Source organism: Sitophilus oryzae, unplaced genomic scaffold (genome assembly GCF_002938485.1).
Source record: "Sitophilus oryzae breed Bouriz unplaced genomic scaffold, Soryzae_2.0 scaffold_1189_pilon_pilon, whole genome shotgun sequence".
Taxonomy (NCBI): Eukaryota; Metazoa; Arthropoda; class Insecta; order Coleoptera; family Curculionidae; genus Sitophilus; species Sitophilus oryzae.
Genome location: NW_022145825.1, coordinates 929,803 through 1,001,891, shown reverse-complemented (window position 1 = coordinate 1,001,891; position 72,089 = coordinate 929,803). Strand labels below are relative to the sequence as shown.

The window sequence follows — 72,089 nt, the reverse complement described above, 5'->3', positions numbered from 1 at the left end:
AGTACCATCATTGATTCATTTTTGATTTGTCATTTTACCAATTCCATATTCTCAATCCATGTAATTATAATAACTTATGGAATATCAGACAAATTAATATAAAGACACGAACTTATCTTTAAAAATCTTAAAAATTAACATGAATTTATTTCAAAAATTAAAGAGTGTTTTTTCTTTTAGAGTAGAAGTTCTAAAAGAATACATGGACATATCAGATGGTATAGGCCTACCAGAATGGCGTCTAACTCTATGCCTACTGGTATCTTGGCTAATCACGTTTGCAATTTGCGCCAAAGGCATACAGAGTTCTGGAAAGGCCTCGTATTTTTTAGCATTGTTTCCATACGTCATCCTTGTGTCACTCTTGGTGCGGGCAGTGACGTTAGAGGGAGCAGCTACAGGAATACTGTATTTTATAAATCCTAAATGGGAAATGCTGTTAAGTGCGAAGGTATGTGTAATATAACAGTAGATTTTTAATAATTCTACAAGAGTAAAAATCTTTTCACGCATAATTATTTAAAAAAATATACAGGGTGGTCTGAACTGTATTTCGGAAACTTCCGCAGCATATCCTGCAGATCAGCAGTCAAAAAGATCGTATAAATGTATGTTCTAAAATGCTTTGTTTCGGAGATACAGGGTGTAGAAGTTTCATTTTTATTTCGATTTTTTCTAAATAATTTCTGAAGTAACGTCAATATTTGGATGAAGTTTTTTGACATGAGCAATTTGATTTTGATGTCAGTATGACTCCTAACTGTAGAGGGCGCCACCTACATATTTTTTAACTAGTTTTAAGAGTAATAACTTTTCGTCCCTATCTGTATAAAATGCTAAGTAAAAAATAAAAAAAAATACTAATAACTAATAATTGTTCTCGAGATATTTGGAATCGAAATTATGAATACCTGTCATCATTGACATAAATTAAACATGTTGACTAAATAGTTATTAGAGTGAAATCATAAATTTGAAATGTTTTTGTGCCAAAAGTTCAACAGAAACTGTTTTATCATCATTTTTTCGAAGAAAAGTTTATGATTAATTTAAAAAAATAATAATTCCCAAATTTATCATGTCAGTCAAATAACTATCTACTCGACATGTTTATTTTTTTGTCAATAATGACATGTATTGACTATTTCCATTTTAAATATCTCGAGAACAGTTGTTCGTAGTGATTTTTACTATGAGACATTTTTTACGTCAAAAATCACGGATATGTATATTTTTTCACCCAGTAGTTTTATACAGGTAGGGACGAAAATTTGTGACACTTCAAAGCAGTTAGAACACATATGTAAGTGGCACCCTGTATGAACAAGAGTCACATTGATTTCAAAATCAACTCTCTCATGTCAAAAATCTCCCAGACACCAATTTTCATCCAAATATTGACGTTATTTCAGATATTATTTGGTAAAAATAGAAAGAAAAATGAAACTTCTACACCCTGTATCTCCGAAACTAAACATTTTACGACATACATTTATACGAACTTTTTTACTTATTTTTATCTGCAGAATATTCTATCGAAGTTTCCGGAATACACTTCAGATCACCCTGTATACTAGATACTAGCGATGGGAACTATCGAATGAATTAGACTATCGAATGTTTAATGAATGAATGATTTCAACTATCGAATGGTTTTATTCGAATAAAATCATTCATTCATTTGTATACTAAAGCATATGTGACAACCTCGCCGTGCGACTAAATGGTTATCGTTGAGCCACGACTATCGAATGCTTTTGATAAATGAAATTTAGTATTCGTTTGATTTTTGTATGCGTCAGTGCATTATTAGTTCTTCCAAATTTTTATAACTTCGCCGTATAAATACTGTGCTATTTTTGCGTTTATTAAAATAGTTAAAATACTAAAATAGTAGTTATTTTTTAATTTTATTTATTGACGATTGTGTGCATGTGCAGGTGGTCAAAATTTTTCCGACAATTTGTGTGGTTTTCCGTAGTCCGATCTTTCAATTATTTAATTTTATATGATATATGGTCTATTTTTTAATGGGAAATTTTGAGAAGTAACAATTTTTAAGAGAGATGAGATGAACTTACAATTAATTTTAAAAATACATATTTGTATTTTAGATGTTTTAATAATATGAATTAGTTGAACTTAATAATCATATTTAAGTAATGTGGTTAAGTAAATGGTTATTGAACTCAAACTATGGGGTGAGAAAATTAAAATGAAAGTTTTGCACGTGCCAATTTAAAAAAAAAGTTATCGATGTTTGTATTTTGTTTATGCTAATTCTCTTACATGTAGTTTTTTGCGAAGAAATATTTCATTTATTTTTTAAAGTAAATGCCAGTAAAAGTAAATATAATTATTCAACAGTAATATAAAGCACTTAATATAAATAATTTTGATTTCTAATTTTTTATTTATATTTTTCTTCCATTACATTGTATGCTTTGAAAATTAATAAATGTTTATATTTCATGATTTTAAAATTTGTTGTTAATATAACAAATTAGTTCTGTAATTATTATTATTATTTAATAAACCAACGTTGCCCCCCAAAAAATTTAGAGAGTATATTATTTTTAAATAGGATCTAATATAAATAATTTTCACATCTAATTTGTTGTTTATATTTTGCTACTACTTAAAAAAATATTTATATTAAATGATTTTAAATTTTGTTGTTAATAGGTATAACAAATTATTACTGTTATTATTATTTATTAAACCAGTCTTTGCTTAAAAACATTAAAAATCAATATTTCAAGGCATACAATATTTCAAGGCAGATGACGGATCTATTCGATAATTTTTATTCGAATAGTTTTCAACGAATGTTTTCTTACTAACTATCGAATTATTCGAATGAATTGCAACTATCGAATGTTTCGATAGTATACATTCGATAGTTCCCACTACTACTAATTACTGAACTCTAATTTTTATTGAAGTCTAGGTAGCTTACTAGGAAGATCACAGTTGAGGGTTGGAACCTTTGGTGTTACACAGCAAAATAAAATTACACTAAATCACCACAATACACCAAAACACTTTTACTTTTACACTGGACGCGCGTTTCGCTAACCATGTTAGCATCATCAGCAGATGATTATAAACTGAATATATAATCATCTGCTGATGATGCTAACATGGTTAGCGAAACGCGCGTCCAGTGTAAAAGTAAAAGTGTTTTGGTGTATTGTGGTGATTTAGTGTAATTTTATTTTACTAGGAAGAGGTTCAGGAGATTCAAAAAAATGTGATTTTCTTTTTGTAGGTGTGGTACGCCGCTGTTACACAGTGTTTCTTCTCCTTAAATATTGGATTTGGATCTGTATCCATGTATGCATCATACAATAATTTCCGTCACAATGTCCATCGGTGAGTTTAAAAATATTATTACAAAGTATCATAGATGCTGTAAGATATTTTATCTGGATTAATACGCGTAAGCAGAATTTCCCAAGCGTTGACCAGTCCAAATACCCACATCGTTTAACGGCACTTAAGACAGTTTTTATATTTATTTGCTAACTTACAATTAACATATTATTTCATATTAAGATTATCTTTTGCAGAGATGCCATGGTTGTTACAACTCTAGACACTTTCACATCTCTTCTGGCTGGAACCATAATATTTGGAATACTAGGCAACCTGGCCTTCAAAATGCAAGTCGACGTTAGTGAAGTCATCAAGTCAGGAGGAACTGGATTAGCCTTCATATCATATCCAGAAGCCATAGCAAGGTTTGAGGTAGTACCATGGGTAAGTTCTATTTAAATTATGAATTATATATTACCTATTAAAAATAATGAATTATAAATTTATCAAGATTTTGAATCAATGAGTATAGACGCTAAAAGACTCCAAAAAAGTCCGAAATAAATAGTCACATATTATGTCTTTCTTTTACAAAAGGGGACTTAACATAGCTCTTAACTATTTTTGTTTTGTTTTAGTTGTTTGCAATTCTGTTCTTTTCAATGCTTTTTATACTGGGTGTTGGTAGTTTGATAGCACTACAAGGATGTGCGTTCACTGTCATAATGGATGCTTTCCCTCATCTGAAAATATGGCACGTGTCTCTTGGAACAGCTGTGCTAGGATTTATAGTTGGTCTAGTTTACATAACACCGGTAAGCAATCTTAAATTTTGCTCTATATGCAGTGTGTTCTATAAGATAGGCTCTAAGAAAAAAAAATAAGTATTTCAGAAGCTGTTAGAGGATCTGGTAATCAATTCTTGGTACAAGTCATATTTTGAAGCTATTAGAACTAAAAGTACTTCGGACTCTCATTGTCTTTATTTATTTTACTTATACCGGGTGCGTTTCAAAAGTGTCTCACCCCTATAACTTTTTTTTTTCACATAAAAATTGACGTATTCAGTTGCTTTCAGTAACTTCCTGTTTCACCACAAGTACACCAACTTTTGATTTTTAAATGACATTCTCGGTATTTTTTACTTTATTCGATAGAAAATGACACTCTGAATAGAATGACATAATATCTTATGTCAACTTTAGACATTTTCGAATATGGTTTATTTGAAACTGTAATATGCGGTTCGTAACGGCAATTTAACTCGAAATACCAAGTGTGTTGTACCAAATTGTTCGTAAAAAATGCTTTTTCCAAATATGCTAATGAGCCACCCTAGTTCCATTTGAAAAAAATTGAGGTATGAGGTTAAAATTACAGTTTAGGCATATTTTAACCGACCAGGACAAGACACGAAAAAGATTAGACGTCCAAATCTATTTTTCCAAGGCTCCTTGATCAAAAATTAGAGTTTCTAACACAGCCATGGCACTCTAGATTAAAATTTAAAATACGATATTTTTTTAAGTGAAAATGTCAAAAAGTGACATATGTAATTCGATTTAGAGTATAATTTTCTATCGAATAAAGTAAAAATACTGAGTGACCGAGGGTCACATTTAAAAATCAAAAATTGTAGCCATTTCCGGTGAAACAGGAAGTGATCAAAAACAACTGAATGCGTCAATCAATCTTAATTTAGACTAACATAAAAAATCTCGTTTTTTTATCTCAAGAAATATATACAAAAAAGTTATAAGGTTGAGCCACTTTTGAGACGCAGCCGGTATACTATAATATTTATTTTATTTATTATTACTAAAATATCTGCGCAACGATATAATTTTTTATCGCTATTGAGACTATTATTTGACGAAACGGGACGTTATTGACACGTGTGAATATACCTAAACCTGTAACTTTCCATTAATCTCGATTCACCCTGTATATCTCCGTTTATTTTTTTCAGGGAGGGCAATGGATATTTACCATGGTCGACTTTTTTGGTGGAACTTTCATATTTTACGTACTGAACATATTAGAAGTTGTAGCACTCATTTGGTGGTACGGTAAGTCAATCAAAGAAAAACTTAAAAGTATTCTAATATACTTTTTTAGGTCTGGAAAATATATGCCTGGATATCACTTTTATGACCAATAAAAAACCAGGTTTGTACTGGAGGATATGCTGGTGCGTTATAGTACCTGTCGTGATGATTGGGGTTTTTGTATATTTTCTTGTAACGATTGAGCCACTAACATATGAAGGCAGTCTATATCCAAATGATATCATAGGTAAGTATTTCTTAGTTTCTTGATTATTTAGTCAATATAGCATTTAAGTTCCAATTTATTTTGAACACGCTGTAGCATCTAACTCAAATATCTTTACCTAGTTACCTTCTTCATCTCTACAAAACTTTCCTACCAAATCTGAGTTCCCAACTTAAAAAATAATATAATAGAGCTACTAGCAATGTTTTACCATTTGGAATGTATACAGGGGGAGTCAAAAATAAGTGCACATATTTTCAGTACTGTACTTTTAACAAGAAATTAAAATAAAATAAAAAAAATCAAAATTTTTGTTATATAATGTGTGCCCTAAAAATATGTGCACTTGTTTAAAACTCACTCTGTATATTCAATAAATTGAACTATTGCAAACACTAGATGCTCGTTTTAGGTAGGTACTACATTAAAAAGGTATATAGAATTTTACGTAGAATCCTTGTTTATATATTCTTAAGGGTAGAATATAAAAATAAATTAAAAAATACAATGATATATTTAAAAAGGAATAATTTATATGCTTCAAACTTTTTGAAGCACCCTGTATACTTAATAAATAATAATTATAAACTGTATATTTTAATATTCCCTAAAACCTTGTCTATTAAATATTTTTCTATAATTCTTAAAACAAATTAAATAATAGACATGAATTTTTACTCTGTGTTGGATTCACCCTCTATACAGGGTGAGTCTTAAATAAGTGAAAATATTTTCAGGGCTGGTAGATCTTGATAAAAGAAACATATTTTCTCTTAATAAAATAAATAAATCCAAAATAATTGAGTTAAGAACCTTGAAAATTTGCAAAAAAATGATTTGTTTCTAAAATTTTGAGAACCACTTGATCTTTCCTGGATCTTCTTTCTTGTAAGTTGAATCTACGACCTATGTTGCCATGTTATCAACAAATTATGGTTTTTAACTAAAAACTAAAATAATTTCCAAAATTTTTTTCAAAAAATTTGAAATTTGCAATTTTTTTTCGCAAAAAAACCTTTCTCTCACCCTGTATTTAATAGGTTTTAATTCTTTTGTAGTTTGGGGATGGATTTTACTGGCCTTTGGAGTTGTCCAACCAATTTTATGGTTTACTTACGAATTCATTAAACTAAGATGGAAAAATTACGTTCCAATCAAGAAGGTAATTAATTATATAATTTTGCATAACATAACGTAATTTATAATAAAACATTAGACCTAAATTTTTTATTTTATCTAAACAAACATAGCGGAAAAATTACTTGAAACGTAGGTACATACCTACATGTTTATCTCAGTAAAAACATAATATGGATTTATTCTCCATAATAAATTGTGGAGTTTGTTTTGAAATAATAAATTAATATATAAATTTAAATACCCTTCCAAATATTACATAGCATATATTTTTAACTGTTTTTTTAGGTATTCAAATCGATGTTTGAACATACAAATTGGGGTCCAAAGAATCCCACTGTGAACGAAAAATGGAAAGACTTCAAATCAATCAAAAGCACAGAAAGGGACCTAAAATTAAGATCAAAACTGGTAGAAAAACTTTGTATATTAATAGGAAAATAACACAAAAATACTTATTATAAGTACTGCCTTTTTTTATACAACGATATGTATGTATATAGTACCTGTGATTTTAAAATAGAATAAGAACAAAAATTATAAATACGTTTACAATAAATATTTTAAAAAAAATGTCGTGATGTTTTTAGTAGTTTTTTAGTGAGTCACAGTGTAATTAACATTATTAAAAAAGTACCTATTTAAAAATTTTATTGGTTGAATTAAATTTATCCTGTGGTTAGATTGTATTTATCATGTACTAATAAAAAACTACTATATAAATTATTAAGAAGACAATTTTCATACCAAATATTGTATGAAGTCACCATGAGTATACAGGGTGGCCCAGCGTTCTGAAAAAGTTCTATGCTATACGTATGTGTTGTGAAAAATGTATTATTTAATAAGTTAAAAGTTTTCAGTTTTATTCTTGTTTTTTTCATAAAAGGTTTAGGAATAGAAACCTGATAAATCGTTGAAAAGCAATTTTATTTAGGTTTCGAGTTTTTTAAATAATATACATAGGCTTGAATTTAAAATACTTAAGAATAATTTGAACGATTTTATCACAAACGAAAATATTTTTTTTTACCTCCCTGTTTGATATCCAATCAGTTCATTTAGACAGGTCGAATATGTCATATATCTATAAACCAAATTTTAGCTTTCAATATGACAAATTTATTAATTAACCAATGCTTATTCAAGATCATGTTTTTGACAATTTTACACATATTTTATTTTTTTTTATCTCGAAAACTATTAGAGATTGGTATAGGTTAGTATAATAGATTTTTTTTTTGGAGATATAGAAGTAGTTACGAAAAATGTAATAATATACCGGGTGTTCCATTTAAAATAGCAAAGATGCTACCAATTTTAGTATGAAGCGGCAATACTGTAATGCTGAAAATAATTAGACAGATATCTAGCAGGTCTTTATGTAAAAATCCAAATTTGCAATTTTGTTTCCCATAAACGTCAAACGTGCCATGTCTGTGAATCACCGTGTATATATTCTGCTAAAAAATTCATGAACATTGGACTACAATTTAAAAAGACAAAAAAAAAATTCCGTTGCGGTTTTTTTGAAGTATAGTGTATATAAACATTTGTTTCTACTCACAACTGAACATAAAGAAATAAGATAATTATAGATAATGAATCTTTAAAAAATATTGTTGTTTAGTATTATTAGTTAGGGAATTTTCGATATATCCAAATATAAAAATAATATATGTAAATATGAGAACTACTGATTTCCCAATAGATCTTTATTTAAATACAAATTTACCAAATAGGAAAAGTTTTTAATATTTCACTCTATATTCCAGTAGGAGCAAGCAAAAAATAAATAAACATTAAAATTATACTTATAGATATATCATTAATTTCGAGAAATACTAAATTATTATAAAGATATTTTAGTGTATAAATGATAATATTTAAAGGATTGTTTTAAACATTAGATAAGAGTATTCTACAGCATTTCGTACTCTACTTCTGAAAGCCATGACAAGATGGCGCTACAGTATTTGTAAGAGCTTTTTCACTAAGCTCGTTATATTTTATATTAATTACTAAATGTTTATTTTAAATTACTGTAACCACTTAAACGATTAACAAACACACTTTAGCATTAGGTACTTACTTATAAGGGGATTTCTAGGTTGAAAGCATAATCCTTATATAAATATATTTAAGACGTAATATAAATTACCACCTCTTTATATATTTTTTTATATAAGGAAAAATTTAAAATGTCAAAGAATTTTGTTTTTACGAGGGTTGTATTAAAATTATCGTGTCCAAATAGCAAAATTCGATATTTTGTTCAACAAAAAAACCTTTCATCATTAAGTTTTGAAATTATATACATGGTGTCCCGGAAATAAGTGCAAATATTTTAACTGGTAATATAGTTCAACCCCAGAAACACGCCTATGAGGTTTTTTACGCAAAAAAAAGTTTTTGAAAATTCGGAATTTTTTGAAAAATTTTTTCGAATTTTTTTAGTTAAAAAACTTTATTTCTTGATAATATGGCAACATAGGTATTAGATTAGCTGAAGTAATGCGCAAGCGGTTTCCAGCTGGATAGAGCGATGGAATGCGAGGAGGGTTTTTTTAGTCGGTAGGAATCCGACACTACCCAACGGTGTCTTATGCAAGATTTTTCCCCTCCTCCTCAAAAAAAAAAAGGTATTAGATTTAATCTACAAGAAAGAAAATTCAGAAAAGATCCAGTGGTTCTCAAAATTTTAGCAAAAAATCATTTTTTTTTAAATTTTCAAAGTAAAATAACTTCCTTATCTTGGACTTATTTGAAAAACGATAAAGAGAAAATATGTTTCTTTATCGAGATATACCACCCCTTAAAATACTTGCACTTATTTCTGAGACACCCTGTATAGTAACAGAGAGAAGTATGCAAAGAGAGCTAACCTCCTACTTCATATACACTTCCCAGGTAGCATATCTAATGATACGCATGTATCTCCTATGCCTACAGAACAGAAACTGAAATGGGCTATTAACACCTTTCATAAAGTAGCAGGGGTAAATGAGATCTTTCCTACTCTTCTAAAAAAGGGTGAGGAAATAGCTACTCACGATCTACTAAACATTAACAAGAAGCAGCTTAACGATGATATATACTAACCATCTGGAGAAGAGCAAGAATCGCGGGGTTTTTTACAGTGTCTACTCAATAAATCAGTAGATTGAAACTAAGAATCAACGGGAATGCAGATTCTGTGGTAAAAATAGGAAAAACCAGCAGTGGGATTCTGTAACCTCCGTAGCAAGAAATTTCCTGTCTAGCCTATGCTATTTGTATACGATTGATGAGTCACTAGACAGGAAATATGTTTACAGCAATGACTAAAGAATCCAAGGACATGTAACGCCCATATACGGGCTGCAGCAGAATTTGTTACGATAGACGCCATCATTTTGGAGCCTACGGATGAATCACCACCTCGTCAACAGCAACAATTTTAGCGATTTTCAATAATTTGTTGTTTGTAGTGAACTTTGTATAAACATTATTACAATGGCGATGGGTTCAGCTTTCAAGTGTAAAAGCAGCAACGATAAGACAGGAGTTGCGTTTCCATAAGTAAGTAAACAGTCCACTCCACCTTTTTAGCGTTTTCTTATTGAATTTGGTAATTATTTTTCTGATACTATATGTACTTGATATGTGCTATACGTCGATACTAGTTTTGTACCTTTTGTTAACATTTTAATACGTTTTTTTCGTAATTTATTAGTATGATACCAACGCCTAGGCGTAGTCAAAATATTATTTTGATTAGTATGATACCTACACCATAGGCGTAGTCAAAATATTATTTTGATTTTTTTTTTCGTTTATCAAAAATATAAATATCCCTTCAAGCAGCTAAGTTAAGAAAAATATATGGCCACGGCACTGTTTGGAGCCATGGTAACAATTTGGTCTCGGGTGTTATATGTCCTTGTATTTTTTAGTCATTGGTTTACAGAATCGGGCCACAGAACACCTGATCAATGAGTACGTCAAGATGACAACTATTTGTGACATAAACTTTGGTACGACTGCAGTGCGATTCTGTAAACATATTTCCTGGCTTGTGACTCATCAATCGTATAAAATAACATAGGCTAGGCAAGAAATTTCTTGCTACGGAGCTTACAGAATCCCACTGCTGATATCGGAGATGGAGAACTAACCTCTTTAAAACTGTCTCAGATACTGGCTTTTTTCAAAGCCTTAAGATTGTATGATGAGTTATAACTTTATAACTCACAAAACATCTATAAGATCTAGGTGATTAACTTTTAACTTCCTTAAGTTATACTACCAGTTATACTGCAAAAACCAACTATCTTGTGTAAATATCTGGATTAACTCCTATTAAAACACTCACAGAATCTCTACACACTGTTACGTTTATCTTCTTGTTAACAGCACATATAACACAATACGACCAGTCAAATGTCTAGGGAATCATTATTTGATACCTCCATTATATCGTCTCATTACCATATCTATTCGAACAGGTATTGAATGTCATGTTTTAGAGAAATCCAATAATGGTTGAACTGAGCTATGCGATTACATCGACCAGGGTTTCCTTATTAATTTGATTTAAAATAAATGAAATACCCAGTATAGAATACATTTTCTTAGATATGAATATGTGTATTAATTTTTTTGCTAAGTCACACTGTTAAATAATTTCAAAACATTTAATTTTTTATAATTAAATATTGCTTGTAAGGTCGTAAATTTAATACATGAAGTGGATAATCCCAAGCAAGTCACACTATTTATTTTATTTTATATAATCAATATTTTATAATAAATTCATTATTAATATAAGAGAATTATACTTATTATAAGAAAAACTGCGTTTTTTAACTTAAGATTACACATTTCTGAAATTTCTTTTTTTAAAAATTCCAAATTTTTTATTTTTTTTTCCGTGAAAAAATCTCATATATGTGTTTCTGAGGTCGAAATATACTACCCCTAAAAATATTTGCACTTTTAAAGACTAACCCTGTATATTGATTTATTTTGAACAAATATATGCAGAAATTGGTTAATATAACCAGATTATCATAAGAAACATACCTAAACCACTTGATTGCATCTAACAAATACAATGAAAACATAATTACTTACCAAGCAGTTTAGAAAATACCACCAAGATTTGTGGTTTTCCGATAACCCTAAGATATTTCACGTTCAATTAAATTAGCAGGAAAAATTAAAATACAATTGTTTTATTTTCTAGAAACGTCATGACTTAACATTTATTTCCGGAACTTTTTTTTAATATAAGAATTTCATAATAGAACGACAATCAGATATGTAAATCTTAGCTTGCTTAAGCCCTGTCTTGACGTAACATTTTTCCTCTCAGGTAAAACGGATTAAAGACTAGAGTACACATTGAAAGTTTTACACTATGAGTTTTTGGTAAAAACCATGGACCACTACTTTTATCAAATACAGCATTGTATTTACTAGACTTACTTTATTATGTATGTGTATTATTATGTATTTACTAGATTTACTTCCTGATCTGGGATCCAGATCAGGAAAAGCAAGAACAATTTTTCTAAAACTTCGAAGGTTTCTCACATATAGTAACTTGAACTCCGGCCTTAGATACAGAATGGTGAAGTGCTATGTCTGGTCCGTTTTGTTATATGATGTAGAAGCATGGATATTGAATGTAGCAACAATAAACAGAATTGAAGCCTTCCAAATGTGGACCATACGACGAATGCTAAAAGTTTCCTGGGTTGACCGTGTGAGGAACGAAGACATTCTCTAGAAGAACGTGAACTCTTCGAAATAATCAACAAGAGGAAAATAGCCTATTTGAGATACATACTACGTGGAGAACGCTATCACTTTCAGCGTCTGATTCTCCAGGGTAAAATCAATGGAGGCAAAAGGGGAATAGGCCGAAGGAAGCTATCCTGGCTGAGAAATATTTGTCATTGGACAGGCATACAGGATTTCCAAGCACTCCAAGTCGCTGCAATTAATAGAGCCATCCTGATGAGGAAGAAAAAAATTATTAATATTACAGTTGGGAGTTGTAGAAGAGAGAAGAACGTTTGGTGTTACAACAGCAAAATAAAACACTAAATCATCACAATACGAAACGAAATCGAAAACACGTAGCAACTCAACAATTACTTTACTTTAAATTTCATTGGTAAATACTCAAAGATAATTGTGAAAATAGTATCGTTGGGTAATAAGCCTTAAATATATCTAAACAGTGCTTTACTGGATACGTTTTGACTGAACAGGTAAGACGTACGGCAAAACATTACGTGTTGATGAAGCTTTAGACTGATATATCTGTAATTTTTATTATTTTGCGAGTTTGAAGAAATGCTGCTTGAGAGAAACCATCACGTGTTAATAATTTAATATTTTAAAAAGTAGTTAATTGAAAATAACAACATTGGCGCGCGAAGAATTATAATATGAAAATGTTTTAAATCAATATTTCCTTATTTGTTTAAGAGAGTCAAGAATTTGTATCTGCCAATCAAAAATAGTAATTTACGACGTAAAATTCCTTTTTGGACGTTGTATTTCATAAAAGTAATCTGTACAGGGTGGGTCAAATTCGACGCTTTTAAATGAAAACACCCTTTTCTATAGGAGATAGACAAAAACTAATATCGGTGTCTGGAGCTCAATTTTTGTCAAAAATATGACGGTGAAAACCGCATATCGATATCTGTTACCGTTTCGGAGTTACGGGGTGTTTTTCAAAAATATGCATTTTTAACAAATCGCTGTAACTTTTTTGCTATGGAAAATTTTGTATTTTTACGCAAACATTTCCAAAGCACCTTTTTACGTAGAATTTAATGGTTTAAGTATATTTTTTTTAAAATTAATAATTTAAGAATTATCAACAGAAAATTTGATTTTTTATATGGGACACCCTGTATATTTTTAATTTATTGAAAATAATTTAAAATTACCTTTCCAGATATATAACACACTTGATATTTTGCTCGATTCCACTACGAGTATATAAAAATTCGCCCGCTTTAAATAAGTAGGCTTTGAACGGCACCGGCTGTAATGCAAAAAAATTCTAGCTGTGAGCATCAATTAAAACGAAAATAATATTTGCTGTGAGAGATGCAGAATTTTATTACAATTTAAAATATATTTAACCAACATCAACACATTTAAACTATATTTAATAACAATAAAAATAAATAGCAAACTAAGACATGAGATTTTGCTACAGGTGTTCAACATATCAACCGTCTTCTGTTATGGAGAGACGGTGCAGTTTTTGAACATTTCTCGCGGAATTCATTAACTCAGTGGGGTGAAAGATACCCTGTCATAACTGCTAAGTATTTCTAATTCTTGTCTAAATTATACGGAAGAATAGGAACCTTTATTCTTCCGCAAATATATCCATAGGATTAGATCCATGGGCACTAAGTCAGGCGGCCTCGATGGCCAACGGCTGGGATCTTGGTTAGCTATTCAATTATTCTTGAAATTGGCTGCAAAAATTTGCTGATAACTTTAGCGTTCAGAGGCGGTGCGTCGTCTTGCTGGAAAAATATGTTTTCGAGTTCCATTAAGGGCATATCATCAATAAGGGGTCCAAAGCCTACTAGTTAAAAGTGGCGAACTTTTAAAAATTCTGTATTTCGAAGGGGATTATAACAAAACATCAAGTGTGCTATATTTTTGTAAAGGTAATTTTAAATTCTTTTCAGTTAAATAAAAATATAGAGGATGTCCCAAATAAAAAATAATTTTTTCTGTTGATAACTCTTCATTTATTAATTTAAAAAAAATATACTTAAACCATTAAATTCTACGTAAAATGGTGCTATGGAAATGTTTTCATAGAAATACAAAATTTTCCATAGTAAAAAAGTTACAGCGATTTGTTGAAAAACAACATTTTTGAAAAACACCCCGTAACGGTAACAGATATTGATGTGCGGTTTTCACCATAATGTTTTTGATGAAAATTGAGCTCCAGACACCGATATTAGTTTTCGTCTATCTCCTATAGAAAAGGGTGTTTCCATTTAAAAGCGTCGAATTTGACCCACCCTGTACAGTATCAAGTTAATTATAATAATTTTTTTAGCTTTAAATCAAACGTTTTGTGGTGTTTGCGTATCGATGCCACTTTTTTTAGTTAGCTTGTGCATCAAGGCTTTGGCGTGTCATGGTTTTATGTCACCTGTATGTGTTATAAAAAGCCTATGTCAAAAATTACTTACAGTGTAAGGGGGTATTCAGAGGATTTTTATCACTCGAATTATAAATGTGTAACCTGTAATATCTATATTTAATCTCAGTATAAGTATTTCCCTGAAACATAACCTAAATTATGTTTTAAGCTTTTTATTATCAATTGTTTTTATTGGTGAATGAACGGAAAGTATTATATTCACACAATACGCAGGATTATGCTATTTAAAATAAAAATAACTTACAAAACTTAGGGATATTTTTCTACATCATAGTTATTTTAGTCCCCTTTGTTTCTATGCTGGAGACGTGTGAAATATTGTTATCAATTTTTCCCTCAGCATTAATCATAGAAAAGAGAAACCAGCAATAAAAACTGATACAATTATTATTTACTACATGCTTTTTATACAAGTAGGAAATTTTTGCTAAATCATCTATAAACAGGGACTAGACTCAGGGGACTGGAATTAAAAAACTGTCTCAATTGGATTAAGCCAAGATAAACGCACTTATTGTTTTAATAATTGTAATTAATAAAAAAAAATCATGATATATTAAGTCCAATAGTAAAGGAATTACTGATATCATTCTTAGAAAAATTCTAAAATACCTTCTCACCGGCACGAAAAACGGGCACCTTAAAATTTTGGTGTATTTAAAAGTTTTATATAGTCTATAAAATGAATAACTTTGAATTTTGACCGTTATTTTTTACCAACATGGCAAATCTAAAATCCCTCTGTCAAAAAAGTTACTGATATTCTTTAAAGGCTGATTCATGGTACACCGTGACGGGCCGGGGCCGTGCGACGGTGAAGGCACGGCCAAACATTGTCAAATGTTATTTATACCTATGCATTCATGCTCAGGCGAGCACGGGCCGAGCTTCGCCGGAACCCGTCCGTGCCCCGTCCGAGAAATTTCGGTGTACATTTTTCCTCGGATCCGCTACGGTCCGGCCCCGTTGCGGCAAACATAAATGAGTCGCCCGGGCTAAATACTTCGTTCGTCTACGGGCCTATAGCGACTGTTTTCTAGCAGTGTTGCCGCACCTAACTTTTAGCGCGTACCACATTATAAACTAAAAATGTACCACTACAATTTTACAAATTTTTTAAAGCACAACAAAATATATCTGCAAATGACTTTAACCGGTTTGGTCGCTGTGAATTTCTTCATAAATTTCTACATAAAAAAACTTCCTGGAGAAAGACACAAATCGAGACGAAAAACATGAAATAGAAATTCAGAAAACCCAATTATAAGTATGTATAGGTTGATAAATCTAAGTAATTCTAATACTACACACAATACTTGAAAAACTTAAATTTTATTAAAAAAAACGCAAATATAGAAGCATGTTAGAAACAGTAAATTTTCAAGTTTTTTCTTCGGGTTATTTAATATAGGCAACGCTATAGACATTACAACGTTTATAATACGTCGTTAATTAATGCGGATTGTCTCCGAATGGTATCGGTAAGCGCGTTTAATGCAATATCAACGACAATAATTATTACATATCTATTCATTTTCGGAGCGCGTGGGAAATAATTATTGTACCAAATCATCCTGGATTTGAAAATGTAGTACCACTGTACCAAATAGAATTAAAAGTATCAAATTTGGTACAAATGTACCACTGCGGCAACACTGTTTCCTAGAATATAATCGGCACGGACATGATCCCCGTTGTCAACTCGGTGTAGCATATATTGAAGGCCCGGACGTGGCTCGGTGTCTACTTTACGGAACGTGCCCGGCTCGGGTACGGCCCGGTGTACCATGAATCAGCCTTAAATTGAGTGCCTGAACGAATCAGATAGGTAACCCTTTTTACTTTCGTGAAATAGAAAAGGAAAATAATAAAACAAGTGACAGTTCTTCCTATTCTTGCAAAAATCAACACGAAATGTCATAACTGTCAAAAGTAAAATGTCTAAAAGCTTTTGACATTTCTAAATATCAGACCAATGCCATCTCTAATAGAAGAGCCTCGAAGGGAGATTTATGACGTCACGCTAATTAGATACTACGGATTAATAAATATGTTGTAAAATACATGGAAAACATAATTATTCGTCGTATTTTTGGTGATACTAAAATGTTTTTTTATAAATCAAAGAAAATAATGAAAACCCAAAAGAAAACTTAATCAGCGTTTTTCCCGAACCTAAATCCCAAGAAAATCAAAAATTTTTGAATAATTTTACATATAAAATGACAGCGATCTTTATTTCATAGCCATCGCTGACGCCTTTTCTTCTATGATATTGTATTATTTGCAAATATAATTTGTCGAACATTGATACTTGCAAAATATACATATAAATTTTGCGAATGCAAATAATAATACATCACTATTAGTAGATATTGAATGTTTTTTGTTAAATTAGATCGATTTTCAAAGCCCAAAATTTAAAATATATTTTACATTTTACCCATTATCTTATGTACCTATTCATTATTTGTATATTGTAAAATATTTGCTGCATTTGTATGGTTCATAGTTTATTTGTCAAAGTATTTATTACTATAAATAGGTGTATATATTGTATTTATTAACTGTATATTATGTATATTTCATTTAAACTATATCATTCTTAAAATACAAACGAAAAATACGTGGAATAATTATGTTTTCCATGTATTCTACAACATATTTATTAGTTTAGCTTAGTATCTAACTAGCGTGACGTCATAAATCTCACTTCGAGGCTGTTCTATTAGAGACGGTATTACGTCAGCATGGCCGCAAGTTGCTAACCTAATAAAATTAACACTAGAAAAGCCCGCGGGAACTGTCAAATTCAAAGTTATTCGTTTCACAGAATATATGTTTTGGTTTGGTGTGTGTTCTAGTAGACCGATTTTGATGATTTTTAAAGCAATTTGTTTGATTTTTAAAGCAAACATTTTCTATATTAAAAATAAAAGTTTCCATCTGTCTATTATACAAAGAAAAACAAAATGTTGATATATTGGTAAAAGTTGGAAACAGCCTGTGGAATATCTTAACAAAGCAAGGAATTTAAAAATTATTTTACCATCTAGGTGCATCTTCTTTCGATAGTTTGTTTTTTGGTTCATCTCAATAGCTTTATTTTTATTGGAAATATTAGCTTTTGAAGAAAGCAGTATCAATTTATAGCAATTTTAGCATTAAAAATATGCCTTTGCTTTTGTCCTCATCAACACAACCATGAAATAGAGTTTACTATTTTTATTGTATTTCTTGTTGTTTGTTGCCAGTTGTACAGAGGAGATTTAAGTCCATGGTCAATTAAAGGAACAATAGTGGATGGAACTTCTAGACTTAAAACGATCTCTGACTGACAAATACACCAAAAACCTGTTCAGTTTTTAAGAGCAAAACTATTTATAAAGTATCATATTTCAGTTTTTAAATGCCAATGTAAAAGTAAAGTAAAGATTTGAATTTAACCTCTCATTTTTGCTGCCAGGGCTAATCTGGACGGAAAAAAATGCCAATGTAAGTGTTTTTGGTGTATTGTAGTGCATTAGTGTTTTATTTTGTTGTTGTAACCCCAAAGGTTCCAACCCTCAACTGTAATCAAAGTTAGATATTTATTTAATGTTCTATTATTTATTAAAATTAATAAATCAAACATAATGGTAATAAAATTACTTTAAACCTAATGCATATTTTAAAAATATCTTAATTTTGTGAAAAGTGCGTTTGCTCAAAATAGGAGAATAAAAATTCTTTCCAATTTCATTCTTCTATTGTTCGTAAAACAAGAGCTGAAAATAAAAGTTGGTCCCTAAGGAGCTACACTCGCACAATTTAGTCCTTCTAATAAAGGAACAGGAGACAAAATCAAATAAAAAGGATCCTTTTAGTTAAATAAATAATGATTTACACAGTCTTGGCAACGTTCTGAGCCACTGAACTTATTTTGTAAGTATACTAAATGAATACAATATTTTATTAAAAACGTAGAAAAATTACCAGTACTTAATAATTAATAATTCAGAAATTAAATCATTTTAATTATACAGTTTTGCAAATTAAAAAATACCTACTAGTTGAAATATGATGAATTTTGCAGACGAGTTACCTATTTCTTGATATTAATAAATAATATTTTCTTGCCTTTAGCTGTGTATTTTTTCTAGTTTCGAAAAATCGAAAGTAGAGAAAAAAAAGTAAAAAGAAAATTGTTTTGCTTGTCGCAAAGGGGGCAACCAAGCTCCACTCCCACAACCGGTTTTTGGGCCTACCCTTCATCAGGTGGGCTGTTCAGAGGCTGGTTCTCACCGATACGGCAAGCAAAACTTTTTTAATACTAACTGACGATGTCGTAAAGTGTCGGTGAGATATTAGTGCATCTTCCGTCAAAAGATGGTAAAGAGCGTTTTTCGGCCAGCTCAAATGTATATGAAATGAACAAAATTCTTACAGCTTTAGTGTATATTAATAAATAATATTTTCTTGCCGACACTTTACGACATCGTCTGTTAATATTGAAAAAGTTTTGCTTGCCGTATCGGTGAGAACCAGCCCCTGGACAGCCCACCTGATGAAGGGTAGGCCCAGAAACCGGTTGTGGAGTGGAGCTTGGTTAAATAATAACTAATACATAATAAAATAAATATTTATAATTATTTATAATTAATTTATTTTTGTTTCCTAAAATATTTTGATTAAAAGAAAATATACAAAAATGGGCAACGCTGTGCCGGTCAAGCTTAATCACGTGACTAAAAATTTATTTGGTATGAACTGTATCTAAACTCTATTTCGATATTCAGCAAACACTACTTTTTGTGACTCTGATCTCTTTTCTCCTGTATTTTTCATATAATTGATATTAAAATCAAGTATTCTTGATGAAAGCTTGCTACACGAGCGTCTGTATTGTACTTTTTTGCCTGTTTCTGTTTTTTTTTCACAACACAAGAGAGAACATAAAAGGTAGTCCCCAAAGAACCACAACCGTAACGATTTACTTCTTTTAAGAAAGGAAAAGAATGCCGAACCAAATAAAAAGACGTTTTACGTTAAATATATAATGAATTTCAGTCGTAGCAAAGCATTGTGTTTCCGTAACGTAAAATATACCGTACGATCGAAAAAAAAAGGTGTCAAAGACGGCTGCAGGAGGACAATCGATGGAAATTTTGGCGAGGTCAATCTCTAGCCCTGACGTTTACTGCCAGTTGGCCTTAAGAAGGTTGTAATTTATTTTTATATTCAGTAGAAATGATTTTTAGATGGGATAGTTTAAAATTCAAGAAAAACTAATTTATAGTGTTAATTTTTTACAAATTTTATGTCAATTATGATTAAATAACGTCTAGAGATTGACCGCGTCAAAATTATCATCGATTTTCATTCCTTTGTCACCTTTGACGCCGTTTTTTTTTTCGATCATACCTTATTTTATTAAAATCAACTTTCTACAGAAATACAAAGAATAGAATAAAGACAACCTCTAACCAAAGTTTTAACTTATATCTGTTTTTGGGTCCATGACAAAAAAAGAGAAATACACTAAACTACTTTCACCTTAAGTATTAAAGAAATAATACATTTCTTTAGTAATTTCTTATTATTTAACAACAAATAGTTATTATTCTATTTGATTTGGTTCACCAGCGCTATAAATTTCAAGTAGGTGACCTTAAGTCACATTTATAAAGAGATTTACCTGTTTTATACATTGGTTTACATTGAACTTTAAAAAAGAATTCTCATTCAAGAATGAATTTACTATATTTTTATTAATACTAATCATATTTCGTATACAGGGTGAGTCAGTGTTCGGGAAAAGCTTGAATCACATATTATTGAACTCACTGATGAATTCAAAATTATCATTAAATGTTACAAATGGAAATAAGTTTGTATCTAAATTAAAACTTACTATATTAGAACAGAATTTAGAATATTTTTAATAAAGAAGTTGTCAGAAAAAATACCCCGTATATACAGGATATATACAGGGTGACCCAGAAATAAGTGCAAATATTTTAACTGGTAGTACAGTTCAACCCCAGAAACAAGCCTATGAGGTTTTTTACGCGAAAAAAAAATTTTGAAAATTCGGTTAGGTTTTGGAAAATTTTTTGAAAATGTTTTTGGAAATTTTTTAGTTTTTATTTAAAAAACATAATTTCTTGATAATATGGCAACATAGGTAGTAGATTAAATTTACAAGAAAGAAAATCCAGAAAAGATCCAGTGGTTCTCAAAATTTAAGCAAAAAATCATTTTTTTTTGGAAATTTTCAAAGTAAAGTAACTCCGTTATTTTGGACCTCTTTGAAAAACGATAAAGAGAAAATATGTTTCTTTTATCGAGATCTACCACCCCTTAAAATATTTGCACTTATATCTGGGACACCCTGTATAGGACAAACTTAATTTTTTTTTGTGATTTTTTTTGAATTGTATTATTTGTATTGTGTATTTTTTGTTGTTTGTATTTTTTTGTGATTTTGTTGTTTGTGAGTGCTTTGTCGATGAAGCTGTTTTGGCTTTTTGCACAATAAAGCGTTGTTTGTTTGGATTCTGCATTTATTTGATACCTACAATTCTTAAGTTTTTATTTCAGGACTTTCTAATACCACAATTAATATGTTTAAACACCTTAACAGACAGTATATATTAACTTTATTGTTTTGTGGCACTTAATAAAAAAGAGTTATAAAAATGTATAAGTTTGGTTTACACCAGTTTTATTTTTTTAAGTGTTTTTAGAGACAGCTTTATCGTTTTGCAATCCTAAATAAAAAAATTTATAACAAATTTAGTTTCATTGCTTTCATACCAGTTTAAACTGACTTATGTTTTAACCTAGAACGTAATAGGTATGTGATTTATTTTAATCTTACTTTGCTTTACGGCATGTTTTATTGTGGAAATACACACTAATATTGATAAAAATAGACAAACAATTGTAAAATTCAAGAAAAACACTTTGACTTTGAGATCAAACAAATTCTAGTTGGGAAATATCACTACGGGGCTTGTTTTGTCTAAATGTAATTTATAAACGTATTTTTAGATTTGCGGTTTCAGGTACTTAAACAAATAATCTTGTAGGTAAAAATAAATTTTAATTATTTTAATTTTTTATGGGTTTTGTGAATCCCGGGAAAATCAAGTATCTGACTGGTTTTTATACGCGCGTATATGTTTGTTAATTTGCGAATTATACATTTTAATAAGAGAAATAACTGAATTCAGAAATTACATATTTACTGGAACGATATGATTCACCATTAATTGAATATTTTCAGCGCTCTGAAATTATTGTTTTTGATGGTGATTTGTGAATGTTATTTTGAGGATATCAAGTACATTTTTACACAATATATAAAAGTTTAGGCTTTTAGAAGCGGCTTCAGCACGATTGATCACATACAGGGTGGCGCGCCTCTCATACGCCGCGGAGGCTCCAAGGAGAACGACAGTTTGTATTGAAATGAAATTTTGTGAGCATATGTAGGTTAATTCAGAGCACTTCATAAAAATATATAGGTGTGGTGCAGGGTGTCCCCAAAAAAAGTTACATATCAAAGTTGTGGTTTTTGTAATGCAACACCCTATACTTACATTAATTGATTTTTGGATTCTGGGAGAAAAATAAAGGTGAGTTTTATAAGAGAAGTATACGACTAAAATGTAAGGTTTTTGACATATTTAACATTTTCTAGAAATAGAGAACAATTTTTAAATTACAATAAAAGCTACCTAAATTGGAATTTACCCGGTATAGCCTAATATATAGTTAAATTAACTATTGTACATTAAATCAAACTAAAACTTAATCCACAAAGTTATACAGGGTGAGACAAAATTAATATTGAACATTGGTCACCTTTAAAAGCATGTTACTCTTTTAATTTAAATGGAACACCCAGTATATTATTCCGATATTCAATAGAGAATTCATGTCTATTCAAAATACTATTAAGGTTGCCTACCCCTCAAACAAAGATTTTCCTAGATATTTTCATTTACATGATTTGATCTGAGTAGATTTTTATTATTTGATAAAATCTAGGTGGCTGGTGATATATCTGACGTTACTTCAACATAGCTGTCTTGTTAGTCCAACATTAACAACTAGTTATCATTTTGTGTCAGTTAAAACAAAAAAATTTCTCAGAAATTTGCCGAAAATGCAGACTTATCCTACATCAGAAAGAATCGGTATGATTCAATTAGTTGGTGAATGCAGTGTGCATTCATCAACTATTGTCGTCAACTAGGTAGAACTCCACATATACCTTTTAAAATGAAAATATCCTTTTGAAAAGAAAATCATTTTATGCAGTTAACAGGAAAGGAAGCATTTTGAGCATTTGATTTCATCTAGCTAATTTTTGTCACATAATTATAGGTTTATATCTAGTTTTAATTGTGTAATAATTAAAATATGTTTTAAACGTGTATCTTTTTATTACCATTGAGTATTTTACTCTGCAATTTTTAATTTTTGTTAAATTAACAAAAGGTATACCTATCACACAGACACTACGGTTTCTAGAAGCTAATTTTTTGGCTAAAATACATATTTTAGACTCACTGTATATGGACTTATTTTGTAAGTGGAATGCAAGCAGATATACAAATGAAGAAGACCACATGCATATATTTTTGTTTGGTTTTTATTTTTAATCCTTATCAGCATTTATATTTAGACGTTTTAGTGAAGTATTTGTGCCTATTCAGTTGTTGTTTATTTTTGAAGAGTTTTGGTGAATATTAGGTGATATATTTCAGTGGGATATAAAAGCGAATTACCAATTAATAAACGATTTAGCGATCTGAGGCTCGCAGACGATATTGTCTTGCTGAGCACCGACATTCAAGAACTAAACACCATGCTAAATGAGCTAAATGACCAATCCCAGAAAATTGGCCTTAAAATGAACTTGAAGAAGACCAAGATAATGAGCAACAATATCCATAACATTACCGTGGACAACGTTATTATTGAAAACGTAGACCATTATATATATTTAGGTCATAAAATCAAGCTGGGCAAGGAAAACCAATATACGGAGATCAAACGCAGGATCCATTTGGCATGGGTAGCATTTGGAAATATGAGCGATATTTTCAAGGATAAAAAGGTGCCCATGAACCTAAAAAAAGGCTTACGACAGCTGCATTCTACCTGTGCTTACGTATGGCTTAGAGACTATGGCAATTACTCGACAAACAGCAGAACAACTACGAGTAGCACAAAGAGCCATGGAAAGAATCATGTTGGGAGTCACCATTAGGGAAAAAATACGGAATACCCACATACGTCAAGAAACTAAATTAATAGATGTCGTTAAAAGAGTGGCAAGTCTGAAGTGGCAATGGATAGGACATGTGGCAAGACAGGATCCAGACCGATGGCCCCAAAAAGTAATCCTATGGAGACCTAGGGGAACAACAAGAAGTGTGGGCCGACCAAAAAAGAGATGGGTCGATGACGTCAGGGCAGTGGCGGGAAGACAATGGATAAGATTGGCTAGAGATCGCAAAGCATGGAAAAACCTAGAAGAGGCCTATATCCAACACTGGATGGAACCAGGCTGAGAAAGAAGAAGAAGAAGAAGATAAAAACGAATTATTGTTATTTTTATACTTTATGGTATGTATTTTTAAGAAATCACTGGCAATTGCACATAAGAATCAGCGTTCATTATTTTTTAATTAATTAAAAATAATGAGTTTAAGACAGAACATAAATAAAAAGTTAAAAGTTTAGTTTGACTTATAAAAAATTCTCCATGTTTCTCCATGCTAGATGTTGTTGTAAAATTTGAAACAATGCTTTCTGAACATATCAAAGAAAAAATTGGCTGCTACTAGCTGCAACTTTTTTCTAAAGAATTTTTTTTCAGCTATGTATCTATTGAAAAAAATAGATCTTTTGGAAAAATGGGTACAAGGGGCCGATAAAGTTGAGAAAAACGGGTATGTTTCAAATTTTGTAAGACAGAAATTTCAGAATAATGAACAAGAACTATCGGGCACAATGAAAAAAAAGATAAATCGCCTTTGTAAAAAAAAATTGCAGGCGGCTTCGCGGCTTAAAGATTTATTTTTAAAACAAAATGATGACCCTTAAAGGAGCATTTTAACCTTGAGTTAAATGAATCCCTTCCATCCACATCATCTGCCGGCCGCCCACGATTACCTTTTTCGGAGCAATCTTCCAGAACTCAAAGAACAACGGCCTCAAAAGTTTCCGATGAACATAAGCAGGATTGGGCTTACTTGTGCAGGCTGCAAAATACTTTACTTGTGCAGATTGCTTTGTAAATTCAGTTATCCTGCCGATGTACTTAACCTATTTCGTATACCTGACTTTATCGAAAAGAAGTTAAATGAAGAACAAGTTGAAGAGAAGCATGGAAAAGAAGAGGAATAAGGAGGAAGAGCAAGAAGAAGAAGAAATGCAAAAAGGAGAAGAGCAAGAAGATATTTCTAAAGAAGATTGTTTTTTGGACAGCAGTAATTCGATGATTGATCAACTTTCTTTTTTGGAACTAGATACAGAAGATACTTCATAGGTAAATGTTAATCATGCGTTGAATGAGAAGATTAAAAATAACTTCATTTTATTAGTCTTTTATTTTTTTATTAAAAACACAAATTTACAGTCGATATTTTCCATTAAATGTAAGTTGTTTAATTTTGGTCAAAAAAGTAGCTTCTAGAAACCATAGTGAGCCACTTAGATTTGGCAAGGACAGACAACAGACGGACCACAAAAATTACAGCATGCTACCCACGAGGAGACCTAGAGAAAGACCAAACTTAAGATGGGATTTTATGAGTTATTTTTCAACAAAAACGCCACGTAATTTTACTGTTTTTATTTCATTACATTTTATAGCAATAAATAAACGTAAACCACAAAAATGTTTAAAAAAATGTTTTTGTTTGCAACCCATAGCTTATTAGCGAATAAAAAATAAATAATTTGACATTTCTAGCTTCCCTTCTAATGAGGTTTGTTATTGTAATGTGTAATTTTCCTTATAGGTGCTAATAATGATTTATAAATAACGTTGAATACTGTAATCATAAAGCGACAAACAGATTTTTCACATAGATAAAATTCGAGTTATACAATTATTATGGTGTAATTTTTGTGTCATAAATTCTTAGATTACGTTTGTTATTTAAAATTAATTTTTAAATTAAATACTTAATAATTCTGGACTTAAAAAAAACGAATTATCAACTCATCAATGTAGCAGAAACCTGTAATGTTATATTTATTTATACAGGGTGTCCCAGGAGATTTCTTGCACATCATTGTTTTACAACGAGATCTATCGACTAAAAAGATTTTCAATATGGCGGCACTTCCGGAAATACCGGAAGTTGACAGCAACTTTCTTATTTTAAATGGGCGCCCCCATTTTTTATTACATACTTAAATTCTCTGCAAAATTTTATGAATTTTGATATTAAACACTCTATATCTAACATTAACCGTTTTTGAAAAAAAAATATTTAAAATTTTTGGACGGAAAAAACTACCTGTCAAAAAAATGTGTATAGCCTAAAAGTCAAATTTCGTGATTACCACAGCCACCGTGACATAAAGAGAAGACATGTGGCTATCTATTTCAAAAATTAAATTGTTCAAATGTCATATAATAATGGCGGTAGCTGTCATGGAATTGAGCAATTAAAAAATTATCATAAATCATTTTTTTCAAATGGAAACCCACTTTTTTATTTCACTAATGAAAAGGTTTTTCAATTCGTTACTTTTTAACTATACATTATGTTCCTATACCTAAATTAAGTCGTTTTTAAGTTATTTAAGATTTAATTTGAAAACGTATATTTTTCTTGATTTTATCTAGCTTCCTTTGACATTAAGTGTCAAACGGTCAGACAATTTATTCCCATTTGTCAAACGAATTATTTTAATTTCCTATATTATAAATACTGCCTGCCTTAAGAGTTTAAAAATTGTTTTTTATAAAAATATATCTAGTATTTTCGCTCTTTAGTGATATCTAAAGTTGATATTATTAATATTATTCGGAAGTGCCGCCATAATGAAAATATTTTTAATCGATAGATCTCGTTGTGAAACTATAATGTGCAAAAAATATCCAAGGTAGATGTTGTAGTTCTCTAGAAACTTCTAATGCACCCTCAGCCTGGGACACCCTGTATATGGCATCTTAATTCTCCGTTATTAATGTCCGAAAGGAGTTATAACTCTATTTGTGGCTAGCGTAACCAAGACGACATAAGCTTCTATTAATTCGGTAACAAATAAAACAAATAATTCTTTTATGTCATGTTATTTTAATATTTTTTTAATTTCAATTTTATAATTACTATTTTTCAAATCAATTAAAAAACTGAATATTCCTTCAAATATCTCCATAATTCTGGCATTCCATCAGAAAAAATGAAATGTAATATGTTTTGAAATAAACACATACCATTCAATAATCCATTGAAATACATCTAAGGTCATTGGCATGCTCAAGATTGTCAAGTCTTTTTTTAATTACATAAACTGGCCAATATTTTTACTGTTCACTTAATTATATACCCTTGAGCACTTTGAAAGTAAATCTCTCGGTATGTTTTTATGTGTCAGACGTTTTAAGATTACTGTATTTAATATGGAAAATAAAAGTAAAGTCGAAAATGTATAGTATGAACATTTTCGACGATAAGTCGAAAATGTTCATACTATAAGTTTTCTGAACTGCTAATGCATCATTAATATTTTTTAAAACAATTATTTCATTAAAATTGTATATTTAATCAATAAGAATATGTTTATGTAAATATATCTATGTTATTCTTAAAGAAAATCGTGCCTTATATAGATATCACAAAATGACTGAAAAATAGTACAAGGTTGATATGCAATACTACCGGAATACTACATAATCAATACAGGATGTGTTAATAAAAAATTATGTCTAAACAAATAGTAACTAGGATGGAATACAGATTAGAATGCTATTGTTATTTATAATTCTAGGTCTAATAAACTTCTTAAAGTGGTATTTTGTAATTAAAAAAGGGTTGTATTATTTTTATTTTATTTTTGCCTTTTAAGGGTCTCAAAGTGTATTTGAGAAGGAGTGATATTTTGTATAGTATATTAATGGATATTATATATGAGTGGTATATTTCGACCCTAGGGACACGTCTATGAGGGTTTTTTCGCAAAAAAAAACATGTTGAAAATCGTCCATTTTCTTTTAAATTTTCCTGTATATTTAGAAAACTTTTTAGAGCTTCGTTCACCGGAAATTTTCCCACAGTATAATATCTTAATATCTAGTAATACGGTTACGGCTTTACTCTATGGTTATGACACTAAAAGAGATGGAAATACATAAAAAATCAAACTTGAATAATTGGTTATTTAGAAGTTATTTGAAAAACTGTAATGAGAAAATATGTTTCTTTTATCGAGATCTACCAGCCCTGAAAATATTTGCACTTATTTAAGACCCACCCTGTATATAATTCGCTGTTGTTTAACCACTATAGAGAGAAAAATTTACCATATCCAGGTATATACTATTTTCATTATAATTGTTAAATTTCTGCTAAACCTAAGAATTTCCACGTTTATTTATTACTGCATGTCAAGGATATTGTTATTATTATTATTTTTCTTTATTTGTTAGGGCTAAATGAAAAACAGTTCTACTGATTTTAGTCCTTTTGTAGTACATATTGCATAATATTATATTGTTGTAAAATTTGTATACTACAAATAAATGATATATTATTATTATTATTATTATTATATAGAACATGCGTTACCATGGTGACCTGTCAAAATAAACAAAACAAAATTTGATTAAAAAAAAGATTTGTTAAAAAGTACTTGTACCCTTCGCACTAAAAGATGTTCTAAAAAGAATAATTTTCGATTGCAAGGTTTGCTAATAACATTTTTAACCTTAAAGCATCAAAACACAAAAACCAAAAACTCATGGCGTAGGCATTGCGATCAAAAACGAAATCGCCAACAAATTAACAGAAGTACCTATTGGTGTCTCCGAACGTCTTATGACCCTAAGGTACCCCATATCAGACAAAACTTACGTCAACATCATAAGTGCCTACGCTCGTACCCTAGACGCTAAAATTGAGGATAAGAATAAATTTTACCAAGCTCTGCAAAATACACTCCAACAAATTCCAAAGCACGAACGAATTATCTTGCTAGGTGACTTTAATGCCCGTGTCGGCAAACAACAGGAAATATGGCCTGACGTATTGGGCAAACATGGAATGGGAAACGTAAATAGCAATGGTGAACGCTTATTAACAACATGCACAGAGTATAATCTTTGCATCAACAATACGTGGTTCATGCTGAAGGGCAAGTTTAAAGGTACCTGGAAACATCCCAGATCAGACCATTGACACCAATTGGACCACGTAATCGTTCGAAGGACGCATCTAAAAGATGTCAGTCTCACAAAAGCCAGAGTAGATGCCGAATGTGGCACTGACTACAGACTTTTAATTTCAAAAATGAAGATCCAGTTAAAACCCAAACATCCACACTGTAAAAAGCAAAGCTACATGACCAGATTGAACGTACGGGGTCTAGAGAACAACAGTCACCGAGAATCTCCCTCTATATATTAAATGAAAACTAAAAAAATCTAATCTATTATGAATCGTTTATCCGATTAATTTAAACCGCAAATTATATATAAAGAAAATTAGTTAAATAGTTTTTAATATCTATAACTAAGTATACAAGATACATCCATGTGAAGACAGTTATCGATCAAACTTTTACAACCAGAATTACTGTCTAGATATTTAAAATACAGCTTTACGCCGATAAATTAGAAAAATTAAGTCTCCCCCACTTATATCAGGCTCCGGCTTACCAACATAGTACCTTATATTCGTGAAATACAGGTGTAAAAAGTTTTTAAATTGCCAAGAGCTGAGAGTGTTCGAATGTGCGAGTGAACGGAAATACAAGTAGATGCGGTGATATATACTGAAAGTTAACAAATAGATCCTTCAAAATTTTGGATAAGACAGGATAACTAAACATGGAAGAAAACAATAAAGTGAGTAGATAAAGATTTTGAACTTACTCTCATTAATAATTTAAGAGTAAAATTATTTGTGGACGAGTTATAATATAAAAAATTGGAAATTGTTTACTCTTACCGTTTTTATACATTATGGGAACTTTCTAATACTTTCTAGCGTCAAGATTTTTTTAACTAGTAAATTATTTTGACATGTATACCTCAATTGATTGTCAATTTAAACTGTCTTTCATTTTTTAATAATAACTTTTTATTCTTTCATACAGGGTGAATCTTAAATCTGTGCACATACAGGGTCGCTGTGATGTATGGAAACGGTCGATTATTAGGTAAAATACAGGAGGTACCGCAAAAAGTTAAATACAAAAGTTATCAGATTTTTAAATATCTATTAGCGAGTAATACACTTAAGTATACAGGGTCGGTGATAAAGTCGTGGCACATAAAAGTTTCATTTTTTTAAATAGAACCCCGTGTATATGATTGCATATTTCAATTCTTCCTTCAACTTTATGCAATATCGTAAAACACAATGTACATACATTGAAGAATTGAAATGTTAAACGAAGATTTTGTAATTTCCAGACATATATAATCTCATTTTATACATCTATAAATGCTAACTTGAGATCTAATGTGAAATATTATTAAGTGCCACAGTTTCGGCAGAATGGCATCCTTAAATGAAACTGAACAAATCGAATTTAATTAAATCAAATTGTTTAAGTGATATTTTCAAAAGTCAATAACTCGGAAACGGTTGGTTTGAGGTACATTGTGTGAATCTCGATTTTTGCTTAAAATTGAAGGAATAACCAAAATATGTAATAATATACAGGGAATCATATTTAAAAAAATGAAACTTTTATGTGCCACGACTTTATGACCGACCCTGTATACTTAAATGTATTACTCGCTAATAGATATTTAAAAATCCTCTTCTTCTTCTTCTTTTTTTATGATGGCTCTGCTACAAGGCAACCGCCAGCTCAATTTGGGAGTGACCAAGATGTTGACTGGCTCTAAACCATATCAAGGCCACTGATTCTTATCTGAGTAAAATGTATAATGGGTAAATTTTAATATAACTAACTTCTATGAAGGTAACCTGTGACCTGTGACTGTAAAATGTTATTATTATTATTTATTAAATATATAAATGACGTGCTGAAAGGAAGATTATATCACACACAAAGGATAGAGGTCACACAAACAGACTGCATTCGGAAACTGAAACAAAAAGAAAATAAAAAATAGAAAGTTGAGCATTATAATTTAATTCTATTAATGTTTAAAAATATCATAATAGTTTCTATTAATTTTTCACTTGGCTTAGACAAAACTGTAAATATTGATAGTGGAGTAGGAAAATTCATTTCAATAAATTTTTGATATAAATCCAAATTAAACAAAAAATTTATAGGACATTCTAAAAAGATATGATTTAGGTCTTCAACAGAGCCTCACAGAATGGATCTTCCTTTACTTTAATTTTATATAAATGGTTTTTTGTTAAGCAATGGCCTGTACGCATTCTAATTAACGTTGTAATATGTCTTCTATCTATATACTGGAAATTTTTAAACCATTGTTTATCTGGGAAGATTGTTTGTATATTAAAATACACATGCTTTTTTCCTTTCATACGAGATTTCCAATTTTCCTTATAATTACACAAAATATCAGTTTTAATTGAATTAAAAATATCTATTGAATCCATCTCCATAGATTTCGGAATATTTAAATCTTTTCCAATATTAGCCAACGAATCTGCCTCTGTATTTCCCAAGATATTGGAATGACCTGGAATCCAGGCAATCCTGATGTCAAAACCATTAGAATTTGCTAAACAAATTAAACGTTTGGTTCTTAAGGTCCAATAATCAGCAGATGCTTTAAAGAGATTTTTACTAATATAACTTTTGTATAACCTAACCTAACCATACTTAACAGCGACTCTGTATGTACACATATTTAAGACTCACCCTGTATAAAAAAATAAAAAGTTATTATTAAAAAATGTAAGACAACATAAATTGACGCTATAATTTATTTCAACAAATTTTGAGAACCACTGGATCTTTTCTAGGTTTTCTTTTTTGTAAATTTAATCTACTACCTATGTTACCATATTATCAGGAAATTATGTTTTTTTTAATTAAAAACTAAAAAATATTCAACAAAATTTTTCAAAAAACTCCAAATTTTCATTTTTTTGCGAAAAAAAAAATCATAATCGTGTTTCTGGGGTCGAAATATACTACCCTGTATACTATATTACTAGCAATAGCACACATAAATGCTTTAAAAAAATTATTTATAGTTTCATTAATGAAATTTGAAATGACATTGTGACAATACATTATACTCGTACAAATAAATGATGTATTGTTACAATATTTTATTCTTGTTTTGTTGTTGATTTTTACTTTATTACTTATATTGTTTTTATTATCTTTAATAATTTTGTATTGTAATTAATTTTTATTATTTACTTTTACTTTTTATGCATATATGAGTTTCATTTTATAAACTATCAATATCTTTCTCTGTAATTTTAAATATTTATATTTGGTGTATGTTAAAATTATATACGTAAATATAGAAACATAAAATCCATTAGTAAGAAAAATAGATTTTTAATAAAATATAAATATAAAATAATGACAGAATTGCTACCAAAACATTTTTTATTATTAAACAGCAAAAATTATAAATTTTAATTAAACCAATGTTGCATGCATAAAGTTTAGCTTAAAGTCATTTTTCACTGAATATTTTATAAATAATATGAATAATTCTCCATGCTATATCCCAATTTTAGGTCCATTCAGGAAATATTATTTATAGATTTATTTTATCAAGCGATTTATGAGTAATTTTATATTGTATTATCCCATAAAAAATTCATAAAAATTCAATTAATAAAAAAGCAATCATAAAAATTTATTTAATTGAAATTCTATTTTCTTTTAGTTCGTAGATATTTAAATTTCTTGAAGTCTTTGCCTTGTTTAGATTTTACAAGTTTTTTCAAAACGTTTTTTTTTTGTTGAAAAATCTGTGCTTAGACGTTTTGATATTCTTATCAAGTTAAGACAAAATTGATCTTGCAGGGTCCAGTCTTGGTCTTGATCTTGCTGCAAGACTCTTGTCAGTCTTGCATTTTTTTTATTGATCTTTACTAGAGGCTCCCTCTACATAGGAAATCTTTAAATAAATAGTATTTTTAGTAATTCAGTGCAAATAAACCTGTCAAGAAAGAATTATTAGAATATTTTTCAATATATTATACTGAATATTATTTTCCAGACTTATATATCCGTCATAAACCATACATATATTGACGTCGAGATGATATACAGACTCATATTTATTAGCGAAGCAGTAAACAGAAATAAGATAAAATACATCTAGTCGTCAATGACACCGTAAATTAGAACGAAAAAAACAGTCTCAATAAAGAGCAGAGACACGAGATTACTGCAATCCTGTTCTCTGTACTCACGTTGTTGTCACGTTGTAAATGTAGACAATTAAACCCTAGTAAAATAGAATCTACTATGATTAAACTTTATGGGGTGCTTTATAACGTTTTACGCTGGGTTCATTAACAATTCGAACATTTTTATCGTTAAATTTATATCACGAAATAACTTTTTTTTCTCTAAATCCCACTTCTAGGCTATAAAATAGAGTTATCTTGAATTAAAACTTATTAAAGAGTATCTCCAATCGTTCCCCATAGGTCGTTCCCCCAGGGTCGTGACTTCTATGAGAATACTTTTTGTTTTATAAAGTCTTTCCAGGCTAATCTGTCTTCAGCTCGATAGAGATAGCTGAGTGTACTTGATCGATACATCTTATTGTTGGCGACCGACCTTTACACCTTTTTCCCTGGACATCGCCAGTTATTATAATTTTTCCATGTTGTCGGCAGGTCTTCGCGCAATGTGTCCAAAGTACTCGAGGATGCGTTTCCAGACAGATAACCAACAGTCGGGTGCTTATGTTAAGCTCATTTATTATTGACAGATTAGTTCTTCTAGCTCTCCAAGGTATTCTCAGCATACGTCTGTAGCACCACATCTCAAAGTTGTCTATCCTAAAATATTTAGCCTTTTCGATGATTTGATGGTCGAGGATTCCACTCCATAAAGAAATATTGAGAAGACAATTGTATGCAGCAAATTCTTTTTTGTGTGTGTCGTTATCACTATGCTCTGCCATATTCTCTAAGACGCGTTGTGGTATTAAAGAGTATATTAATATGGTTATTAACTCCATCGTAATTGGTTAGTTAAAAAAAACGAAGATAATGTAACTATAAACTTGTAGATCACCCTGAAAATAGTATACAGGGTTGTTCACCACATACGACACGGAATATTGTAGCTAAACGATTAGATTTTTACAAATTGTAAGTTTTGGGTTCGTTGAAGGACTATTAGAGCTACAATTTAAAAATATTTTTACAAGTTAGAGAGTGTCCCAAATAAATAAAAAGTATCAAAGTTGTATTTTTTAAATGGAACACCCTGTATATTATTACATTTTTAGTTTCTACGATTAAAATAAAGGCAAATTTGATTAAGGTTTATTACACTTAAACCTTACCGTTTTTGAAATATTTTCAATTTTGTGAAATTGCAGTATAAATTTTAAGGCTTCATTTCTCCGAGGGTATCAAAGTTTTTAATACTAAATATTTACTGAAGTTTATTTATTGATCAGTTATTGTGTTGCAATAATAAAAATTTTACTACCTTATACCGAGTGTCTAAATATTTATTTTAAATAGTTATTAGCTTTAAACGGCAATAACTTGTTTAAATTAAATGGAACACCCTGTATATTTTATGAGAATCAGATGCACAATTTAATTGTCTATCAAATTGTATTATGCCATTTTTTACCTATCTCTTCACGCTTCCGTAGAAAATGCATTTTCTTGTAATTTAGAACTCATTTATCAATATACCCATGGAATACTGACATTTTAGATTATTTTTAAAGATGTACCAAATTTTTAAAGAGTACAGATACTAATATTGTCATTATAGTTCGTTTATTTCATTAAAAAATAAAAAAACTGTTTAAATATTTGTTAAAGAGAACCAATTAATATGATTCCAGTATTCAAACTACATTAATTGACTGTTTGCGTTGATTAATAATAATTGCTCCAAATACTAAAAAACTGAATTATTTATGTGTATTAGACAGTGTGGTAAAAAAACTAACACCTTAAAAATGATATTTCATTTTTTGACAAATGCTTATTTATAACAGCAGAGACATTCATTTTCATAACTTATTATTATATTGATTTCTGATTCAAGTCCACATTTATTTAGAATAATTTATTAACGAACACAAATAAATATGTAATTAATTAGTATTTGGGCGGAAATACTGGTGGTATATTTAATTAATGGTATACTCTTTTATAAAGATCTAAATAGTTTTCTTTTTGCATACAAATGGGCTAGTAATATCATCGTTTTACTAAAAACGATAATATTACTAGCCTGAACATTTTGTACATTTGTTGTTTTAAAAACAATCTAAAATGTCAATATTCCATGGGTATATTGATAAATGAGGTCTAAATTATAAGAAAATGCATTTTCTACGAAAACTTGAAGGGATAGGTAAAAAGTCGTATAATACAATTTGATAGACAATTAAATTGTGCATCTGATTCTTATAAAATATACAGGGTATTCCATTTAAATTAAACAAGTTATTGCCGTTTAAAGCTAGTAATTATTAAAAATAAATTTTTAGACACGCTGTATAAGGTAGTATAATTTTTATTATTGCAACACAATAACTGATCAAGAAATAAACTTCAGTAAATATTTAGTATTAAAAACTTTGATACCCTCGGAGAAATGAAGCCGTAAAATTTATACTGCAATTTTACAAAATTCAAAATATTTCAAAAACGGTAAGGTTTAAGTGTAATAAGCCTTAATCAAATTTACCTTTATTTTAATCGTAGAAACTAAAAATGCAATAATATACAGGGTGTTCATTTTAAAAAATACAAAAATATTTTTAAATTGTAGCTCTAATAGTCCTTCAACGAACCCAAAACTTACAATTTGTGAAAATCTAATCGTTTAGCTACAATACTCCGTGTCGTATGTGGTGAACAACCCTGTATATAACGATAGCAATTAAACTTTTAGTTGCATAATCGAGGGCGCGATTTTTAAATTTATTGTTGCCAACCACAAACATCTTCGGCGCCGAGCTGACTAACTGGATTTTAAATTTCCCGCTGGGGATTCAGGTGGTAGCTCTGCTGTAAGTAGTAATTCTGGTAATAACTTGGTATTTTCTGACATTTTTTTAAATTTTCAAATTTAAATAACCCGGTTATTATTAACTTATTTTAAAAACGGTAAAGATAAAATATATCTCTTTTGGACAGATCTCGCACACTCTTTAAAATACATACACTTATTTCTGGAACACCCTGTATAAAAAGTCCAATTCAGCATGAATTCTGAGTAGGGCTGAATCATAATATACAATACAAGAAGGTAAATAAAATCAATATTATATTCTTTGCAGTCTCACTGAAATCGATATTGTTTAATGTCCTTCAATTTCACAGTTAGGAAAAAATAATAATATACCTATTTAATTACTTAATAATAACAGGTAGTTTATTTGAAACCGTGAAGTAATAAATATGTACATATACAAGGTGTATCACTAAAAGTGTTAAAATAGAAAAATAATAATAATAATTTTTTGTTAGAGTTGGATTATAAATATATTGTGACAACATTTTGTCTTTGGAATAAAATATATTACATTGCTTTTAAAATATTGACTAATGTTTAAAGTGCTCTCTATAAAAGGTCTAAAACTATAAAAATTGAAAATTTTTATTTTTATTAATGTAGTAAAAATTAAAACAATTTTTATCTAAATAATTAACAACTTGAAAAAGATTACTAAAAGTAATTACTGGATTATATGCTTAAAAAGATCATTAAACATTATAGAAGAGCTCTACAGTAATTCATTACTGAAGCAAGTAATTGTCCACTATACTTTAAAAATCATATCCTAGTAGTAGTAGGTATATTACCATCAAAATATTTAAAATAAATGACAACAATGATCACATTCTGTATTTGGTTTGGTATTTGTTTGATTTTATATTGTCGTAGCAAAATAAAAACACTAAATCACCACAATACACCAAAACACTTTTACTTTTACACTGGACGGGCGTTTCGCTAACCATGTTAGCATTATCAGCAGATGAGCAGATGATTATAAACTTTAAAAAGTTTACTACAAAGTTTACTTTTTAAAAGTTTATAATCATAATCCTTTCTATAATTACTAGTACGTTTTATGTCAAATTTTAGTAAATGACGTCTAGAAATTGACTTCGCCAAAATTATCATCGATCGTCTATCACCAGTCGTCTTTGACGCCGTTTTTTTCTCGATCATACGATATATTATAGTGTATAATACTTATATTTATTGTTTACAAAAAATTAGTTTCCTGAACTTGGTTATAAAATATACAGGGTGTCCCAGAAATAAGTGCAAGTATTTTAACTGGTAGTATAGTTCAACCCCAGAAACACGCCTACGAGGTTTTTTTCGCGAATTTTTTTTTTAAATTCGAAATTTTTTGAAAAATGTTTTTTTTTTGTTAAAAAACACAATTCACATAGGTATTAGATTAAATTTACAAGAAAGAAAATCCAGAAAAGATCCAGTGGTTCCCAAAATTTTAGCTAAAATATTTTTTTTTTGGTAATTTTCAAGTAAAAGAACTCCGTTATTTTGGACTTATTTGAAAAACGATAAAGTAAAAATAATGTTTCTTTTATCGAGATCTACCACCCCTTAGAATTTTTTAAAATTTAGAATAAGTGGGAGGGGGGTTAATCTCTGCGACCTTAGAGATCTATTGGGTCCCCCTTTCTTGAGTTATAACTCATCATAGAGTCCCAGGACTTCCTACGGAGACCCGTGTCCCTCACAGTCGAGGAGCTACGACCCAGGCCGGGTAGACGAAACGGTAGCTTGTGTCTCCTGTTGGGTTTAAAGGTAGGAGGTAGGCTCCCGACCCTTAAGGGAGGTGGTAGCTTGTATGCCACTTGCGGAGGATGGTCTCACGCAAGTGTCAGCCACCTCTCCTGTAGTTCTCTTTGGGTTTGGCCCCTTGGAACTTTCATTGTTACTGTTCCCAGTATCGCTAGGGGGTTTCCCCACAGCTTCACCGGTGATGTTTTTATTACTATTATTACCAGATCTCATAGTGTTCCTATGAGTCGCTAGGGACAGTCGGTCCACTTCTACAGTGCCTCGCATGTAGAAGTAAGGGATAAAATACAATGGGGTGCCCCCCGGTGCCCCAAGGTTGAGGCTCTCCGTAGCCCCGCCCGGTATCGTTATATGTCTTGGTGCAATTCCCTGGCCACGACACTACAGTCAGGGACAAGACGATGAGTGAGATGCTTCTTAAACCAAGCCAAGTGCTAGGGGGGATTCCCCCCAGCACCTGACCAGGAGCTTCCCCACCAACGACAAGGCTTTGCATCTCCTAGGGGAAGTCTACCACCCCTTAAAATACTTGCACTAATTTCTGGGACACCCTGTATTTACTACCTGTATTGTAAATAAAACTACAACCTTTTTATTTCTATTTTTAGGGTCTTGTAATTATGATTTGACATTGGTATTATATTTAACACCACTAAATATACATATAATTATTAATATAGAAGCACTATTTTTATTGAAATAATACAATGGATGTCTTTATTTTATTTTTCAGACGAATGGAGTGGATAATCCATCATTTTCCACTGAACTAGGTGACATAGATAACACGAAAAATGGAAACGGCATATCAGAAAAGGTGAGCAAGTTTATATTAATTACAGTACTGTCAGATGAATGAAATTTATGATTAAGATTTTAATTGAAACCTTTAATTTTTTTAAAACCAGTCAAATCACCTTGTGTGGTACTAAGAAATATACAGGGTTGTTCACCACATACGACACAGAGTATTGTAGCTAAACGATTAGATTTTTACAAAGTGTAAGTTTTGGGCTCGTTGAAGGACTATTAGAGCTACAATTTAAAAATATTATTACAAGACACAAAGTGCCCAAATAAGTGAAAAATATCAAAGTTGTATTTTTTTTAAATGGAACACCCTGTATATTTTAGGAGAATCAGATGCACAATTTAATTGTCTATCAAATTGTATTATACAACTTTTTACTTATCCCTTCAAGTTTTCGTAGAAAATGCATTTTCTTGTAATTTAGACCCCATTGATCAATATAATATATGGAATGACGAGATATACCCATGGAATATTGACATTTTAGATTGTTTTTAAAGCAACAAACGTACAAAATGTACAGACTAGTAATATTATCGTTTTTAGCAAAACGATAATATTACTAGCCCATTTATATGCAAAAATAAAACTATTTAAATCTTTATAAAAGAGTATACCATTAATTAAATATACCACCATTATTTCCGCCCAAATACTAATTAATTACATATTTAATTGTGTTCGTTAATAAATTATTCTAAATAAATGTAGATTTGAATCAGAAATAAATATAATAATAAGTTATGAAGATGAACGTCTCTATTGTTATAAATAAGCATTTGTCAAAAAATTAAATATCATTTTTAAGGTGTTACTTTTTACCACACTGTCTAATACACATACGAAATTCAGTTTTCTAGTATTTGGAGCAATTATTATTAATCAACGCAAAAGTCAATTAATGTAGTTTGAATACTGGAATCATATTAAGGTCCTCTTTAAAAAATATTTAAACAGTTTTTTTTTATGTTTTAACGAAATAAACGAATAGTAAACGACAATATTAGTATCTGTACTTTTTAAAAATTTGGTACATCTTTAAAAATAATATAATCTAAAATGTCAGTATTCCATGGGTACATTGATAAATGAGTTCTAAATTACAAGAAAATGCATTTTCTACGGAAACTTGAAGAGATAGGTAAAAAATGGTATAATACAATTTGATAGACAATTAAATTGTGCATCTGGTTCTCATAAAATATACAGGGTGTTCCATTTAAATTAAACAAGTTATTGCCGTTTAAAGCTAGTAATTATTTAAAATAAATTTTTAGACACTCTGTATAAGGTAGTATAATTTTTATTATTGCAACACAATAACTAATCAATAAATAAACTACAGTAAATATTTAGTATTAAAAACTTTTATACCCTTGGAGAAATAAAGCCTTAAAATTTTTACTGCAATTTCACAAAATTGAAAATATTTCAAAAACGGTAAGGTTTAAGTGTAATAAACCTTAAACAAATGTACCTTAATTTTAATCGTAAAAAATAAAAATGTAATAATATACAGAGTGTTCCATTTAAAAAAATACAACTTTGATATTTTTTATTTATTTGGGACACTCTGTATGTTGTAGAAATATTTTTAAATTGTAGCTCTAATAGTCCTTCAACGAACTCAAGACTTACAATTTTTAAAAATCTAATCGTTTAGCTACAATAGTCCGTGTCGTATGTGGTGAACAACCCTGTAGATGTTGCCTCTAAAAAATCATTTTTTATTTTGAAAATTTTAATATTAAATGATTTTTAGCTAGGAACGTTTTCGAATGATTGTTTCTGTTATAACTTTGTTAAATACGTGTTTATTATAATTTATTATTACCATTTTTTAGAATAAAATTTTTAAATTAAAAAAAACATGTATTTAATACAAAATACAACCCAATATAATTGAGCATTATTTGTTTTCATGTTTCTTAGCCAGATTTTGCTTATTATTCTTTAATCAATTCTTAATTAGAATTTATTATTGATATTACTATTATTAAACTAAAGCTTTTCTTTATTTTTCAGACTAATGGTATAAACAATCCATCATATCAAACTGAACTCGGTGACGTAGAAAATTCAAAAAAGGGAAATAGTATATCAGAAAAGGTGAGCCATTTTTTACATCACTATAATTCATAAATTTTGAAATAATAGTATTGTACAAATTATGTCTATATGTACAATAGAAAGAGTTTCCTATTTCTCATTAACTTGCAGAAACTATTGGTATTTTTTACAAGAAAATAATATTTAACTTATGCAAAATTAGAAATCACACGTTTAAAAAAAAATAAATGCGTCCAAAGAACATAAATGTATGATATTGGTTATTTATTATCTTTAATTTCATTACCTAGTCAGTTAGCAGATGATCTTTTTTATTTAGAAAATTGAAAAAACTCTAATATAACGTCAATTTTTTTAAAATATTTCCTCAACGCTTCCCAAAAATTTCGAAATCTGATAACTCAGTTATAATAAAGATAATATCAAATAAATTCCGCATTATTTGTTCTATTAATTCTTCTTTATGGCCTGTATAATTCTATTATCTACATTACGATCAGATAAAAATTAAAAATTTATTAAATTGAAATTATCAATGTATCATATACCTATTGTTTTCAGATATATCATAATCAATAATACCAGTTGCAATAAATTAGTTAATGATAGTAATTATTGTTAATACATTTTCGATTAAAAGCTTACTTATTCTAGTTGCGTATCTGGATATATTTTGTTTATCCCCGAATATAATTAATAAAAACTAAAAACATTATAAATGAACAATGAATATACCGTGACAAATGATGACAAATAATAAAGACAATTTACAAGCAATAAAAAAATTACAAAAAAAAAGTAATATGTTTAAATTATAATAACAATATTTTTAGTTGACCAGCAAGTTGCTGGTGTTTAACCACATGAATAAATATTTTATTTTTATATTAGACGCAGTTACAGCTCCTGGTATTCGGTAGAATGAATTCAAAATGATTTATGAAACATGTTTATATATACTATAACAGATAAACTAACTCTTTGTGGAAATTTTATTAGAATTATTTGAACTGTTAAGGTGCGTCCACATTGTTCGTGATCGTGCTCGCGATCTTGCTTTTGATTGTGCTTGCGTTGCTTGCGCTTCCTGTTTGTCAAGATCTTTCGGCTCCTAGCCTGGTTCTCAAGATCTTTCGGCTCGCAAGCAACGGCGTCCACATTGTAATGTAGTGCTTACGTTCGTGCTGTTCGGGCATGGATGATACCGAAGTATTTTTAATAGCGGCTGCTATAGTGCGATCATGATTGCAAAACGAACGAGACAAAGAGAAAAAAAGCTGGTGTTGGATGTTTAATAGTTTCAAGAGTAAATCCCAGCACAGTGAAAGTAAACATCTACGCGATTTACAAACAGACAGAATGTTTTTTAATATTTTTTATCGCATGTCCGCTACTGATTTTGAAAGATTTATTAACTCAGTTGGCCCCCGTATAGAAAGAAAAAATACAACTTTTAGGAAGTGTATTCCGGTTAAACAAAGAGTTAAATAAAGATTGGCCATAACATTAAGATTCCTTGCAACTAGAGACTCACATATCAGTTTGGGTTATTTATTCAAAATTTCCAAGCAAAGCATTTCAAAAATAATGCCAGGCGTATGCCAAAATATAAATAAAGTTCTCAAAGATCAGATTAATTAAACGAATAATTATAAAAGATTTATTAAAGGTATATTTAATATTATTAATCCAAGAACAAACAACACACAAATATTTGTAATTCTGAACAAAATAAAATAAGAAAAATAATGGTAGTATCATCGTACTGAAGTAAATACCAAATCCTATAAATGAAACCAAACTGAAAACTTAACAAACAACGCAAAAAGTGGGTATTCGCTTGCAACAAAACACTCCGAACGAACCAAACGCGTCGCGCGCGCTGTAACAAATTTGTGTAGTCAGTACGTTGTGCCGAACCGAACCGAACGCGCCAAACATTTTCCGAAGCTTGTCGGTAAACGGGATTTGCTCAAAAGAATTTGTTCGCTGGCCGGTGTTCAGTGGATACCGGCCGGTGTTCAGTGGCAGTTTTGAACGTTCGTTGTGTTTGTGGTGCTTTTAAACTGTGCCTAGCTATGGAGTGGAACAGAGAAAAGTGTTTAGAGTTAATTGATGAGTTTGAGAAGCAGCCTATTTTATGGCACCCGACAAATGGGACATATAACAAAGTAAAGAAGCATGATGCTTGAGTGGCCATTGCTAATAATATAAGGTGCACCGCAACTAGGACCTACTAAGCATATTAGATTCTCAAAATCTTCTGCAGCCATCCTTGTTAAATTTTTCATAGGCATATAATCTAGGTCACTAAGTAAGGCCATATTTTGACAGCGTAAAAAGAAGCGTCTTACCCACATTTTTCGTTCTTTCCCTTTTTTCTCTTTTTTGTTGCCCGCTAATGCCTCTATAATTAAAAAAGCACCAGCTGCTATGGTAATATCAGATGCATTCATGTCGACAAACACACTAATACTGATTACTGGTTAGAACACAGCGAACACCGCAAACATGCGGAACGCTCCGCGCTAAATGTTTTGTTGCAGGTAGTTCAGAGCGCGCCCGGAAAATGTTTTGTTGCAGATTGTTTGGAGTGCGCGGCGTGTTTGGTATGTTCGGAGTGTTTTGTTGCAAGTAAATACCCACTTAAACAGCTCGAGCGCTTCGAATCGCCGCGCCGGCGCCGCAAAGTACGCTCGCATGGCTCCGAAGCATCTCTTTGATGTACCGCGACAGAGCCGAACAGTCGAAACACGCATTTTATGCAAGCACGTGGAGCACCGCGAGCGTGGCGAGCGCCGCGAACATCTCGCTTCGACTGTTTGCCATGTTTCTCGTGCTTCACGTGTTCGTTCGGCCTGCTTGCGAGCAATGTGGATGCAGCTTTATAGCCAAAGCCCACTTAAGGTACGTCCATAGTACACCTGGTTTTCCGCTTTCTAATCACAGGCTTTTATCGCGGCAGATCTTATGACTTTGTGAACCTGTTACATTGAAGCAGGTAGTGGCCATTAACAACCGCTTGCAAGAAGCGGGAATACCAGTCAGGATCATGGAGCTATCCTGTAGGGATTTATTATGTCTTTTTATTAGCTAGTGATAATGTTCATATGAAACTGATACCAAAAAGTACTACTCGTCTTCATGAAATTAATCGGTTTCATTTTGAATTTGGTAAATATCATACGTTACATCCACAACTCACAGCTCACCCACAAAAATTTTAAGGAGGCTACACACACTACTGCAAGCTTGACAAGCATTCTGGGTCAATGATTGGACCATTAATGAGACTTTTTTGGTCATAATTACAGAAATACTTTCAAGATTTATCTTTATTATTATTACAGGCCGAAATTCCTCCAGATGACGACAATGCAGAAAATAGAGCACAATGGGGTCACGGTTTGGAGTTCCTCATGTCCTGCATCGCCATGTCAGTGGGCCTGGGAAATATCTGGAGGTTTCCGTTCACCGCAAAAGAAAATGGAGGTGGAGCCTTCCTCATTCCTTACATCATAGTTTTGACAGTTATAGGCAGACCGCTGTACTATATGGAAATGGCACTCGGACAGTTCTCCAGCAGAGGCAACGTCAAGATGTACGAAAGACTATCACCGGTCTTGAAATGTAAAATATTTAGACTTTTATTTATTTTAATAGAATATAAACATTCATAGTTATCATCTTCAGCTTATTCAACAATTTCCAATTATGATGGAGCTTCTTTCAAGTATTTAGATACTCTCTTTGTAGTTGGGTCTATTGTTGCCTATTGTTGACAATGCGCGCCCAAGTTATCCTAGCTAATTTCCTAATATCATGATCAATCAAAACTATTAGATGGTTATGATATTCTCCATCTATTTTTAATCCTTTGTTAGTCCAGTCCAGTTGACGGAAGATTTCTTCTAGTGTTGATATAAACAGCTTTAGGGATATCGCGTCTCCCTGTCGTACTCTTTTGTCTTTTGCTTTGGGATTGTTTTATACAGGATCAGTTTCCTACGATGTTCTCTATGGGTATCCCGAAAACTACTGAAGATAGAGAGTCGGTTAAATGGGGAAAGAATTGCAGTTTTGTGGGGTCATAAATATGCGCCTTTCAGATTTTTGAAATAGTTCATGGCTTACTAGATATTTCGAAAAAAAAGCAAATTTCGGCTATTTTAAAAATTCTCCCTAATTCCATTACAATCTATTTTAAACAAAAAGTTTTCAGATAAAAGTTGTAGATAATCACATTCCTAATGAGTTTGTGTTCTCCGATTTTTTCTATAGTCTGTCATTTTTGACATATGACACAAACATATGTTTTTTTAAAGGGAAACCATAGTTGGCCATGACTTTATAAAAAGTGCCATTTTTAAGCTTTTCAACGATATAAGCTATAATATGTTTTTTTTTTTTGAAAAATTACTGAGTTATAGCCAATTCTTGAGTAATTTCAACGGTTGTTTACAATTTACATTACACAAATTAAAACTTAAAAAAACTAATATCACTACATACATTTTAAGTTATGAATTGTTCAAAAAACAAATGTTTAAAAAAAACCGCCATTGTTTTGAGAACATATAATGCATCTTTTTAAAACTGAATTGCAAACTTTTCCCACACAACGGCCGGTCGACTTTAATAAACTTCTCCCGTACCGCCTCTTCGAGTGCCTCTCTTAATTCATAAGTTCTTTTCTAAACCTTGTTGGTTAATCATACCGCATAAAAAAATCTAAAATGGATAGGTCAGGTGATCGAGGAGGCCCATGCAATTGGTCCACCTCTTCCTATCCCTGAGTTTGCATAATTATGATATAAATAAATTTTAACATTTCTTTTATTATGAGGGGGAGTCATAATGAAAGTCATGTTGGAACCACTCTATTGATGAGCGAGTATCAAAATTTAACTTTTCTAAAAACCGTAAGTAACGTTCATCGGTCAACGTATCCTTGAAAATGTATGGTCAAGAAAAGCTGAACCAATAATCCTACGCGATTTTCTTCATTTGAAAGAATCATATTTACAATTTTTGTTTATTTTAATTTACAAAGTTTGGATGTGCCAGTCTCACATTTCTGAGAACAACGACGATTGAACTTGTTTCCATGGCTAACTAAGTAAAATTAGTCAACAAAGATAAGAATTGGCTATAACTCAGTAATTTTTCGAAAAAAAATATATTATAGCTTCTATCGCTGAAAAGTTTAAAAAATGGCGTTTTTTTATGAAGTCATGGCCAACTATTGTTTCCATTTAAAAAAACATATTATGTTTGTGTCATATGTCAAAAATGACAGGCTTTAGAAAAAAAAACGGAGAACACAAACTCATTAGAGATGTGATCTACAACTTTTATCTTTATCAACCCATAGAGAACATCGTAGGAAACTCACCCTGTATATCATTACTCTTGCTTTGACTTCTTTGTATATATTGACGAGAGTTTCTATATAAGTCTGTCAATAAATATAAACATTAAAATATAATTTTCAATGTTTTTCTAGTTATTGGTTTTGGACAACTGATTGGTTCAGTTTGCGTGGCTACTTACTACTGCTGCTTGATGGCCATCACATTATTTTATCTGGCTTCTTCATTCACGAGCGAACTACCGTGGACCCAATGCGACCCTGCTTGGAATGAGTATGCGGCAGAGATAAACAGAACGTGCATATCAGCAAGAGAAGTCTCAAATGAGAGCGGTGCGGAAGCCATCAGCTCTTCGGAGTTATATTTCAGGTAAAAAACAACTTTTCTGAATTTTTCTTTCAAACAGTTTACTTAAAATATTTTTTGCGATAGCTAATTTTACGTAGAATTAACTAGCACTGACGGGCGATACTACCGTATGATCGAATAAAAACGGCGTCAGCGATGGCTATGAAATGAAGATCGCTGTCATTTTGTATAGGGTGGCCCATCGAAAACGTTCCGCAAGGCATAACGGCCAGGGTAATTTCTTTTTTTCAGAAAATCCAAAAACACGTCAATTTTGTTTGTGAGGGGGACAACTTTTGCCCCAAAAATGATTGCAAAAACCCTCTAAGCGGGGGTGTCATCTCCCAACTTTTTTTAAATGGGAAGGGGGGTCAAGTGGCACCGCAATGAAAACAGCTTTCTATTCTCTATATTTCCCCGCTTCGTTTTTGAAAATCGGTCGAGTCATTGAGAAAATATGAAGGATTGAAATTTGAAAAGTTTATTTAAACATTTATCAGAGTAAATGATAAGCATAAATTCTTTCGACCAATTTGCTGTTTTTTTTTATTATTTCTAGATGTTTACGCATTTTTTCACTTGCCACAAGTTGAACGATTAGGTGCGGTAGTTGCTAGATTACCGAAGACCTAGATCCAGACACGGAGATTCGAAGCAGGATCGAACAAGCCCGAGCAATATTCACGAACATGAGAACTCTGTTGAGTAACCAAAGCCTGAGTCTATGCCTACGTTACCGTTTTGTAAAAGGCTACGTATACTCAGTACTACTATATGGCGTGGAGACCTGGACCCTCAAGGCAAAAACTATGAACCGACTAGAGGCCTTTGAGATGTGGATATTTCGAAGATTGCTCAGGATTCCTTGGACTGATCGCGTGAGAAATGACGAAGTTCTGCGACGTATGGGAACGGAAAGAATGTTGCTTCAAATAGTTAAAAAACGGAAAACAGCTTACTTGGGCCACATATTTAGAAACACCAAATATCAATTCCTGAAACTGATTATGGAGGGGAAGATTGAAGGAAAACGTGGCATCGGAAGAAAGAAGTATTCTTGGCTTAAGAACATCAGAGACTGGACTGGTCTCGATGCCCATTCACTCTTTAGAGTCGCCCAAGATCGAGACGAATTTGCCAGAATTGTCGCCAACATTCATTAAATGAATACGGCACACTAAGAAGAAGAAGTTGCTAGATAGCTGTTCTGTGACTTGTGCGTTTAAGTTCTTCTCAATATCGTTAAATTTTTTAACAATTATGGTGTACTCACTTGCAGAAAAAGTGGATATAATCGAACTTTATTTTAAAAATAATGAATGTGGCAATCGGTCTGTGCAGATATTCAATGAACGCCATTCTGACAAACACCGTTATGGCAAAATTGTTCGCGATTTAGTAGCAAAATTTCACGAAACTGGTTCCGTTACGAATAAAAAGAGGCAGAGGGAAAATGCTGTAGTAAATGAAGCTATGGAGGTATTCGTATTGGGCCAAGTTGCCATTGATAGTACGCTGAGTACATGAAAATTAGCCAATGAGACCGCGACCGGCGTGAATCGTACAAGTGTCCAAACGATATTAAAAAAACACAAGTTTCACCCGTACAAAATTCAGTTGGTACAAGAACTAAACGAAGACGATTTTGATCGTCGCGGGCTGGTATTTTTGGAAATTCTATTGTAGATCAGTTTAACGATATTGAGACCGTACCTGATCGTTCAACCTTGTGACAAGTGAAAAAATGCGTAAACCTCTAGAAATAATAAGAAAAAACAGGAAATTGGTCGAATGAATTTATCCTTATCATTTACTCTGATAAATGTTTAAATAAACTTTTCAAATTTCAATCCTTCATATTTTGCGGAACGCTCTCGATGGGCCACCCTGTGTATAAATTTATATGGGAAATGTCATTGATCGTCATTTCCAAGCCAACTGGACGCCTTTTTTATTCGATCATACGGTATAATATATCGTAGCGGTTGTTTAATTATTTGAATCCAATTCAGTGATGAAAACGAAAATGATAACATCATTGACATATTCACTAGGGTGGGTCAAAAAAATCGACTATTTTTTTCAAAAAAAATCACTCCAAGTATGAGCTCTTAATTCTAATAGAAAGGTCCTCCGCCTTTCAGTTTTTTATATGTTCCTTATTATTAGAAAGAAAAATTCATATCTCGGTATCTACTATTTGGAAAAAATATTTTACCTCCTATGTTTGTACCCTCCGTATTTTTTTAATTTATTTGATAGAAACTGAGAATGGAAGAAAACTTCTTTAAGTATCAATACTGAATTACTATCTACATTCAAGGAAACATTAATTCAACTTTTCAGGAGAGAAGTTCTTCGACAAAAAGACAACATAGATGACGGTATTGGTCTTCCTGACTGGAGGCTCACCCTGTGTCTCCTGGCTTCCTGGTTGGTAACCTTCTTCGTATCGATTCGAGGTGTGAAGAGTTCCGGAAAAGCATCCTACTTTCTAGCTTTGTTTCCTTACGTCGTCATGATCACCCTTTTAATTCGAGCTTCGACCTTAGAGGGAGCTGGTGATGGCATGTATTATTTCATAGAAACTGACTGGAACAAACTGTCTGATGCGTCGGTAAGTCTGGTTTTTGCTTAATGTTTAACAGTTTAGCGACAATGGGTTGATTTCTACAAACAATGTTTCCCTAATTCAGTTTGCCTCACATATTTGCTATCGCACATTGTTGAATCTAAAAATTCAATAAATTATTTATCTTCCGCTGTACTTAAACAGCCGTTAAACGGTAGCCTACTAAAATGCCGTTAATAGATATTGTGACGTCATTCATGTCGGCGGAAAGTAATGCCTAGCTATAAACATTTTGCAAGAGCACCTGCGGCTTCGCGGCTGAGGGTATCGCTTCGTGAGCGAATGGTCCGTGGTTCAAATCTCACGCCGACCAAGACTTTTTTATATATATTTTTTTTTGCTTATAGCGTGATCTTATTGCATTGGTTTCAATCTTTTTGGTTGGATTGGTTTAGTTATTTGGCGGGTTGGTTAGCGTGGTTATTTGGAGGGTGTTAATTCTTTGGTTAGTTGGTTATTTGGTGGGGTTGGTTGGTTTTTACTAATTTTTATTTGTTTTTTATATTTTTTTATCAGTGCCGAGGTTAGTTGCGTTGGTTAAGTTGGTTATTTGGTGGGGTGGATAGCGTTGGCTAGTCCTTATAAAATTCGTATATTTCATAAAGCCGTCAAGTGCGTCACATCAACGACGTCATACCTATTAACGGCATTTTAGTAAGCGACCATTTAACAGCAGTTTAAGTACAGCCTTTATCTTATACTAAATTAGTCTATACTAAAAAAAATTATTGGCAACGACCCAGCTACGTCGAAACACCGGTTCCCATTAGAACACCGAAGTTAAACGACGTAAGGCGATACTAGTGGGTGCACGGGTGACCGGTTCGATACTCTGTATCGTGCTGTTGTCCAAAGAAGGCAAAAGTGTAAAATCTATTGACACACACTGCTCATTCACGCCGCCGGCAAACCGCCGGTTCGAGACCGGATGAGATCGGATATCTCGTGAGTAAGAGTCGATTTAGACACTTGCCAAGTCGGTAGGCTATTGACCATGATATGGCCGAGGACCGCGGTTCGGATTCCGCCTAAACAAGGTAGACCCCGTCCAGATTAGCCCTGGCAGTAAAAAGGGGACGTTAACTGAAATCTTTACTTTACTTTTAAATAAAATTATTATCATTTATTGTTTTAAATAAAATAACATTTTTAATTTTTAAATGCTTTGTTCAATGAAATATTGGCAGAAAATAAAAAAAAATATCGTAATTCACCAAGTTCAATTTATATTGCTTAATCCTGCAAAAATAAAGACAATGTTTTTGAAAGTTATATTGTGTTATAAATATCACAAACATGATTAAAGTACAATAAATTAATTCTATAAATGTTATCTATATTGTTATTTTGAATTTCTTTTTGTACATTTTCTCTGTACTAATGTTTTGTTGAAAAAAAATTATAATATAAACAAAAATAGGATATAATTATAATATAATACGTCCAAGTATTTTAACTGGTAGTATAGTTCAACCCCAGAAACACGCCTATGACTTTTTTTTCACGAAAAAAAAATTGAAAATTCGAAATTTTTTGAATTTTTTTTTTTTTTGAATTTTAGTTAAAAAACATAATTTCTTGATAATATGGCAATATAGATATTAGATTAAATTTACAAGAAAGAAAATCCAGAAAAGGTCCAGTGGTTCTCAAAATGTTAGCAAAAAATCATTTTTTTTTTAATTTTCAAAGTTAAATAACTCCGTTATTTTGGACTTATTTAAAAAACGATGAAGAGAAAATATGTTTCTTTTATCGAGATCTGCCACCCCATAAAATACTTGCACTTATTTCTGGGACACCCTGTAGAGTCTGTCCAAAGAGAGGATCTACGACAGTCACAGTTGTGTCTGCCATTTTAATTCAGAATTAAATTGTATTTTCTGTCATTTGTTGAATATGATCTGTCAAAATCTTCTCTAGCTCGTTGGACAAAATTTACAGTTTTAAATGACACTATTTTTTCTAAATCAAATTCAATATTATATACTTTGTCTCTGTTAATTTAATTTATATTCTCTTATAGGTCTGGTATGCTGCAGTAACACAATGTTTCTTCTCTCTAAATGTTGGATTTGGTTCGATCATTATGTTTTCATCATTTAATGCTTTTAGTCATAACATCAATAGGTAAGGTATATTATTACGTAACTTCTATATGCCTCAAAAAATTATAAAAATTAAGCCTGCCATCATGAATAGTAGAAGCAAAATGTTGTTAGTTAAAAACAGATTTTTAGCCGTTTTTTTTTCAGTAAATATTCAAGAATAACCATCTAAATTACTATTAATCTTTTAGAGATGCTTTGGTAGTGACAACACTGGATACCTTCACCTCCTTGCTTTCTGGATCGACAATTTTCGGTATACTTGGCAACCTGGCATACGAAATGAACCGTCATCCGTCAGAAGTTATATCCGGAGGTGGCACTGGATTGGCATTCATATCATATCCTGACGCCATAGCTAAATTCAATGTGGTACCTTGGGTAAGCTAAACCAAAACAATATATTTTCAAAATGATTTAAAATATATTTTTCTAGTTATTTGCTATTCTGTTCTTCTTCATGCTGTTCGTGTTGGGTATAGGAAGTTTGGCAGCGTTGCAATCTTGTGCCAATACCGTCATACAGGACGCTTTCCCAAACTTCAAGGCTTGGATGATATCTGCTGGCACCGCAATATCGATGTTCCTGATTGGTTTGATGTATGTCACACCTGTAAGTAACGATTTTGTTATTAATAATTGACAGTATTGTCAGCATGAAATGTCAATAAATTTTACTATGGAAACTGTCGCAAACATATCAACAACTTCCATTTATCTTCTTTTTTTGTTGCACATGCGTTGCTTCTACCAAATTCTACTCTTTCTATCCTCGTCGAGGGCCTCTCGTCCAGGCGCCAAATTTGAAGATTACTTTTAAAAATTTGATTTGTAAAATGCATATATTTGAACAATAAATTGAATGTTTACCGTCACAAATATTAAATTATATGAAAAATACATTTAGCCACTCCGTACGAATATCAATATTCTTTGAAAATCTAACCAGAAAGTATGCATGTTGCTTAATATAAATAAAAGAACAGTTGAATACTTTACTTGCCTATGAAAAGATAATTCAGGGACCTTTATATTAGAATTTGAACACACCAAACACTTTCTAGTCATTTTTACGAGTATTTAGAAAGTCCAACAAAAGAAAATAGAAATATATAATATATAGCACAAGCTTAAAATTAACTTCTCACTGAAGTCACTTGCATCCTTGGCTATATAAAAGCTGTCGATAAAAGAGTAATTAATACAATTTTTAAAATAAAAAAAGGTAAAAAAGAAGCGTTGTTACACTACAAAATGGAAATAAGAGTATGACATATGATTATGACAAGATTATGACAATATGATGACAATGAAAAGTTGGTTTCCATAACAATGTATATTTGTACTTTCTAAGGAAGGAGCATATCAAAAATCTCAGGTCCACCGCGATGGGGCTCAAATATGGCCGACTTAAATTCCGGTTTATCAGTGCCGTTCTAATTTTATTTAAAAAATGTAAAACTATGATGTAGGGTAGACGTGGGGTAGACTCAATAATTTTTTTTTATTTTACGTTGTGAATAAATGTTGGTAGTTATTAAATTTGTTATAAAAAAATATTATTATAATAAAAATAGATAAGTTTTAATAATTATTTATTAACACAAACATCCGATACGCTACTGAAGCAGGTAAGTCAAATTGACGTATCTAAATTCTTTGACAAGTAGTAAATAAAAGCAAAAATGCAAGAAAAAATATATAATTAGTTAATTTAAGTGAATTTCGTAAATGATCGGTTTACTACATATTATGCTTATGTATATTATATTTATATTATTATACTTATGTGTATTATATAGTCACTTACTAGCTAAAAGTTGTTCCATTATTTCACTCGATTTTTGCCGACATCTACCGCACGCTACACAACCAACTATTTTAGAGTCTTTTTCGAGAAATCGTGATAGTGTCACTGTTAATTTAAGTTCTGCCACAATTTCCATTTAGATTTACTACCTTTATACAACTATCAGTAGGAGAATAAATAATAAATAACATAAAATAAGCTCCGTAAAAACTGACAAGTCCACAAAATTTCAAATCAAATTCAAATGAATCGTCAAACAGAACTGTCAAGGATCCCCACCCTAGAGTCCTTTTTCCACCCACCATGCATGAATACATGGATAGCATTATGCTCCTTCCTCAAAGGTACAGCTGGTTCCAATAAAATTGAATACGATTTAAAACATATTTTTATTATTTCGGGCAGTATATTCTATGATACCGTCCTCAATTTCTCTACTCATGTCATGCTGACGTCCTGAAAATTTTTTTTGCCACTTTGTCAAAAGCAAAGTTGTTTTATACAATGTCACAATAACCTTAAAAGAACCTTAACATGTCAAAATACTTGACACATTAAATATACACTGTCCAAATATTCGAAAAAATGTGTAAAAAGTCGTATTCATTTTTTTTGGAACCAGCTGTACTTTCTAAACCGTATAAAATTGGGAAATACGTGCAACTTTTAATGCGCATGAACGCAAAGTAAGATCCTCGGAAAAGACAAACCTATTTAACGTTTCATAAGTGCAACAAAGAAGGTTTGAAAATGGCATGTCGTGATGTCAGAGACAATAATTAGATTTTATTTTATGATTTGATATCTACCTACCGAGAATATATTGATTTAATATTTTCTAAATTTTAATTTAAAAAAACATTAAATCTAGGAATTGATGACTAAATATGGTGTGATTTTGAAACTGTCTGTTGCAAGAAAAATATAAAATAAAACTATTTAGATAAAAATCCCATTTTATAGAACTTTATTACTACAAAGAGTTATCTGATTTAACTTAAACAACAAAACAATAAATGACAGTCAAAGATGCAATATAAGAAAAATTCAATTATACCATTAAATTAAAAAATATCCATACAATAGACTAATTTTTTTTTAATACATATATTGATTTTTAATAGATCATGGTATATTTTAGGGTGGACAATACATGTTAGATCTAGTAGACCACTTTGGAGGAACCTTCATTATATTCGTTTTTGTAATATTTGAAGTATGTGCAGTTTTGTACCTTTATGGTAAACGATTTTCCATCACTATTTAACAATAAAATTACAAATGAGTCGAATTTTTAGGACTAGAAAACTTCTGCACAGACGTGGAATTCATGACAGGCAAAAAAGTAAACGTCTATTTCAGAGTATGCTGGGGCATAATAATGCCAGTTCTTCTCATAGTGATTTTCATCTACTTCCTGTATTCACTACCCACTCTTACTTATGGTATCCATGGACTGGAATACCCTACTGGTATTTTAGGTACGAATTTCAAGAAATAAGGCGAAAAATATTTTGAGATTAATGTAAAAAATAATTTTTTCAGCTTTTGGATGGTCCATTCTTGGAATAGGTATTTTGCAAGCCATATTTTGGCTGTCGTATTACTTGTGGGCCAACAGAGAATATCCATGTGGAAAGGTAAGAATGTTATTAGAATATAGGGTATAGAATACAGGGTGTCTCTGGCTACGTTAGACAATTCTAAGTATTTACTTTTTATTAAGTGATCTAAAATAATTAAAATAGTAGTGGAGTGCTTTAAGGCCTTATGGGATACAAACCTCGCAATTCATTTACTGTGAACGAATTCTTATAAACTTAACGTCTTGTTAATAAGATATATTACAAAGTTTACTCATTTAAATTCGTTGCTTTTACTTATTAGTATTTATTACTTAGTATTTGAGATTTTCACTCCAAACTGTTTAGTTCAGTGAATTTGCTATAAAATTCCGGTTCCAAAAACACCTTAATACCATAATAGAGTATACTGAGTATCTAGACGTGCAGAAACCTTCGTATGAGAACTTCTAATCGAGACGATCGACTTAAGCTTGATTTTCATGCATCCGTTGTCCGACGATACGTTGATACGATATTAATTTTATTAGTAGAATTTGAAGACTTTGATTGGTTAGAAAATAACGCAGTTTTTAAATTTATTGCATGTTCACTTTGAATAAGAAGACTAAGGAAGGAGCATATCAAAAATCTTAGGTATACCGCGATGGGTCTCAAATATGGCCGACTTAAATTCCGGTTTATCAGTGTCGTTCTAATTTTATTTAAAAAATGTGAAACTATGATGTAGGGTAGACGTGGGGTAGACTCAATAATTTGTTGTTTTATTTTACGGTGTGAATAAATGTTGGTAGTTATTAAAATTGTTATAAAAATATATAATTCTAGTAAATATAGATAAGTTATAATAAGTATTTATTAACACAAACATCCGATACGCTACTGAAGCAGGTAAGTCAAATTAACGTATCTAAATTCTTTGACATCTAATCTTTGACAAGTAATAAATAAAAGCTAAAATGCAAGAAAAATATATAATTTAGTTTGGTTTGGTTTGGTTTGGTTTGGTTTGAAGTTAATTTTTGGTTCGTTAGTTAATTTAAGTGAATTTCATAAATGATCGGTTTACTACACGTATGTATATTATATAGTCACTTACTAGCGAAAAGTTGTTCCATTATTTCACTCAATTTTTGCCGAGATCTACCGCACGCTACACAACCAACTATTTTAGGGTCTTTCGATAAATCCCGATAGCGTCACTGTTAATTTAAGTTCTGCCACAATTTCCATCTAGATTTACTACCTTTATACAACTATTAGTAGTAGAATAAATAATAAATAACATAAAATAAGCTCCGTAAAGACTGACAAATCCACAAGACTTCAAATCAAATTCAAATGTGTCAAATGAATCGTCAAACAGAACTGTCAAGGATCCCCACCCTAGAGTGCTTTTATGGTGCTTTTTCCGCCCACCATGCATGAATGCATGGATAGCATTATGCTCCTTCCTAAGCATGTTCATGCCTCCGTTTGTCGGATATACGTTAGTGTTATTTTATATTTTTGTTTCCATAACGATTTTGCTATTTTACTTTAATTTTTATGAAGGTTAGATTAAATTTGTCAAAAAAGTGTCAAAACGTCCGTTATCGTATGAACGGGTCCGTTGACGGGCTGAAGTAAAATATTTACGGATGAAAAGTGGCGCGAAAACGTTATAACCAATCAGATCGCCGTCGAACCATCGTATCAACGTATAACGGATGCATGAAAATCAAGCTTTATTGTAAGTTTATCGCTAAGAAACCACCGTTTGCCAGGTTTTCAAATTTATAACGAATTGCACATAAGGAACGTACATATTAACCAACGCACTATAAGAAGAAGACTAAATGAAGCAAATCTTATGTCAAGAAGGCCTGTTTTGGGACCAGAACTTACTAGATCTTTTGACTAGGACCCAAAAGCAAAGGCATGGTCTTAATATAAAAATTACGAAAAAATGTTAGTATGTTCTTCAAAAGCGAATATCTCCAACAAAAATAAAGCTAATGAGATGAACCAAAAAACAAACTATCGAGAAAGGATGTATCTAGATGATAAAATGATTTTTAACAAAAATATCAACATTTTGTTTTCCCTCGTATAATTAACAGATGGGGAGTTTCATTTTTAATTTGGAAAGAGATACTAAAAAGTCAAATAATTTGACTACATACTGCTTAAAAAATGATCAAAATCGGCCCACTAGAACAAAATATATTAAACTTTAAAATGCCGGTGAATGTATTTCAAAAACTATACATTTTAGTCATATATTATATACTATTCTAATGAAACTCGCCTTTTTTTTATCCTAGAAGCCGAAAATCAATTAATATTAGAGGGTGTTTCATTACAAAAAAAAAAACAAAACTTTGATGTGTAACTTTTTTTGGGGTACCCTGTAGAACTCTATATAATTTTAGAATATGCCTTAAATTGACTTACGTAAACTCACAAAAATTCACTCCAATACAAACTATTGTTCTCCTTGCAAAAACCGCGTCGTATCTGACGCGCCACCCTGTATAATTATATTTCAATTAAAATTTCAATGATTAGAATATAAGCAGAATAGGTATAGGTTATGCATTAGATTCATTTATATCAATAAATTTACTTAGAAAAAAACTTTAAAAATCGAAAAATTAAAAAGGAAATAACTAAGAACTTACTAAAATTACTAAAATAAAAGATTAAAAGCAACGAAAAAAATAGGCGAAGATTTTAGTATTTTATCTATAAAACACAATACAAAAGGTTTCACAATATTACATTCACAGTAATTGAATTCCGAGGTAAAAGTCTCCGGGCACTCCACTATAGAGCTATCCTAATTTTGATTATTCGGTTAGAAATAAATTTTAAAAATTAACTATTCCAGATGATCAGAAAAACCTTTTCTACGAAAACCTGGGCACCTACGGGAGCAAGAAGAACGTATGAATGGAGAAAATACAAAGAAGACGTTTCGGCAGAGTCAAAATTACAAACCGGCAGCTGGATAAGCAGAAAACTTAGATTTGTTTTTAGGGGACATTGAACTACTCGCCAGAAGTATTCCTAATTTATTGACAATAATTATACCTAATATTATGACTAAGAATCTAAAAGCAAATCCGTAATATTTATGGAAAGATCTATATTCACCAATATACAGGGGTTTCCAAGATTTTTAGGGTTTATTTTAGATACAACTTTGATTGTTTCAATAGATAGATGAATTTGGGACACCCTATATATTCCTGCACATTGCAGTGTATATTAAAAATTTCTTTTCATCTGGTTCATCTACTATTCTTAGAAAATACTGCGAAATACTGCTTAAAAATAAATCTCTAGTGACCCAAGGAAGTTACTTTCTCTAACTCCTGTATATCGCTAAACTTTTTACTGTTCTACTTTTTCTTTTTAATCCTTTTATAGATCGTGCTTTTTGATCTACGACAATTAATGTCACGTCGTTATCTTATCACGGATAATCTGCTTTTTACCTCGTCCAGCGTTTAGACGCAGATTTATCAGGCTTAAAATTCAATTTAATTTTCGTGAAAAACTTGTTTTTCTTTTTGCACACAGCTTTAATCCAACGAAAATGTAACTTCTGAAAAATAAGAAAAAAAACTATATTTGCTTATAAGCATGTATAGTTACATTACATTTTAAACTTAACGAGTTCTGTGATAATGTATAGTATTAAAATCATTTAATTTAAAATAATTAAAATGCCTTAATATACTTTTCGTGTACAGAAAAAGAAGTAACGTATAGTTTAAAAAACCTACAACATATTTTGTGTTTTGTATAAATTGTGAATATAAATAAATTTTAGAAATTGGTGTTTTGGTGTTTTTTTTTGTTTATCTATTGAATGATCTAGAGTTGGGAGAAGGCTCTCTTGGAAGGTGGTCCAAACTGTATTCCGGAAACTTTTGCAGCATATTATGCTGATAAAAATAAGTAAAAAAGTTTGTATAAAAGTATGTCTTAAAATGCTTAGATACAGGGTGTAGAAATTTCATTTTTATTTTGATTTTTTCCAAATAATTTCTGAAATAATGTCAAAATTTGGATGAAAGTTGGTGTCTGGAAGTTTTTTGACATGAGAAATTTGATTTTGATATCAATATGACTCCTATTTGTAGGAGACGACCATAGATAAACAAATAAAAAGAGACTGGCAAATCTCATGGTAAAGAGTGGGACCGCGTTCCCGTAGAGCAACTCAGAATAACAATTTTGAAACCATTAGCAGGACCATGGCAGGACGTACGTCTTTATTGCTATCTTTCTTTATTATGTGTGCTTTATATGAAAAGGAGGGACAAAATTTTACGACCAACATCGACAATGCTTTGAAATAAACTAAATCAAGCGATCAAGCGAATCGCTCGCCGCTTGCTACTTGTCATTCATCACAGCGCATGCAACTTACTGCTTGACGCTTGGCGTTAACGAGTACTTAGAACAAGCGACGGATGAAAACCCGTATTTTTAAATACGAGTGATATTTCGCTCGAGCGATCACTCGATTATTGCAATCGCTTGAAACTCGAGTACTCGATTATTGAAATTAATCGGTTTTTCCCATCACTAAATCTTAACTCGTTTTTAACATTATAGTATCTTATCTATCTTTTTAACTGAGATAAAACATCAAAAACAGATGTTTATATTCCCAGTTTCAGCATGACAGATTATATAAAACAGAGTTAAATGTTTCGTAAGTGAAATTAAGTGAAATCTTATATATTATGCATGCTGTCATAGAAAGATATGGGTAAATGGATCAGGAGGTTTTCGAGTGGCGCACCATAACCTCGTCAAATCCAGCCAGCGCGTCATCTCCACGGCTTTCTAGAGTCGGCTGCTGCGTTTGGCGGCCCGGTGCAGTCTCTAGGTCAAAGGTCGCTGCACCAGCGACGCCTGCCGACGCCGGCGTCGCCGTCGGTGGCGTCGCTCTCAGTACAGACACACACTGGCGAATTTTTCAAACGTTATAGCCAAAACTCTCAGGTCTTATGACCGAAAAAAAACAGGATTTTCTTAGATTTAAGTAAGAACAATCTTCGGATTGACAAGGGGTTTTTAACAGGACACTGTCTCCTCAATGAACACCTCAGTAGATCTAAGAAACTACGGCGAATGTAGATTGTCTGGGGAAAATTGGGAAATTCCAAAATAGCTCCTCACTGAGAGCGCCAAGACAACAACCATTTGTTCCATAATAATTGCAAAAAGATCCTACATTGGTATTTCGCCACTGCAAGAAAATCTACAAAATAAAATAGTTATTTTATGTAAACACTTCTGCGTTAAACGCAAAACCAAAAAACCCCAAACTTTCTGTATGATTATTTTTAATTTTTACGTATGTTATGTTTATTTATGTTATGTTCTTAAAAATCAAAAAAGCGACTGCCATACATTACTAACATCTACAGATGCATGAACAAAACATTTATATTTATTAGATTGTATTAAAAAAGCTTCTTTTACTTTTCTTTTAAAGGCTATCGCTTCTTTCATTATAATTTTGGCGTTATTAAAATTTATTCTGTGCCCTGTGTCCCATAAATGCTGACAAATCTTACATTTGTGAAAATCTCCCTTTTTTAAATAATTTTTATGTTCTTTAATTCGGACATTTAAGGGTCTAGATGTTTCACCAATGTTAAATTTAACGCATTCACATGATATTTGGTATATTACATTTTTTGTTTGTTGTTCTGTATTCATTGGTTTAGTATGTGATAAAATGGATCTAAGTGTATTTTGTGTTTTGAATGATGTTCATATGTTATATTGTTTTCCTATCCTTTTTATTTTTTCCGAAACGCCTCGTATGTATGGAATTGTAAGTTGTATATATTGTGTATTATTATCATTGTATATGATTTGGGGTTTGTATTTCGTTTAATGTTTTGTCAGTAAAATATGGTGGATAGTCGTTTTTTATTAACGTATTTTTTATGTAGTTTATATCTCTGTTTAGTGAAATGTTGTCTGAACTTATTATTTTTGCCCTATCATATAAACTTTAGATAAACAAGAGGTAGATACTTAAATTTCACATCTAATCACAGTATAAATGTAAAAAAAGGTGTTATAAACCAAATTGTATCTCAAGAAAGGGGGACACTATAGATCTATAAGTTTGCGGTGATTAACTTCCTTTATCCTATACAATGAACAATCTACAACATAGATAAAAAAAATATTTGAATATATGTGTATTGTATCTAATATTGACGTACAAAAATCAGTGATAATATCTGATGTAAATGTTTCGAAACGTTTTCTGCAATTTGTGTCCAAGATTTTGCCGTTTTCAGCAGCTACTGTTCCTAAATGTGAAAAAAGAGAATACCAATCTAAAATACTCTATGTCTGTTTGTGGATTTCAAAACGGAAACAACCATCAACAATGTCAACCTTCCTCAAAATTTGTTTGTCTTAAAATCTTTGTTTTTAGGTTTTCTCGCACAAAAAATACCTGGCAAAAGCAAATTCGTCGTTTAATTTAATAATGTACTTTCATACTTTTAATGTCCCTTCTATATATCATTTGTCGCTATAACATATTTTGTTTGAAATATATCAATCAGTGTAAGTAGAAACCGCTCTTACGAGTATAAAAGCTCAACAGGCGATAAAAACATATATTTTTTGTTAAAAACGCTATCACTATCCAACATGGCGGAATTTTAATTCATTATTTTATAAAATTGACATGGAGTCGAACACAAATCATCTACATTATATTATATTTGTGTCTAAAAAGAGAGAAACTCGACAATAAAAAATGGAAACTTTGTTTCCAAAATGTTTCGATTTAGCGCTATCTGTGTAGAATTTTCGAACAGCCACCTTGTCAACAACGCCAATCAAAACTTCTGGGAAAAATAATTAAAACATGTTTATCTACCTACTATAATATAATTAAAACATAAAAACATGTATTCCATTGTGAAAAAGAGAGAAAAAAACGTTTGTTGGTAACATTTTTCTTCGGTATCCAGTTGGGAATTGGTAGTGGCTGTTATTAAATTTATTCCTAAAACAAATCAGCTCTGTGATGCGTATAATAGATAATTATAAAATCGCATAAGAAAAATATTTGTATTTGTACTCAGCGTATGTCTTTCCTTCTGCTATTTTAATTATAGTACCCTAAAAACTTGAAGAATGCTTAAATGCAAAAGCTGCAGAACAAAATCCAAACAATGAAGTAAGGTTATGTTCACATATTTGATAGAACATAAATTAAATTATGGAAACTTTTCAGGCACAAAACGGGTACGAAATCTTTGTAAATGTGAGCCACATCTGCGTCTTAAAAGTTTCGAAAAATTTGTGACACTAAGATATTTATTGTTATAGCTAATGTAGCGAAGCCATATTTTGGTAAAATGCTTCGAAACAAAAAGCGACTTATGTTACGAAACATATGTATCAAAAATGTGACGAAACTGTTTTGCAATGATTCTCAGCAGAGATTTTGTTTCGATTTTGTGTCTAAAAATGCTACTTGAGATGATAAAGCACATTTTGAAATTGACTTTTGACTTGCTTTGCCCCCACACTAAAACGTAGAACCCCTCTCCTATTCAGTTTACTATGGAAAAGGGGTTAATCACCGCGTCCTAACAGATTTATTCTGTATCTCTCCTGTCTTAAGTTATAACTCATCATACAGTCCCAAGGCTTTGATAAAAGCCATTATCTCAGATGGTTTTACAGAGACTAGTTCTCCATCTCCGATATCACTCAGTGATGAGATGTTCTAGTGTTTCCCAATTTTTCTCACAGAGTCTGCATTCGCCGTTGTTTCTTAGCTTCAATCTAGTGAAGTGTTCGTTGAGGAGACAACTCTTAACAATCCGGAGATTGTTCGTAACTTAATTAAAGAGAATCTTTGATTTTTCTCGGTAGAAATTTCTGAAAAAACATACTAAACTTAAAACCTAACTAAGCTCATATATTAGAGTTAACATTATGATTCGTTTTAGTGATTTTGGCCATGTTTTTGAGAAAATTCGCCTGTGTGCTTCCGTCCCTTCCTACCTCACTTCTGAGAAGAACTAAGCTCCGGAACACTGGTTCACGGCGTAATGTGGGACTGCCGCTGCTGTCAAATAAATTGTTTCTGTATCTTTGGCGGGTGCCGTTTTTGCGGGTGCCATCGTCGTCGACAATTTATGACAGACGATTGTCCGGAAAACAATAATAATTGTCTCGAAATGCCGATCGTATATACTGCGATATTACTATATCAAATGCCATGTCAATGAGACAATTTCTGTATAGATAAAATGGCAATAACATTTAAAATTTCTTCTCTATTATTGATGATGATTTAATAATGATTTATAAATAGAACAAATTTAAGATTACCACAGCGTTCAATTCCGCATCAATTATGTTAAAAGCAGTCACAAGAATGATCACAAAGCAATGGGAGGCCAACAAATTTCTAGAAAAAAACAAATCTCTAGAAATTCCCTCTTTACGGTAAGATTACCGCTAACTCAAGAGATACAAAGATATTTTCCATGAAAACTTAAAGGGAATAAGAATGCAGAATGCAATGGAGAAGAATTGTATAACCTCAGTTAACAACGACAATCAAAAGGGAAACAGACAACAAAATAATGAGATTTTTGTATGACCGATGTGCGAAAGAGAGATAACATCACGTATCGGACTTTTCAGTCACAGGAAAGCTCATGAAAGAAAGAGCCTTGCGTAACCATCTTATCTTGGTCCAGAGCCAATACTGGGAATACCCAAATGTATGGCCCGTAGTGCACTAAAACTCTGGATCAGGGAAAAGCAGAATGTCCACTGGAGAAACATACAGGGGCACAGGCACACCAAGGCTTTTATCCAAGGGCCTAGCTCTAAAACCGCAAAAGAAGTGCTAAGCTTAGCAGGAAGAAATTGCGGATTACAACAGGCCTCTTGACAGGACATATGGCTGTCAAGTGTTATCTGAACAAGCTCAACCTGTATCAAGGAAGTCTTTGCTGCAGACTCTGCGATAAAGATCCTGAAACACCGGAGCACATAATATGTCACTGCGAGACTCTGGATCGCAAGCGACACTTTTTATTTGGGAAAGCTAGGCTAGAACCGGAGGAACTATGCTCCTATCCTATCAAGGACCTGCATAAGTGTAGGGCACAGGGATAGGAGAATGGGTGCAGATATAGAAAGGGGACAAACACAATAGGCCTCACAGGTCGCAGTGTTTCCGGCAGAGGACGGCCCCTTATTGTGAAGAAAAAAAAACCATCTTCTGATACGTGTCAAATACTCATCAGTGAGTAGTGACAATGGTGATGATGAGAATTGTGGAGAAACTCACCAAAGCAGAGAGAGACGTAAAAGTTCATTTATTTGCCAAAACTTACGACAGACCTGATAAGCAAAGACAGAAAACTGTCAAAGCTGTAGTAGGTCTACTGTAGAGGGCATTGTAAGCTTAATAAGCATCTAAAACTGATAGGATTAACTGATGCAATTATGTTTGTAAAGTAAACGTCAAAGTAAGGTGACATATTACAAAAATATAATCTCTCAATAAATTTACAAGTAGTTGTTATAATTAAATAATCTATGTTTCACCTTTTCTAAGTTTTAATCTAATTTAATTTTAATTTAATTTGTTTTAATTTGTTTTAATTAATTTAATTTGTTAAAAAGTCTCACATAATGTTAGAATATGAGTGTGAGTAAAGTATCCATTAGTATCACATGACTCAAACAGGAGTTATTATTTAGATCAATGAAAGATTTTTGGAGAAAAGCTTCGAATATATTATCTAAATAACATGTAGAAATGACAATTGAGATCTCAAAATTTATAAATTGTATAGAAATACAGAATATCTCTACATATCTCTTAAATCGTCATCATCATCCTCATCATAATCTTCAGCTTTGTAGCGTTTTTTTTTTAAACAACTACCACTGCGAACGGCAGCTTTTCATCGGAGAGCAGTCGTGGATAAGGTATTTCACTAGAGAGAAAATTAATCAATAATAATAAACAAAAGATATATAGATATTGGGCGCCAGGCATGTACAGAGAAAGAAAACACAGTTGTATAATACTTAAAACTAATGACTATATTTATTCGTGATGAATTCTGATGGTAAATAGCATTGTACAATTAATATAATTATTATAGTGGTTACTTGTTGAGTAAAACTATATATGTAAATAATATTAAATACGTTCTATGAAAAGACTATAAAGAAAATACAATGCGTGTAACGTTATAGAAAATATAGGAAAAGTAGCATTACTTTATTTAAATTGTTAAATTTATACGGTGTTAAATCAGATGTGTTGCAACCTGTAGATTCTAGAATCTATCTCGTTATTCATCTGTTAGTATAGCGTAATAATAATGTCTATAGAAAGTAATACTATTACAATGCGTGATATTATGAAATCTAAAATCTAAATCACACTTTTACTACTGCATCGACATAAATATCCTTAATAATCTAACCACTAAATATAGTCTGTACGCTATTGTTTAAAATGTACGTTACTGTTTAAGACTGAAAACATTTTAGATGTTAAATGCAAAACTAGAACTTAAATATACACTTAGCTGTTCTTTTATGTAACCCTGCTTCAAACAGTAGCAGCGCGAGGAGGTCTAGCATCTCTGTACTGTCTGTCGGCGATCCAGGCTTAGAAATGGGGGTGAAGCAGCACGGGGCTCAAGCCACATCCACGCTGGGGCACTCTATGTGTAAGACAAATCAATCCTACTGGGGACACTTGTCCATGGGACATCCGTCCATAAGATAGTGGCACAAGAGAACACTACTAGGACCTTGAAAAATAGTCCATACCTTGGACACTTGTCCGTAAGACAATGTCCGTCCGTAAGACCCTAAGAACACGAAACTCTTGTTTAAAATCAAACACCGTCTAATAAACAAAATGAACCTACCTCGAAATACTTCCGAGGGCTCAATAAATAATAAACAATCTGTCCTTTCTTCCAAATGACATTCTGGAGGACAAAAGCAAAGGGACGCCAACGTGCCAGCCAAATACAAATACAAGTTGGGACATCCGTAACTCTACCCTAAAAATATTCACTAATAATATCGAATCTAAAAGGAAAATAACTCAGCTTTACCTGTAGCTTCGAATGGCAGCTGATTCAGATAATACAGCCAGATTTAAATGACCACCATTTCTCAACACTGGGACTAATGGCGTCTAAGAGGCCAAACGGTCCAACCAAAAGTGAAGTTAGATCACAGAGAATTGACAGAAGCGATGTTGACAGCGCGCGCTCCCACAGAGCGATACCAGGGTTGTGTCAAACAATAACAGGGTTGTGCCAAACAATAACAGGGTTGTGCCCAGACATCATATATCATAATCAAAGACATGTAACGAACTAAAAACGTTACAGCTTATTAAACCATTTCTAAATATGGTGTAGCCTCCCTCACATATTTAGATACTCTCTTTGTAGTTGGGCCGTTTTGTTGGCTTTGACACGGGCCCAAATTATCCCTGCTAATTTCATAAATATTATGGTGCCGTCTCAGGTTCGGTCTTCTTCTAGGTCTCTTAATTCCTCGTGGGTACCATGCTATAATTTTTGTGGTCCATCTGTTGTCCATCTTTCTTGCCAGGTGTACTGCCCATTGCCACTTGAGTAATTTGACTCTGTGGATGACAACTATTACTTGGGTCTTTTGTCGTACCCACTTTATTCTCTTACGCTCCGGTTCCTTATGATTATTCCCAGCAAATTTGGTTCGATTGAGCCTTGTGTGACCTGCAGTTTCCTTATAATGTCCGTTTTAAGTGTCCAGGTTTCGCATGCATAGGTCGTGACTGGTAGTACACATTGGTCGAATGTTTTCTTCTTTAGATAAAGTGGCATTCTAGATTTTAATATGATTGAGTTTCTTTCATAAGTACTCCATGCTAACTTAATTCTTCTGTTGATTTCTGGTACTAGATATTCCGAGCTGTGTATTATTTGGCAAAATAGTTTATCAGGAAAGCTACAAGCTCTTTGCTTCGACTGTTTAAATGCTTTGGCATATTTTCAACACACAATATCAATAAATGGAATACAAAAGCTAGAAAATTAAGTTCTGAAAAGAACTGTTTGTGCTTAAAAGTTCAATTTTTAAAAATAGACTGTGAAAATAGGCATAACGAGAATTAAATAATTATAATAATAAATTAATTAAATAATAACTGACATGATAATTGTTAAATAATAAACGACAACGCTGCTGATCGCGGCGCAATGTGACCAATATGGCGATAATAAAAATCGCTTTAAACTAATTTTTGCAGCTTTAACCTAAATAAAATACAGTGTTGTTAACCACATACAACGTAGCTAAACGATTAGATTTTTACAAATTGTAAGTTTTGGGCTCGTTGAAGGACTTTTAGAGCTACAATTTAAAAATAATTTTACAAGATACAGGGTGTCCCAAATAAGTAAAAAATATTATAGTTGTATTTTTTTTTAATGGAACACCCTGTATATTATTCTATTTTTAGATTCTACGATTGAAATAAAGGTAAATTTGATTAAGGTTTATTACACTTAAACCTTATCGTTTTTGAAATATTATCTATTTTGTGAAATTGCAGTAAAAAATTTAATAGGTACTTCATTTCTCTAAGGGTATCAAAGTTAATACTAAATATTTACTGATGATTATTTATTGATCAGATATTGTGTTGGAATAATAAAAATTATACTACCTTATACAGAGTGTCCAAAAATTTATGTTAAATAATTACTAATTTTTAACCGGCAATAACTTGTTTAATTTAAATAGAACACCCTATATATTTAACGGGAATCAGATGCACGATTTAATTTTCTATCAAATTGTATTATACCATTTTATACCTATCTCTTCAAGTTTTCGTAGAAAATGAATTTTCTTATAATTTAGACTTCATTTATCACTATACCCATGGAATATTGACATTTTAGATTTTTTTAAAGCAACATATCATGTACAAAATGTACAGGTAATAAAAATAATAATATTGCCAGTCTATTTGTTTCCGAAAAGTATACTATTTAAATCTTTGTAGAAGAGTATACCAATTTAATATACCACCATTATTTCCGGCCAAAAATTAGTTAATTACATACGTAATTGTTTTGATTAATAAATTATTGTATATAAATGTGGATTTGACTTAGAAATCAATATAATAATAAAAATGAACGTCTCTGTTCATATAAATAAGCATTCGTCAAAAAATTAAATAAAATATTTTTAATTTTTTTACAAGATGTTTTTTACCACACTGTCTAATAGACATACAAAATTCAGTTTTTCAGTATTTGGAGTAATTATTATTAATCAACGTGAACAGTCAATTAATGTAATTTGAATACTGGGATCATATTAATTGGTGTACTTTAACAAAAAATATTTAAACAGTTTTTTATTTTTTAATGGAATAAGCGAACTATACCAATAATATTAGTATCTGTACTCTTTGAAAATTTGTTACATCTTTAAAAATAATCTAAAATGTCAATATTCCATGGGTATAGTGATAAATGAGGTCTAAATTATAAGAAAATGCATTTTCTACAAAAACCTGAAAAGATATGAAAAAAATGGTATAATACAATTTGGTAGACAATTAAATTGTGCATCTGATTCTCGTAAAATATACAGAGTGTTCCATATAAATTAAACAAGTTATTGCCGTTTGAAGCCAGTAATTATTTAATATAAATTTCTGGACACTCTGTATAAGGTAGCATAATTTTTATTATTGCAACACAATATCTGGTCAATAAATAATCTTCGGTAAATATTTAGTATTAAAAACATTGATACCCTTGGAGAAATGGAGCCTTGAGTTTTTTACTGCAATTTCACAAAATTGAAAATATTTCAAAAACGGTAAGGTCTAAGTGTGATAAACCTTAATCAAGTTTACCTTTATTTCAATCGTAGAATCTAAAAATAGAATAATATACAGGGTGTTCCATTTAAAAAAATACAACTATAATATTGTTTACTTATTTTGGGACACTCTGTATCTTGTAAAAATACTTTTAAATTGTAGCTCTAATAGTCCTTCAACGAACGCAAAACTTACAATTTGTAAAAAACTAATCGTTTAGCTGCAATACTCTGTGTCGTATGTGGTGAGCAACCCTGTATATGTTACAATTATTTACTCTATAAAGTAAAATGAAGAGCTGCTCAGTATCTTAAATTATACAACAAATATAAACATTTTTGCCAAAATTTCATTTAGTCAGGTTTATAGACTTTAGTGTCAATTTGGATCTGATAGATGACGTCCATCGAAAAAAGTTTTGCGATTACCGTATTTATTTTTCCTTCACTTGCCAACTCTTAACCGCTTCTTAATATGCACCAAACGCGAATTTCCCGTTATCAACCAAAAACTATAAATTCCACCGGCCTCTTCCTACACCTCCAGCCGGTCCCGTGCGTCCGTCCAGACGTGGAAACTTTACCTCCACCACGTCCTCCCCTCTTCCTCCAACACACTCCCTTAACCCATAAGTCCATCTCGCTCCCTCTCACGTACCGCTGCCTGCGCGTCGTTGGTCCAGGTCCAGACTACACACACAGCCTCCCCGATAGGAAAATTGTGCCGGGCCAGTGCTCTCTCGCCTATCCCGACGTACACACGGAGCTGTGTCGCGGCGTTGCCATATTTGTTCCGTCGTTGCGTCTCTCTATCCAGGAACGACGTGGAAAGTTTCGAAAGTTCGGCAACGGTTCGGGAGAGCTGGCCGGGTTGGCTGAACGGCGTCGCCGGCCTCAGCAGCAGGTGTCTCGATCGGTCGGGGATATTATCGGTGAGTTTATGGTATTTATTGACCTGTTGATGTATATTTTTATGGGGATTTGTGGGAGGAAGGAAGAAAGCGTTTGAAGTATGTTCTTTGATAGCGGGTGGAATAAAGTTTGTCAGGAAAATAAAAATAGTTTATGTATTCATATGAAGAAGTTTACTTTTGACGTATATTGTAGCAGATAAATTATTTACAACTAGCATAACTACTTAGACTGTATTCCGCTTTTTACCATTATATTATTATTCTTGGTCTTCTTTCCCTTGCTCTCGCAGTCTTGGTCTTGCAGGGTCCAATTTTGGTTAGGTTAGGGGAAGGAAAAGTTAATCACCGCGACCTTATAGATCTATTGTATCCCCCTTTCCTGAGTTATAACTCATCATTCAGTCTCAGGGCTTTGATAAAACCCAGTATCTGAGACGATTCTACAGAGGTTAGTTCTTCCCTCTTTTTCTCACAGAAGCTGCATTCGCGGTTGTTTCTTGGCTTCAATCAACTGAGCTGTTCCTTGAGGAGTCAGTGTCCAAATCCAAAGATTGTTTTTACTTAAATCAAGGAAAATCTTTGATTTTTCTCGGTCGTAAGTTCTGAGGAACTTTTTTGAGTGTCTTAGACCGTTGGAGGACGCCCATTCCAGGTTACGGATGGAGTCTTCCAGGTTATTCAATTCCGCTTTCAGTTGGTTGCCGCTTGAAAAATAGAACGGTTCTGGTTCAGCTAGTAGAGTGTTCGCTCCTGATCTAGCTAGATCATTTGCTTTTCCATTGCCTTCTATCCCTAGTTTGTTGGGCAGACACTCAGACTAGGAGGACTTTATTTTTTCCCTAATTTGTTGAGCTTCTCTAGGCATTCTTTGACCAACTTCGAATTGATGCTTACTGAGTTGATCGTGTTTAGTGCTGCTTGACTATCGGATAAGATGGATATTTCCTGTTTTCGATAAGTCCTATCTAAGATAAATAGTACGCATCTTTAGATAGCGTAGATGTCTGCCTGATGGATGCTGCGGTAGGTGCCCATTGATTCGGAGTAGTTAGTTTTCGGCCTAAATACTTCTATCCTTGTCCCTGCTTTGGGTTTTAGAAGCATCAGTATACCACGTTTTGGTATAGCGTTTACATGCTGAGCAAACGTTTCTTCCTTCCAGTCCTTTTTATTACTCAATACTACAGTGAGGTGTTTCTTAAAATTTTACATTCTCTGTCATCCACTGGGAGTTGAAGAAGTGGAAGTTTCTTTTTGAGGGTGTTCCAAGCCCCTGACCTGAAAATTATCGCAGTACTGTTTCCGTCAATGACCAATCTAATCATTGTCGCATTGGAATAACTACCGAATACAATATGCAGTGGTGTTAGGTCTATTATAACCTCCATTGCTGCTGTTAGACATGTTCTCGTGGCACCTATGATGCAGATACATGCCAGTCTCTGTACTTTTCACAGGTTTTGCCTTGCTGTATGTTGCTCTAGTTTTGTCTACCAAGCAACTGCTCCATAGGTAATCATAGATCTTACTATCATGGTATACATCCAGTGTTAATGTAAAATGTTATGGGCGCAGCCCCATTTATTTCTCGCCAATCTTCTGCATATCATGAGAGCCTTTGTAGTTTTGCTGGTAATGTTCTTAATATGTCTGTTCCAGAGAAGTTTACTGTCCGTAGTTATTCCCAGATATTTGACTCCCTGTGATGGCGGTATTTCCTCTCCATCTACATGGATTTTCTTCAAGTTATTCAGACTTTGCTTTCTGGTGAATGGCATTACCGTAGTTTTGTCTGAGTTGGTGCTCAGCACGACAGTCCTGCACCATCTCTCGGCGATCCGGAGTCCTCTTTGGATAAGATCACACAGGGTGCATTCATGTTTCTTCAGTAGAATTATAATCTAATGGAAGTTGGAGTAGTAAACTTTTCCTTTTGAGGGGGTTCCAAGCTACTGAGCTGACAATTCTCCATTCTAATCATTGTCCTATTGGCATATCCACTAATAACAATATATTGTGGTGTTAGGTCTAGAATCTAGGATCCATTGGCTACTGTTGGGCAGGTTCCTATTGCTCTTGTGATGCAGTTGCATGCCAGTGTCTGCATTTTGCCTGCCATTTGCCTCTCCTCTTGCCTCTCTTATAAAGCCCTAATAAGGCTATTAGGGCTTTATATGGAAGAAGAACTGAAGATCATACTTCGATATCAACGTAAACAAAGTGAGATTTGTCCAAATTATTCCTAACAACAAAAAGAGACGTTAACTCAAAAAGAAATTGTTAAAAAAATGGTCAAAAAATATTTGTTAATGAGGCATCACCCTTAAAACGTTACATACGTTTTCTTGCTTAAGAAAATTTGAGTTAAAGTGAAAGGTAACTGAGAAATGTGCCATCCTTATAGAGAAATAAAA

At 31.7% G+C, this 72,089-nt stretch overlaps 2 protein-coding genes across 2 annotated transcripts in view; both read left to right on the top strand.

The window, feature by feature from the left end:
* Positions 1 to 7,294, top strand: part of LOC115891668 (sodium-dependent nutrient amino acid transporter 1-like) — a 22,496-nt gene extending 15,202 nt beyond the window's left edge. Inside the window, exons 5-12 of the mRNA XM_030912214.1 lie at positions 181 to 451; positions 3,272 to 3,375; positions 3,573 to 3,762; positions 3,957 to 4,133; positions 5,288 to 5,387; positions 5,437 to 5,613; positions 6,651 to 6,754; positions 7,018 to 7,294. Of these exons, the coding sequence (XP_030768074.1) occupies positions 181 to 451; positions 3,272 to 3,375; positions 3,573 to 3,762; positions 3,957 to 4,133; positions 5,288 to 5,387; positions 5,437 to 5,613; positions 6,651 to 6,754; positions 7,018 to 7,173 (1,279 nt within the window). The 3' untranslated portion in view covers positions 7,174 to 7,294. The remainder of the gene's footprint in view (positions 1 to 180; positions 452 to 3,271; positions 3,376 to 3,572; positions 3,763 to 3,956; positions 4,134 to 5,287; positions 5,388 to 5,436; positions 5,614 to 6,650; positions 6,755 to 7,017) is intronic.
* Positions 7,295 to 29,675: 22,381 nt separating this feature from the next.
* LOC115891667 (sodium-dependent nutrient amino acid transporter 1-like) lies at positions 29,676 to 58,114 on the top strand. The gene is made up of 13 exons (XM_030912213.1): positions 29,676 to 30,014; positions 38,823 to 38,906; positions 40,926 to 41,009; positions 44,321 to 44,600; positions 46,477 to 46,711; positions 49,037 to 49,307; positions 51,349 to 51,452; positions 51,622 to 51,811; positions 51,867 to 52,043; positions 54,382 to 54,481; positions 54,539 to 54,721; positions 54,786 to 54,880; positions 57,696 to 58,114. The coding sequence occupies exons 1-13, from the start codon at positions 29,997 to 29,999 to the stop codon at positions 57,852 to 57,854; spliced, it is 1,980 nt and encodes a 659-aa protein (XP_030768073.1). The 5' UTR covers positions 29,676 to 29,996; the 3' UTR covers positions 57,855 to 58,114.
* Positions 58,115 to 72,089: the final 13,975 nt, after the last annotated feature.

Coding starts and splice junctions, on each gene's coding strand:
- LOC115891667 (XM_030912213.1), top strand. Junction 49,308..51,348: donor ACAAACTGTCTGATGCGTCG/GTAAGTCTGGTT, acceptor ATTCTCTTATAG/GTCTGGTATGCTGCAGTAAC. Junction 54,482..54,538: donor TGCAGTTTTGTACCTTTATG/GTAAACGATTTT, acceptor TCGAATTTTTAG/GACTAGAAAACTTCTGCACA.